A 72089-nucleotide genomic window follows, 5' to 3' on the forward strand; every position below is an offset into this window, starting at 1 on the left:
TGGCTACCTGTCTCAGCTACTATTCTGATGCTTCCATCCGCCTGCACATGTGAGTCTAATTGCTCCTTCTTTCACCCACCATCTTCAGCTGATACCAGTACTGCCACCCACTTCCCCTCTCTGTCAACGGGTCACTCTGTAGTTTCCTGACGTTGCCACCATCTCACTGTCATTGTGCCACTCTGTGGCCTCCTCCTGATGCTGCCACCTCCAGACTCTGTCATTGCACCACTCTCTGGCCTCCTGATGCTGCTGCTGCCACCTCCACACTGTCATTGTTCCACTCTGTGGCCTCCTCCTGATGCTTCTGCCACCTCCACACTGTTAGGCCCCTTTCACACGGGCGAGTATTCCGCGCGGGTGCAATACGTGAAGTGAACGTATTGCACCCGCACTGACTCCTGACCCATTCATTTCTATGGGGCTGTTCACATGAGCGGTGATTTTCACTCATCACTTGTGCGTTGCGTGAAAATCGCAGCATGCTCCTCTTTGTGCGTTTTTCACGCAACGCAGGCCCCATAGAAGCGGATGCGGTGCGATTTTCACGCACGGTTGCTAGGAGACGATCGGGATGGAGACCTGATCATTATTATTTTCCCTTATAACATGGTTATAATGGAAAATAATAGCATTCTGAATACAGAATGCATAGTAAAATAGCGCTGGAGGGGTTAAAAAATAAAAATAAAATATTTAACTCACCTTAATCCACTTTCTCGCAAAGCCCGCCATCTCCTTCTGTCTTCATCTTAGCTCTGTGTAGCAACAAGGACCTTTGGTGACGTCACAGTCATCACATGATCCATCACATGATCTTTTACCATGGTGATGGATCATGTGATGACCGGAGTGACGTCACCACAGGTTCTGTTGCTACACAAAGCTAAGATGAAGACAGAAGGATATGCCGGCTACGCGAGCAAGTGGACTAAGGTGAGTTAAATTATTTTTTAACCCCTCCAGCGCTATTTTACTATGCATTCTGTATTCAGAATGCAATTATTTTCCCTTAGAACCATGTTATAAGGGAAAATAATACAATCTACAGAACACCTATCCCAAGCTCCAACTTCTGTGAAGAAGTTCGGGTTTGGGTACCAAACACACGCGATTTTTCTCACACAAGTGCAAAACGCAGTACAATTGCACTTGTGCGGAAAAATCGCGGGTGTTCCCACAACGCATCGGCACATTTTCCCACAACGCCCGTCTGAAAGAGGCCTTATTGGGCCACTCTGTGGTCTACTCATGCTGCTTCCACCTCACAACTACGTCATAGGGTCACTCTGTGGACGTCTCATGCTGTTCCCACCCACCCCACTTCATGACTGGTCCACTATTTTGCCTTTCAGCCTGGCTGACATCATCATTTATTTGACCCTTCTTCTGATCTGTCAGAAGGAAGGAAAAATGAGACGCACAACGGATCCTGTCTATGTAACATGCTGTAAGGCCTGTATGGTCCCTATTTTGCTTCAGAATTGGCTTATGATTTGGTAGCCAAAAGCAGGAGTGGGTAGAAAACTCAGAAGACATGCAAATATTCCATTCACTCCTGTTTTTTTGGGCATTAGCAATACTGATGGATTACTGACCAAATGATGACCGAGTGAAGGCGGATGCTCCACTGACAGGATCTGTTTTTTGGGGGTTATTGTTCTGACGGATCAGAGGAAGGGCAAAAAAATCTGTGACGTCATCACAAACTTACAGCTGACATGCTCTCCGCTCTACTTGTCTAAGCTTTTAATAAAACAGGTTCTCTTTCACGCTATAGTAGGATCTTGGGCAGGGGTGTAGCTAAAGGCTCATGGGCCCTGGTGCAAGAGTTCAGCTTAGGGCTCCCCCTTCTCTCAGTGCTTTGTGGCCAGGGGCAAGGAAGCACATAGCCTTTGTGCTGCCTGAGGCAAAAATTGAAACGGTATTCCCCCCCCCATGGCAAATTTTTGACCTAACCCTTTACCTCTAGCCAGAGGTGTAACTTAAATAGCATGCACTTTCTTTAATACCAGTGTCTTCACATGTGGCACAAGGGTCTTTGGGGCCCCCTCAGGCTCCTGGGCCCGGTAGCGACTGCTATCTCTGCACCCCCTATAGCTACGCCCCTGATCTTGGGCCTCTGCACGGTTCTTTATACTTGGCCCTAACATCGACCTGTAAGGCTGAGATTCACACTTGAGTTATTTGGTCAGTTTTGGCCCGGTGACTGCCCAAATAAGTAAAGTGTGCATTGATTCTAAGAGCGACACCTGTCATCTGCATGTCATACTGACTCACAGTATTGTTTCACTACTACAGCAGACTCCTTATGTGTGTTACTGCAAGGCACAGTGTTCTACACCCCTATACAGGCTCTCTGCAGCCAGGAAATAGTAGGTTTTTTTTTACGTAATTCGCCGTGAATAAATTCGGATCTAACCGAATTTTTTCAGAAAATTTGCTCATCTCCTGATCAGTAAACATGGTGGACGTGGTTATAATGCATTTCCCCACTAGAGGGCAGCACATACAAGATGTACAAGATAGAGAAGAACGGCCATTTTTATGCACTAAACTACTTTAGTAGTTTTAGGAATCACTGCTTGTGACACAGCTTTTCTTATGTAGCCACTGATGTCCGGTACTATGAGATTAAAGGGAGTCTGTCATCACAGTTTCACCTTTTTAACCCTTCCCATAGCTTTCTAGCAGCATTACAGTTGATAAAAACGTTACCTTTATAAGCAATTGTGGATTTATAAAACTGGCAAAAATCATCTTAGTAGACTATGCAAATGAGGACTTGCAAGTGCCCAGAGGTGGCGCCAACCTCGTAGGTGCCCAGGCAGCTCTGCCTTATCGTCGCTTCCCCCCGCCTAGTCTTTCCTTCTGCCCGCCCATCATTTCCCTCTGCCCGCCCATCTTCTTACTTCTTCTCTCGCCGAGATCCCGCGCCTGCGCGTTGAGTCCGTCGGCCGGCGCATGGCCACTGCGATGTCCATTCCTGGTACGGCATCACAGTAATTAATGCGCATGCGCCGGCTAACGGACTCGGCGCGCAGGTGCAGGATCTCGGCAAGAGAAGAAATAAGAAAATGGGCAGGCAGAGGGAAAGACTGGGCGGGGGGAAGCGACGATAAGGCAGAGCTGCCTGGGCACCTACGAGGTTGGCGCCGCCCCTTGCGAGCCCTCATTTGCATATCCTACTAAGATGATTTTTTGCCAGTTTTATAAGTCCACGATTGCTTATAAAGGTAACGTTTTTATCAACTGTAATGCTGCTAGAAAGCTATGGGAAGGGTTAAAAAGGTGAAACTGTGATGACAGACTCCCTTTAAGGGTCTATTCAGAGGTCCGCAAGTGTGCCGCAAAACACGGAGACCGCCATGTGTGTTCCGCATTTTGCGGCCCTATGATAGAAATGCCTATTTTTTTCCCATGGCTGCAGAGAAGAATAGGACATGCTCTATCTTTTTTTCGGGGCCGTGGAAAGGAAGTGCGGATGCAGACAGCACACGGTGTGCTGTCCTCATCTTTTGTGGTTCCATTGAAATAATATGGGTCCGCACCCATTCCGCAAAATTGCGGAATTGATGTGGACCCATTCATGCGGATGTGTAAATGGACCCTTACTATAGGAGAAACATAGATATGAGCGAGGCAGAGAAGACATGATAGTACTATGACTCCAAATACTGGGCCAACCATACCTCTCAACATCTGAACTAACAGAATCGCAAGGGGGGACGTTTATAAAGACCAGCATTTTCCGCGGACAGCACACGTACCATTGATTTTTACTGATCATGGAGACATTCACTACTTTGATCTGTGATGCGGACCAAGCATGCCCATTGAAGTCTATAGGTCGGTGAAAATCACTGACACAACACGGATGGCTTCCTTGTTGTGTCCGTTTTTCACTGAAGACTAATAGGAGATTATTTGGAAATCTATTTTCAGCTGAGCAACGTCAGTGAATTACGGATGACAAACGTATGGTAAAAACAGACACACGGACCAGCCACGGTTCCTTTACGGACAGGGGTGGACTGGCCATAGACAGGTAAATTTCACGGTAGGCCGATGCTCAGAGGTCCGCCTAAAGCCCTCCTCTTGGCCAAATGCCAGGTACATAAAGATCTGATGCTCTCAGCGTTAATGAATTTAGGCAGCAGTATTTTGTGTATTTTAGTATTTGCACAGTGGTATTTGGGGCCACTTCTATTTTTTGTTTTTCAGGCCACTTTAAATTCCCAGTCCGCCCTTGTTCACGGATTATACACTGTACGCTTTTTTTTTCACGTACGTGATACTGACACGGAAATGTGAACGAGGCCTTAGAGGTCGGACCCCCACTGATTAGATCCACAGGAGAAGGGACAAGTTTATGTCTGGGACAACCCCTTTAAGGCTGGGTTCACATCTGACTGATCAGAAAACACGCACCAATGGTGCGTTTTTTTTAAACTTATTTTGTTGCTGCTGATTAGACGCCGATTTCATCATTTGCATTGAATGGTGACATACTACAAATCGGCACCACAGGTCAATTTCTGCCAAGTGTGAATGAGAATTGCTGAAAAGTCACTTTTGTGGTATCGTACAACGCCGCACGCACACTCTGTTGCCAATAGCAACCAATCAGCGCTCAGCTTTCATTTTTCCCGAGCTGTTGAAGCCGTGAAAGCTCTGCGCTGATTGGTTGCTATGGGCAACCCGTTCCCTAAATGAGGTCATCCTGCCGATGGCGCCGCTGGAATTTGACGGCTGTCGCTCGGTGACTGCTCCGCATCACGGGGGAGACAGGAGACTATTAGGGGATGGAGGGCTAGGCGTTTTGGGGTGAGCGCATCTCCGGTCATCTCTTCCTCCCCCGTCCCTCCTCTCAGTCATCCCCGTGACTCTCGCCCCTCTCTGGCCGGCTGCCCAGGAGGAGGAGGAGTCTGCGCCCATCTCACTTCAGTCGAGGCGTAGACACGAGCCACAGCCCGGGACATCCACGATCTGCTCTGGTCCTACATGCGGCTTTGAGAATGCGGACGGCCCCGGTTTCTGGCCTCCTGGCCCCCGTGGCCCTTCTGCTTCTCCTGTGGCCCTCACAGCGACTGGCTGACGCGTGCAGCTGCTCCCCCATCCATCCGCAGCAGGCCTTCTGTAACGCGGACATAGGTGAGGCCGGTGGTGCGGGGTCTCGGGAGGGTGCGAGGGGCTGCTGAGTGGGTGCCCTGTGCCAGACCACCCTGGCACTGCTGGTGATTGATGCAAAGTTTGGGCCAAGTCTTGAGGGGGAGAACCTGGGGGCCCCTTCTGATGTATAGCAGTTCCTGTAGTCGGTGCTGATCCCAGGGGCCACAGCAGAGGACTGGGATTTGGTCATGTCCATGTACCCCGCAGAGGTGGACGTAGGACTGTAGTGTGACAGCGGACAACTCCAAGGACAGAAAACAATCTGAAAAGTTAGTTGTCAGCAGATATGTGTCGGTCCATTAGCTGGGATTGTCCAGATGTGGTCCCCAAGGTTGGTACTCTGCCCCTAGAAGCCACTTCTTCTTCTGCTGGTCATGACTGGGGTGGAAAGCCTTGTAAGATCCTCCATATTCTGCGAGACTCTTCTCCATTGTCCGTGTGCCCAGAGAGGTCCACTGCCGGACATGACGAGGGGTCCTAGACCCCACACAAGGACTCACTATCTAAATTCTAGATTAAACGGGACTGGAATATTGATAACCTATTCATAGAAGGGTCATCATCAGATCGGTGGAGGTCCGTCAACTGTTGGAATAGGTTGAGGTGTTTTGGAACAGGCACAGCTCCCTACTCTGGGCGGTGGCTGTGAAGGGTACTGCAGCGCCGGTCACACTTTAGTCCTGCTGTTTCGGTTTCCGTTCCAGAGCGCAGCAGCCTGATCGGTGAGGGGAGCTGGGAGTCGGACCCCCACCGATCTGATATTGATGACCTAGTCCTGTGACTCCAGCTGTGGTAAGAGGATGCTGGCAGTTGTAGTTTCGCAACAGCTAGAGTGCTGGAGGTTACCCATCACAGACCTAGTGTATGGATAGGCCATCAAGATTACATATAGTTCCGGAGTAACCCTTTATCCTATCGGTATGTTTTTGGAGGGTGGGAGGAAAGCGGAGAACCTGAGGAAGCCTGCTCCAACGTGAGGAGGACATAGGAGCTCCATGCTGATGTTGTCTTACGATGGCATCAAAACCATGGCGATAGTGCGAAGCAGCCTCTGCCTAGGGCTGGTCAAATTCCAGGAGCCTTCAAATTTGCTGCTGGTGCGTACGTTTTTTGCATTGTTTCCTATGGAAGTTTCTAAAGTCTGTGGTCTTCTCTCCACGCCGGCCATAGTCTTATCTTGTAGTCCTGATTTTATTTCAAGGGCAGTTCCACTCTGAAGTTGACGGGTGGAGGCAGGAGATGGGGGGGGGGGATCGGTCCAGTTGTCTAGTCAACTGCAGTACCCAATGCCTCCAGGCTTTAGGCGTCGGACCGTTGTCCAGGCAATGGGCTACATCTCCTAACGCTGGTTTTAATGTTCTGGGAAGAGACACGGCCATGGTTGTAGCTGGAGCTGTCCTTTAAGCCAGCTACTACAATTTTAGTGTTTGTTACTTTAAAGGATTACTCCCATCATCTCGTAAGGGATGGACAGTTACGGAAACAGGCGTCACAAGGGCTAGTCCGATCTCAGCCATGAAAGGCTAATACTGGAATAACCCTTTAAGCCTCGGCTCTTTCCATGTCATGTGGAGAGCTCTGCGGAGAGGCTGGCTCTGATGTCCTGGACGGCAGCTCCAATGATCATCACTTAAAGGGTATTCTGGTTGTGATAAGTTATCCCCCCCCCCCCCATCCACAGGATAGGCGATAACTATTAGATTGGTGGGGGTCATGAGAATGTAGACATCAGAGCCCCCTGAACTGAACGGAGTGGCAGGTCGAGCATCTGTATGGGAGTTGTGGGAACAGCCAGGAGCTGTACTTGGCAGTCTCTGGAACTCCCATAAAGCTGAATAGAGAGGTAGTTTGCATGCTCAACCTACCCCTCCATTTATTTCCAGGGGGGTATGGGGTGCCCTTTTTCTTGATCGATGGGGGTCCCTGCAGTAGGACTGTGGATAACTTGTCACAACTGGAATCTCCAGTTATAAGAACAACCAGTAACCATTGTAGGGTGGCCGTACACCTTGGCCCCTTTAACACATCTGTGTGCATGATGACCAGTGATGGCCAGTTCACCCGCGAACACATGCGGACTGCCATCTTAACTCACAAGTCCAGCAATGCACAGGTAAATCCTTACCTGTGTCGGGAGCCGGTCCGAAATGAAATGCGGTCTCCGAGTGCAGGCGGTTCCGAGAACAGCCCGATGAAGGCCCCCGGTGGCTGTTCTCGGAACTGCCTGCTCCCGGTGACCGCATTTCATTTCAGACCTGCTCGCGCACAGGCACAGGTAAGGACTTACCTGCGCATCGCAGGACTTGTGAGTTAAGATGGCAGCTCGCATGTGTTCGTGGGCAAACACGGCAAACTGGTCATCACTGATGATGACATCCGTGACAAGCTGGTCAGTGGTTCATCCATGAAGAATTCATGTTTGGGCCTGTGTGTCCCTCCGCGTATCATCAAAATCCACAAAATGTATTTCCAGAGCATCTTACCAATCGTCCGTGAAAACCACAGAGCCAACACATATGACATCCATATTGTGGCTTTCACAGATCCATAGACTGTATTCTGCGTGGGGGATCCATAATCGCAGAGAAAATAAGGCATGCTTCCGGGGTGTCGCCACAGACCCACGGCCCATGGAAACCCAGTGGCGTGTGAATACTCACATTAAAGTCAATGGATATGCGAGCAGTCTGGGTGAAAGAGTCCTTAGATAGGGTTTGGCTGATTCAGCCATCAGCTATTCCCCCCAATATACACTGGGCTCCGAGTGCTCATGTGCTCTCATTCGGTAGAGGAGAGTAAGGCCTCTTTCACAAGAGCCAGTTTTTCGCGCGGGTGCAAAGCGTGATGCAAACACATTGCGCCCGCACAGAATCCGGACCCATTTATTTCAATGGGTCTGTGTACATGTGCGTTGGTTTTCACACATCACTTGTGCGTAAATCGCAGCATGCTCTATATTCTGCGATTGTTTTTTTTTTTGTTGTTTTTTTCACGCAACGCTGGCTGCATAGAAGTGAATGGAGCTGTGTGAAAATGTGATGCTTTTTTCACGGATGGTTGCTAAGAGATGTTGTTTGTATACATTCAGTTTTTTAGCACGCGCGTGCAAAACGCATTAAAACTAATTTCACCCGCGTGATAAACTGAACGCGATCGAAGGCAAAACCGAATGACTTTGGTTGCGAAATTGCAAATTTTTCACTGAACGCATTCGCAACACATACGGACCTAATCCTCACACGCTCGTCTGCAAGAGGCCGAAGATGCCTCCTTGGGTTCAGGCATGTTGAAATCCGTCACTTGGAGATTATTAAGCACCCACCTGTATTTGTATTGTGGAGTATTAATACTCCAGGGCATAGCGCTGCTCCATTGTCAACGGGTTTCGATTGCTAAACAATCTTGCTCATGACTGTTGAAATTGGTTCCTTTGACGGTTGGGTGATTGCACCAAAATCGGCACGTTCACCCAACATTAAGGTATATGGCCACCTTAGAGCAGTTGTCCACCTATGTAAAACTTCTAAAAAAGAAGTCATACTCGCCCTACCTCTCCCCTTCCGATTCCCTCCTATCCTCGTCGATCTCTGTACTTCCTGTTCCAATGATGACTTCTAAACACAGACATGTGACCACTGCAGCCAATCCCAGGCTGCATTGGTGACGACAGATCATCGCTGCAGCCAGTGACTGGCTGCAGTGGTCACATACCTATGTTGGGATGCCACCGCTGAAGCAGCAATTGCTGTAGCATTCTAGGTGGTTTTCAGAAAATGTCACCTTTTGTAGACACGTTTTAGGTTGTGTCCCTTTTGATAACCTCTATAGGACTGGTCAGGCCATACCCATGTGCTCCTCGGATGATACGTGACTGTTCAGTAGATCGCTCTGGCTTTGTCCCACCTTAGCACAGTAACGATATCCAGATGAAGGAAATGGGGAGGAGAGATGCTGACTAAAAGGAAACAGTCGGTGTTTATAAGTGGTAGTCACGCTTCCGTCCATGGCCAGTCAGACATATGGGCACGGTTTATTGTGCACCGACAAGATGCCTGCTCAGCATATCTGTATTTTTACAAATGTGGACGTTTCTAGAGCTGGAGTCAATCCAGACAGAAAGACAATCTGCAAAAACATTTCGACAAACAATAATGATAACTTTGCAGATTTTTTTATATATTTTTTTCTGCTGATGAAGTAAAGAGGAAATGGTACCAAGACGTCTTGCTTAGATGTTTAGTTTCATTGTAGAAATAAATGATAGGTTTCCTTGAGTTCTTTAGGTTGCGTCATGTAATACTCCCAATGTGGGGAGTTGTAGTATATGGGTCTACACTCGGTGACAAACAAAATACGGCACAAAGAAGGCATTGCTGGAATTAAATGTAATGATGATATATCGAAGTGATTACATTACTAGACTGAAAGAAGTCTGTCTTGGCCATCTGGAGCCTGTTTACCGCATGTGTGCCTTCACGAAATTCATCAAAATGGCCATGCTGCTTCTCTCAGTCCAATGATTCTCCCTGTTTGAAAGTCTGTCTGTCTTCAAGCACATCGTAGAGGCATGTCTAGCAGGCAATGATCCCTCACAAAGAGGTACACTACCCAAAAGAAGTCTCTGAGAGACTTTTTTTTAGGGCAATGGGGCATGCACTTGTACGCCCTCTTGTGGCATGGTCTAATCAGACCACACCTGTAATTATTTACATAGCTGCCTGAGAGAACTGAGAGGGCAGAGCTGGCCCGTGGCTGCAGCACCTCATCTCTCTTGCTTGCTGCAGGGCGTTGTTCATTGTGTGTGGAGTATAGACACTACTGTTCTTTCATGTACTGCCTCAGAGAGTCATGGAACCATAGAGGGAAGTGGGTGTGTGTGTCGTGGACTTTCACTATGGTGTGTGTGTCGTGGACTTTCACTATGGTGTGTGTGTCGTGGACTTTCACTATGGTGTGTGTGTCGTGGACCTTCACTATGGTGTGTGTGTCGTGGACCTTCACTATGGTGTGTGTGTCGTGGACCTTCACTATGGTGTGTGTGTCGTGGACCTTCACTATGGTGTGTGTGTGTGTGTCGTGGACCTTCACTATGGTGTGTGTGTGTGTGTCGTGGACCTTCACTATGGTGTGTGTGTGTGTGTCGTGGACCTTCACTATGGTGTGTGTGTGTTGTAGCGCAGGAGCTGAGAAAGCTGCCGGGGTGAGAGCCGGTGGAGAGAGCAGGGATCAAGGTGGCTGCCGGGGTGAGAGCCGGTGGAGAGAGCAGGGATCAAGGTGGCTGCCGGGATGAGAGCCGGTGGAGAGAGCAGGGATCAAGGTGGCTGCCGGGGTGAGAGCCGGTGGAGAGAGCAGGGATCAAGGTGGCTGCCGGGGTGAGAGCCGGTGGAGAGAGCAGGCATCAAGGTGGCTGCAGGGGTGAGATGGACTTTATTTTTTTGTGGGTTTATTTTGCATGGTATCAGTTTGGTATCCAGTATCATTAAAATTCTGGTATCGTGACATCCCTATCTGGGTCTTTTTGTCAATGAGTGTATATAACCTGAGATTCAGGAACTCTCTCATCATTAACCTCCTCATGTGAAGATCAGCAGTTACTTTATAGGGAATCTGTCACCAGGTTTACTTGCCTTATCTGGGGACAGCATAAACTGATGACAGATCCTGATTCATATTCAAATATCAGAAACAAAGGGACTGGACTTTATTGGATAAAAACATAGGAACAGGTTAACGCGTTTCAAAGGAGGTTCTTCCTCAGGCCCTGATCCATACACAGGGACACTTACTTATTTTTTTTTCCCAGAGTTTATTTTTTTTTTTATTGCTGATGAGCAGCTCCAGTGGGACCCAAGCCCAGGAATCCATGGAGTTGCATGGCCTGTGGAGTCCTCATGGTCATCTGCTCCCCCGCCCACCCTCCGCTTATTTACAGCATTCTCCCTATACATAGTAAAGGAAGCAAGCTGTCAATCTTCTGTGGAAGCCCAGGAGAGCCGCAGCTTTTGAATACAAGGACTCTTGTCCCGCTGGAGATGCTCAACAAGGGTTATGAGAAAACAACTGGATTAGAGAAGGTGACCCAGCGTTTGAATCCTGGTCTCTGTCACTAGTGTATACTGCCCTCAGCTGACAAATTCACATTAATGAGGCTTTTAGTTGCACAATTTCATATAATTGATGGAGTCTGCCTTGGCTAACGAGACAAGTGAATGAATTTGATGTATTGACTTTAGGGTGGTTTTAACACAAAGGTGGAGATTTATCATCTCCCTTGCATCTGAAAAGTGGTGTGTAAAAAGTCCTAAACTATGCATTTGCAACTTTTTAATATTTTTTTCGCATCTCTCTGATTTTATGCCACCCCCGCCACGTTCCCTAGAGGGGGCAGCCTCTATGGCAGCTCTGAGCTGCTTGCTATAGATTATGCACACGGACTGCCAGAGGATGCATCTGATTTATGATGAGGTGCATCCTCCAGTGGCGCAGGAGATATCAAGACCGGCAGAAAACACCAGTCTTGATAAATTAAATATCCCCCATTGGATGGATAGATAGATAGATTTTTCCAGAGGTTAGCTGAAAGCCAATATAGAAATGTATAAAACGCACTACAAACAGTTTTTTTGTTGTAAATGTAATATGACCTCTTGGGAGACATATTATGTGGCAGAAATATATTAAAAAATAAGTTGTATTAAATAAATATATATATACTCAACAAAAAGTTAAGGATATTTGGCTTTCGGGTGAAATTTATGGAAAATGTAAAAAGTTCTTGTTACAGTGATATTATATCATTAAAGTAGGGCATTTAAGTCAAAGCAGTAATGGTGATTTCCTCATCTCAAACAGTTTATTGAAACAAAAGCCAACACCAGTGGTGGATATACCCCCACAAAAATGTCAGTGCCTCCATAACTTGTCATGTGGCCTTGAGCATCAAGTACAGCTTGACAACGACATCTGCTGTTCACAAGTCAACCTATTGTCTGCTGAGGCATGGCATCCCTCTCTACTTAAAGGGCGGCCCTCAGGTTCTGGGGTACAGAGTTACGAGGTTCTACACGGCGACTCATCTGATCCCAAAGGTTTTCAGTGGGATTCAGGTCTGGAGAAAGTGTAGACCACTCCATTTGAGGTACCCCAGTCTTCAGGAGCCGTTCCCTAATGATGCGACCTCAATGAGCTGGCACATTGTCGTCCATGAAGATGAAATTAGGCCTGTGTTGTTCATGGAGAAGCACAACGACTGGATTAATGATGTTGTTCAAGTAGTATGGGCTTTTCATTGTACCATTCACAAAGTGTAGGGCAGTTCTGTATGGACTGGACACACTGTAACACCACCACTACCAAAGGCCTGTCTGGTGACATCACAAGCCAAATATCCCCAACTTTTTGTGAGGTGTGTGTGTGTGTATCTATCTATCTATCTATATCCATTTATTCATCACATGCATTAAATCACAAAAAGTGTCTGGTCATTAAGGCCTTTTCTGGCCTGCTCATTAAAGGGTTACCCAATAAGCGCTTTCCCCGCTAGTAATGGAAATGCTTACTGGTTATTGCAGGGCACCTATAACCGGGGGGCAGGAGGCGGTAAGAACCGGTGAGCTCCGTCCTCTGCAGTGAAGGAAAGAGTTCATTTATGAATAGAAGGCAGGATGGAAGGAAATGTCACCACTTCAAGGGCTTTCCAGGAAAAATGTTTTTTTTTAACAAGTTCTTGCAGCATGGCCGCTGAAACAGAAGATTCATACTTGCCTGCTCCACACTGCTCCGGTCCTCAGTGGTGATGTGCTGCTTGTGGCCACATTACCACTGAAGCCAGTCATTGGCTGACCATGTCCATGCACTGCCAGGTGTAAACAGTGCGGGGGTCGTAAGATGGGGGCAGCATGGAACGGGTAAGTATGAATCTTCTGTTTCAATGGCCATGCTGCAGGAACTTGTTAAAACATTTTTTTTTACCGGAAAAACCCTTTAAGCCCCCCGATTACTGGGAACAAGTGCTCATTCCTGATAATTGGCCTGTATAACTGTGCCGCTAATCAGCTGATAAATGATCAATCACTGTTGGCTGATTTGCATATTTTATCAGGATGAAAGTAATATCAGTGCACTGTCATACATATCCCTGTGTAATCAGGAGGGAGGAATAACTGTGGTAGAGAACATTCCTCCCCATTCACTTTACATCAGCCTGTGTAATAGTGCAAATGAGCGCCAATCAACTTTATTTTTTTTGTGGCCCCCTGAAATTAAGCAGTGTGACAGTGCGGACCTCAGACCAAAAAACTTCAAAGAAAGAGGTTCAATTCTTGTTAAGAAGGCTTCAGGGCGTCCAAGAAAGTCCAGCGCCAGGATCGTCTCCTAAAGATGATTCAGCTGCGGGATCGGAATGCCACCAGTGCAGAGCTTGCTCAGGAATGGCAGCAGGCAGGTGTGAGCGCATCTGCACGCACAGTGAGGTGAAGACTTTTGGAAGATGGCCTGGTGTCAAGAAGGGCAGCAAAAAAGCCACTTCTCTCCCAAAAAAACAGCAGGGACAGATTGATCTTCTGCAGAAAATATGGTGAATGGACTGCTGAGAACTGGGGCAAAGTCATATTCTCCGATGAAGCCTCTTTCCGATTGTTTGGGGCATCAGGAAAAAGGCTTGTCCGGAGAAGAAAAGGTGAGCGCTACCATCAGTCCTGTGTCATGCCAACAGTAAAGCATCCTGAGACCATTCATGTGTGGGGTTGCTTCTCATCCAAGGGAGTGGGCTCACTCACAATTTTGCCCCAAAACACAGCCATGAATAAAGAATGGTACCAAAACACCCTCCAACAGCAACTTCTTCCAACAACAGTTTGGTGAAGAACAATGCTATAAGGCAAAAGTGATTACTAAGTGGCTTGGGGACCAAAACTTTGACATTTTGGGTCCATAGCCTGGAAACTCCCCAGATCTTAATCCCATTGAGAACTTGTGGTCAATCCTCAAGAGGCGGGTGGACAAACAAAAACCCACTAATTCTGACAAACTCCAAGAAGTGATTATGAAAGAATGGGTTGCTATCAGTCAGGAATTGGCCCAGAAGTTGATTTAGAGCAGAGGTCCTGAAAAAGAAGGGCCAACACTGCAAATACTGACTCTTTGCATAAATGTCATGTAATTGTCGATAAAAGCCTTTGAAACGTATGAAGTGCGTGTAATTATATTTCACTACATCACAGAAACAACTGAAACAAAGATCTAAAAGCAGATTAGCAGCAAACTTTGTGAAACTAATATTTGTGTCATTCTCAAAACTTTTGGCCACGACTGTACACTTGCTTGGCTGTTCTCAGAACTCTGTAGAAATGAATGGAGCATGCTGGGAGTTGTTTCACCACAGCTGGAGTGTCGGAGGTTAGCTATCACTGACATATGTGATATTGGTCACAGGTGTGGTGTGAACAAACACCAGCATGAGTGGTATTGACAATTGATGTATAACTTCATAATTGTATCCAAGGCTCAAACTGCTAATCACATAGAAATGAAGAATGACCCCAGAAAAAGACCCATCTAGCCTGCCCATATTACTTCCTTCTTATCTATATCTTACAATGGATATATAATTATCCCATGTGTTAATGTTGATTCTCCAACCACATCTTTTACGTCATTGGCGCTGGCCCATCTGAGGGCAATTGGGGTGACGATACACATTAGTGTATTGTCAGCCAAGAGCTCCTGAGACAGAGAGGGATTGGGCAAAGAGAATTTTTTTTTGCCCAATCCTTTTGTTCCTTTCAAGAGATGACCTGCCTCCAGAAGTGTTTGGCCTTCTCCTCATTGACGGCACATACATATTCAGCAGAGCCAAATGTGTATGGGAGAGATGGTAGAGACCGCTGAGGGCCAAACCATCATTCGGCCGTCAGCTCTTGATGTCTTTGGCCAGCTTTAGACTTTCCTAGCATGGGGGAGTCAGAGAAGAGGGCTCCAGGTATGTTGACTAAACATGTCATGTACAGTACAGACCAGATTTTATTTTTGGAAATTTCTGGTCAGCAACCTGGTAATGTTGGTAGGAGATTATCCACAGTGATCCAGAGAAACCACAGCACTCAAATTTCAGCAAATAATATGAAGTTCATTTTATTGAATGCAACAGATGACATCACACACAAATCTCCGGCCAACATTTCCAGTTCTTCTGGACCTTGTTCAAAGCTAAAACAAAAAGCATATAATATGTACATTATACTAGCAGTATACTCCTATTCATAGTTCTATATATCTAGGAGGACGAGAAAGCATGTTGTAAATGTATAAAGCCCCATCAGCATCCAGGGCCTCAAACACTAAAATAGATCACAGTGAACAATACTAGTGACTCCTGTACAGATGGAGATATATCATGTATGTGATTGATAGACAGTGCACCATGGGTAGTGTAGGTTTTTAGGCAGTAGATTAATGCGGAAACCAACAATACAACGTGTAAACCAATGGTATAGTAGTCGAGACTAGATCAAGTCTAGTACTCAACGGAGAAACATTAAGGAAGTCATATAGATGACCTATACCTTTTTAAGGAGTTGTCTGAGATCTAAAAAAATTTAGGGGTGGTTGGGCATGGGCTAGCTTTGTATCTCCCTTCCCCTGCCGCGAGTGTGAGATGCGTCAACATGCACGTCTTTGCTGCTGGTCAATCAATGGGCTCAGCAGTGATGTGTCCGTAATAGAGTGTAAACACTGAGCCACTTCCCATAGTGCATCCTGGTCTGGGCTCTTCCTAAGGTAAGTGACACATTCATACCCAGCCGTCCACCTGATGTAAAAGGAATATTGATTCATCAGACTAGGTCACCTTTCTTCCATGGTCCAGTTCAGATGCTTATGTTCCTAGTGTAGGCGCCCACAGTGGTGGACTGGGTGCACTCTGACTAGTCTGCGGCACTGCAGCCCCTTATGGAGCATGCTGTGATGCAGGGTGGGTTCTGATAAAATTCTGTCACCAGCTGTAACTGCAATTTTTCTGCAGTAGATTTTCTATGTTATTGGGCTAGGTTTCTCTCCACACATGCATTGGTGTGCTTTGGGTACCTGTGACCATGTCAGCGGCTGTCCTTCCTTGAACCTCTTTTGGTAGGTGCTGCTTTGGAAATGCTCGGACCCAATCATCTAGCCTTCACAATTTGGCCTTTGACAGTCGCTCATATCCTTACATATGCCTATTTTTCTTTCTCCCTAAGTTTTTCTACATTTTTGTGTCCGGACGTCTTATGGGGCGAACGCTAATGAGCATTTCCATTATGAAAGTGCTCATTAGTACAGTAAGACCGGGGGGTGGTAAATGCAGCGCTCCCTTTGCGGGCTCAGTACTCGCCGCTTCCTGGGCGAGAATTCTCCTGCAGGCTCCGCACTCTGTTTGCGACTTGCGTATGTCGAGGCACAGCACGCCAGGAAAAACAGGAGCTGAATCTTGGAAGCGGCCGCGTCCGGAATGGGAGAGATGACTTTATTTATTTTCTGTTCTGATTAGCATGAGGTTCTTATTAACGTGGGCCTAATTGGAGTCCAAATGGGGATCTTAATCAAATTGGGGGCCTGATCTGAAGTTTGAGTGGGGGTCTTATAAACATTGAGGTCTGATCAGAGGTCTGATTGGGGTCTTATAAACATTGGGGGTCTGAGCAGGGGTCTTTTTCACATTGGGGATCTGATCTGAGATATGATTGGGGGTCTGCTAAAAAAATATTTATTTTCTTATTTTCTTTCTCTAAAACCTAGGTGCATCTTATACAGTACATAAAAGGGCACAGCGGCACTATACACAGCTTACTCTAGTTTGGGGGATTTGGAGATGACAGCTTCCCTTTAAGGCCATGAACAGAGAACATTGATTGTGCAGGGCCTTAGATGCATTTAGAAAGTGATCATACACATTGCAAATCAGTTGTGTCCCAGTGAGACATTGATGGGGATCTTTCTCAGGAGTTTACTGTCTGTGGGGTGTAAAACATCCAGGCTGTTTTTGATAATCATAGGATGCTTGTCATCCCTGACGTCACGTAACTGCGGGTCACGGTGTCTTTTGGGATGAACACGTTGTACTACCTTCTACATTCCAGTTTCGTCTGTTCTTGCCCACTTCTTGTTTGTAGTATTCACTACAGAAATTCCTAAAAACTGAAACTAAAGGAACTGCTCCAGGTTAGTCCTTGAAATGTAATATTGACCATAGAAACCGTGGCATAAATTAGAGGTGACCACGGGTCCATCTCTATGAGCCAGAACAGAGCGCCAGCAACCACAACTGATCGCCAGGGGTTTTGGAAGTCAGATGCTTGGGGGGGGGCTGCCATGATGAGACAACCCATGGACGTACTTAGTATTTTATTGTACTACGCTATGAAAAAAAAACATTTTTCATGGTCTGATGAAAGAAACGTGTGAATACAACCATAGACTGTTCTGAAAATGGCTATGTGAGAGATGGTAATAAAATGGCCATTTTTCATCGTGTGGGTGTAGCCTATAACCACCTCTTTAAGAAGACCACCCCTTTACCTAGACCAGATTTTCTGTAATCTATTTTCAGTTCCATCACATACTAATTCATACTGACTATTTTCTTCTACCTTTCCACCCTTCTAAAAGACCATTTTCAATGCAGTTTTGGTTGGCCTTCTCAAAAAGGTTTCACCGTATGTAGCTGCGAGTCTGTCATCTTCCATTATAATATACAAGGCTCCTGATCATGTTTTTTTATAGTTGCGAGTACTATATGAGTTTAGATGCCCACTTAAAGGAAACCTGCCATGTGGATATTTGATTATAATCTAACTAATTATATACAATCATTAACTACTAAAAAGTACATTAGATGTACCTACTGGTGTGACAGATGGTTACCTCATAATATGCACACAAAGATGCCGCATGCTAATTTGAGTCCAGTGTGATGTCAGTGAGTCCAGCGTATATTTAATTCAGAGCTATAGCCACTCCCCTGCCCACCTGCTGCTGATTCATATGGAAAATAACTGTCAATCAGCAGCAGGTAGGCGGGGAGAGTCAGGAGCTCATGAATATTCAGGACTCATTATCAGCTGGAGCTTTTTAATACAAGATGTTGGCAGATTGACTGGGTCAATTAAAGAAAGTGACCCAGCATTTTGCTAAGAGAATCAGTCACTTATTTATGTTGCCCTTAGTTAGGACACCATAAAACTGGTGACAGGTTCCCTTTAATGAGACATTTTCACCCAGATCCCTTTCTCCTAGAGTCCTATATCAGAATGTCTTCTAAAGGAATAATAATTAGGAGTGGATAAGAGAAGCAGAAGCTTGTGTCATAGCTTTGGGTTCCTTTTTAACCCTAACCCTGTACATAGCCTTACAACTTACCAAAATCATGTTTTTAAGTGGCACATTTAATAATGGTAATATCTAGTAACATACAGCCAATCTCCTTGAAAGGTGAGCGTGCCCTCACACCATATATATGTATGTTATATGGCTGATGCCCTGCTGTATCTGCTCGGATTGATAGTAGCTCCAATCTCCCCCCTGTGTCACAGGGTGCTGATGGGTTGGAACTGCCAAAAACTCCCAGGTCTACCATTGACACGAGTCTATAAGGTAAAATCTAAAAGTGACTGCAGCATCTAAGTGGTTTAGAGGGAAGGAGCTCCCTCTCTCAAGCAACAGCAATGCTGTAAATGATATCGCGGGATGCTAATGTGCTAGTGTGCCAGTCGGGGGCCTAATGAAGGCCCCTAGGTCTGCCCGCAGTGTATGCCTATCAGGCTTTGCCATAGATGCCGCCTGATAGTATTGTACTGACAGTATAAGGCCTGTTTCACACTAGGCGTTAATGGTTTCGGCAAAGGAACAACTTGCCGGTTCTGTAACTACTGTGTGCAGACAAATACCGCTGCATGTAGCAGTTTTTGTCTGACCGCTTGTCGACCTATTTACCATGCTGGGGCTGGACGGACTTCAAGCAGGGCACGGCTGCACATGGTAGTTACAGATCCCCCAGGCTGTTTCCCTGCCGGAACCATTAACCCCAGTGTGAAACAGGCCTAATACTGTTGATCCGGTGCGATCAGATCTTGGGATGCACAAATGATTTTAATTTTTTTCCATTTACGGCAGATTAGCTCATGTTTTTTGGGCTTTTTTGCCTTCCTCTGGATCAACAGAGGGAAATAAAAATTCTAATATTTACCCCTTCCATTCATCCGCATCCTCTCCCTTCCCGTGGCTGAACTTGATGGACGTAGGTCTCTTTTCAGACGTCATTTTCTTATAAAGGAAAGGCTTCCCTACTGTTCAGCAGTACATGGAGGATTTTCAATGATCCCTTGTTTTCTAACCTGAAACTTAAAAATATTTCTCAGGAAGTATACAGACCACATTGTGGTCAGGAGGGATACCAGTTCACTGTCAGCACTGCCAAAGAATATACCTCCTCCTACACAAGTAACTTTCTTACTGCTCATCTCCGCTACCAGTCTGTGCGGATTAAAACGCATCAGGCCGTTTCTTGTTCATATCCGAGTCAGTGATGGTATCTTGGATACTTTCTCCAGCCCAAAATGAAGGAAAACTTGTAGGTTTTGTGTATAGGTGAGTGCTACTGACCTTGTTTGAATGGAGCTGGCGGTCGAGCATGAGTGCCTCCACCCCATTCTGTGGAGATGGCCGCAGGAATTGGAGTCATGCTCCCCATTTATGCAGGGAAGCTTTACCATAGGCAGCATTGCTTTGATGCATCAATGGGGATTAAGGGTCATTATAAACCGGTTTTAAATCGTACACTACACATAATTGTGCCCCTCGCCCTTCTTGAAGCACAGAATCTGTCCCTGTGCATTATCATTATTTATATCAACAGGTTATATTACCATTTTATTTTTATTTTTTGTATGTGACTAGCCATGTTGGGCAGTGTTTGATGGCCTTTTATCTTATTTTTTCAAATTTATATCAATCACTTCTAGTATTACAGTAGGTAAATGTCAGATGAACCCACAGATCATATTATGTGCATGGCGTTGTCCCATCTCAACTCTTTTCAGACAGCAGATGTCGGGGCATGTTGGATTTTACCATGGTACCTCTTTGTCCTGTCTCTCATCATCTCCTGTGTGTCACGCACCTCGCCGCTTTCTCCTCCACCCTCCTGGATCACCGTACTCCAGGTCTTCTTCTCCCACTCTGCATCAGCGTGCTCCAGGGGCAGACAGCTGCTATCCCTAGTCCTGATTAGGACTGCTGCCTGCCGGTTGAATGCTCCTACTCAGTCCTCGTTTCTTGATTTCATTGGTAGTGAAGTTCACTTCTTCGGCCGGCCATAAAGCTTTCGAAAATACATTGGCCTCCGATTTAGGGTATGTTCACATGGCTAGAATCTGACACTGATTCGTCAGCGGAAAACAAGCGTTTTTCGGCAGCTGAATCCACATTCAAAACTCCACCAAGGTTTTCCACGTTGATTTTAATGTAAAAAATAAAATAAAACTCCCATCTTGTTGACACTGTGCAAAATGGTGGAAGCTTTTTTTTTTTTTTTCAGTCGCGGATTTGAAAAATGCTTGGGAAGTGACAGGTTACCCTTTGGAAGCAGATTTGATTGAGAATTTCATAGAAGTTAATGGGGAAGCAGGAAGACCTCAACCAAAAACTCTAACTAAAATATCATAAAAGCTCCTCTAAAACCACATTACAGATCTGCCACCAAAAACGACCTGTGTTCAGCTACTGATTTTTCTGCCCTGCCGCGTGAGACTGTTCTTATGCTAAGCATTTTGTTAGCCAGGGCAGGTTCCCTTGCATCAAAGTGATTATATTGCTCCTGATAAGGGCTCATTCAGACGGCCGTATGCTGTTTGCAAAAATGCGGATCCGTTTTTTTTTTAGAATGGTTCAGCATGTCTGCATTTTTGGCGGACCCATAGACTTCAATGGTTCTGATTTTCACTGACAAGTATAGGACATGTTTTATTTGTTTTGCGGAGCCGTAAAAATGGAAGAAAAGGGCCCCATAGAAGTGAATAGGTCTGCAAAGGGGGGCATGCGTACCTGCTTTTCAGGGCTGGCTCACCACTTCTTGTCTTCCAGGCCTGGACTTCCTCTGGTTTGGTGCCGGGTGGGGACCGGATCCCTTGGGCTTGACAAAAACGTCCATAGATATTAATTTATTTATTTTATACACTTTTTTATATAGCGCCACTATATTCCGCAAGTCTAAGTTCCCGATCAGTATTTCTTTGGTGTGTGGGAGGAAACCCACGCGAACCCAGGGAGAACATACAAACTCCATGCAGATGTTGTCCTTTGTCGGATTTGAACCTAGGACCCCAGGCACTGCAAGGCACCACTGCTAACCACTGAGCCACTGTGCTGCCCATAATCTAATCTTTGTTTGACAATCGTGACAGCAGTGCCCATTAACAGACCCATGATTAGGCCATGATCAGTACGGTTATTGATGGGTCTGGAATGGCACTAAACACTGGCAGTAGTACGGTAAACCCCCTATCAGACCGCAAGATAATCGGCATATTATTACAGTTCCACTAACTGGCTCGTATAATCGATCAGCTGATGAATGAGCAAACGCTTGTGCATCGGCTGATGGACATCTTTCATCAGGATTGAAGATGCCTGATTATCGTCAGCACCTCTCCTGGTGTGATCAGGGACATGCTACCGATATTCAGTAGAACAGATTTCCTCCCACATTCAGTTTTTATTAGCCTGTGTAATCAGACAACCATCAATAGAGGGGGCGTTCACACTGTCCAAAGATCAGGCAGTATAATACCAGGGGTTACACCATGATTGATGAAAATCAGACATTATGTAGTACTTCACAATTTCTAACAAAGCTAGAACCAGCCCTGCACCTCACATGGATCCAGAAATCCCCCGATTCATTGCTCCAGTTGCTCTGCTATATTGTCTTTAGGCTGACAGCGGAGGGGGCGTTTCCTTTCTGCTGTAGCTTTTTACCTGTCACTGTTACAGCTTCTAACAATAGATGGGGCTGGTGGCAGTTGAAGACTTAAACTGAGCGTGTGTGACCACCTCAGCGAGGTGGACCAGAAATAAGGAAATGAACAAACAGCAGGTGGCGCTATGCAGATACATTTATTGAATAACTCACTGGCTATACTAAAGTTTGAATTACCTGCAATTACAAAAGTATTCAGATCCAGGTGCTGGTTTGAAAAACGTAGAATATTTTTCATGGCACAATCCCTGTAAAATAGAATTTACCAAACAGGAAGTTACCGCATAGTAGAGAAGTTGGTCGTATTGGTAAACTGAGAACATTTCCACAGAGAAGTCCTTGAAATATTTCCTGTTCACACAGGTCCTTGCATAAGGTTTTGTTAGCCATTGCCTTTTAATCTTAAAGGGATTTTTCCTGGACTTTTTGATGACCTATCGTTAAAGGGATTGTGGCACAGGATAGGGGGTAAGTGGTATTTAAGTGACACATTCCCTTCAAGATAGGTTTTCAATATGAGATGGATAGGGCTCTGGCTGCCACGTGTAGAGGCCATGTCTGGTTACTTCAGCGCTGCTTCGTGGTCACTCAAAATTGCCATAATTTTTATCAAACTTGTCAAATATTGCTCAATAATTCATGAGATTGGTGGGGGTCCCCGGGGTCAGACCCCACCGAGTGGATACTTATCACCTATGCTGTAGACAGGTTATAAGTCGTCACAGTGTCAACCAATGTGCATGATAAAATCGGCTTTCCTGCAGCCACCACTGGGCAGAGCTTCCGGCATACCGGTGACCTGTGTAACTCTGTATCCAGAGCATATGGAGCTCTGACCCCCATAGAGAAATGAACACTGGGTTTTGGACCTTTTTAGATTAAAGTGGAGCTTGGATCTTCACTTCAATGTTATTTTTGAGCGTCCGGCAACCTCCAGCTGTTCCAGCATGTTCCAAGAACAACCGAGCAAATGCTGGGAGTTGTAGTTTCACTGGGTTGCTGACCCCCTGCATTAGCACCATATGAAACATTCTGGGGGACTTTTTAGTTATATCAATTGCAACATGTCCAGCACAACACAAAAATGCACAATCACCATTGTAATGGCGGCAGCTTAAGCAGACAATACCATTATACTGTTATATACATTATAAATAATTATACTGTTATATACTATTAGAAAAAGAGGAGTGTAGCAGCTCTCACCTGCCCTTCCTTTAGTTGTGAGCACGGACAGCCCGTGTCAGGTGCGGGCGGCAATGGAGAAAAAAAGGTTGAGAAAATCCAGCTTCAATTAAAAAGGAATAGGCGTTTATTCAGCTTGCGGTTAAAAACTCATCCGAGGATACAAAATAGCAGTCTTGTCTAAGCTTTTCGGGCTACTAGAAACAATTCCAGCCCTTCTTCATGACACCATTATACCGTTATCACTTTTATATACCATTATACTGTTATCACTTTTATATACCATTATACCGTTATCACTTTTATATACCATTATACTGTTTGTTATATACCATTATACCGTTGTGTTTGTTATATACCATTATATATGTTATATAGCATTATACCGTTATATAGCATTATACCGTTATATATGTGAGACTAGGTCAGATCCGTGCTGTCTGAGGCCTTGATGAATGGCAGTAGTGAAGCACTTGAAGTAGCATTGTACAGTTACTCGGTGTATTACCCGAATTGTAGCTGCGTCTTATGACTCCTGCCCCCTCCTCCTCGCCTCCATCACGCCGTTTGCACTAGCTCCTGGCTCTGATGCTTTGGTTTTGGCTTGGAAAGTGCAGAGTAGCAGTTCCCTCCACAAAGCTTCTCTGTTTCCAACAAATCCGCTCAGAGTTTGGATGCATTTTTGTCTAATGATTCAGCAGCACATGAGGAGAGGAGCGGAGCTGACTGTTACCCGCAGCCGGCATTCGTCTCTGCCACCCACTGCTGCCAATGATTATACCCTGTTTCTTTATATTAATGTCTTCCTACACACCTCGACTAACCCCAGATTAATGCATGTCAGCTCCTGAGATTTCTGCAATCTGTTCTGAAGCTACGGAAGAATCAGCATGAATGTTAAAAGCGGAGCTCTGGTATGGCGGCACGTTTCCATTCACTTGAATGGGCCAGAGCCACATGACTGATGGATTTCACATAACAGGCCACAGCAGTCCCTTCCAAAAGATGATCGGCCAGGGCGCTGGGAGTTGGCCCACCTCTGATCTAGTATTAATGACCTGTCCGGGGTCCTGTCAGCAGATTTGTGCCTATGACACTGGCAGAACCGTTGGCAGCTGAAGGCATCTGTGTTGGTCCCATGTACATATGTGCCCGTATTGCTGAGAAAAATGTTTTATTATATGCAAATGATCCTCTAGGAGCAACGGGGGTGTTGCCTTTACTCCTAAAGGCTCCGCCTTCTTTGCAACTGCCAGGGGGCGACAAGTCCTCTTTAAGGTAGGGACTAAATGTCACTTTCTGGAGCTAGAAGTACCGTATATGTGATGGCAAATGTCCTGTGAAAACATGTTGGTTTTTTTAACCCCTTTTCTGCTGATATTCATGAAAAGCTTGGGTCCAGGCATGTTTGTTAAAATTGTTCTTCTCTTTCCATGCAGTGATCAGAGCGAAGGCCATTGTGGGCAAAGAGGTTGACAGCGGGAATGACAACTATGGAAATCCCATAAAAAGAATCCAGTATGAAATCAAACAGATTAAGGTAAGAAGGCAAAGCGGGGGCTGCTGACATATTCCGGGGTCTTGGCAGATGGGCATTTCTAACGGTTTAGCTGGTTGCACCTTTACAGTGCAAATATTCAAACTCTTTGATTGCTGTCAGCGGTTTTCTGTCTTTTGGTGCATTTTTTTGCTATTATTTTTACATGGAAAATTAAAGGGGTTCTCCGATGAGTACCGTATTTTTCGCCCCATAAGACGCACTTTTTCTTCCCCCAAAATGGGGGAGAAATGCCCCTGCGTCTTATGGGGCGAATGCGTGCAGTTTTACATCGCTGGCAGCGATGTATCAGTGAGCGGGGACTCGGGGAGGGACTGGGGGGAGGGTCTGGGGGCTGGCAATAGCGGCGGGGCGGTGCAGTCAGTGTAGTATAGCACCGCCCTGCCGCTCCAGTATACTAATAAAAGATGTAATTTTCAAATAATAGTTATTAAACTTGCCCCCTTAGTCCTATTACTAACTTACATCCTAATCGCCGCAGTAGAATTCAGGCCGGGCGGGCGGCAGCGTAACTCTTGTCACGTGCCTGCGCCGCCTACTTTATGAATGAAGCAGGCGGCGCAGGCAAGTGACGTCAGTAAGAGACGCGCCGGCCGCCCGTCCTGCCTGCCTGCACTACAGCAGCGATTCGGATGTAAGGTAGAATAGGACTGAGGGGGCATGTTTAATAAATATAAATTGAATATAACATCTTATTTTAGTATACTGGCGGCGGGGGCGATCTGTGGATGGCACAGTTATGGGCTGGGGGGGGGGGGGGGTGTGTGGATGGCACAGTTATGGGCTGGGGGGGAAGGTCTGTGGATGGCACTGTTATGGGCTGGGGGGGGGGGTCTGTGGATGGCACATATATAACAGTGCCATCCACAGATTCCCCCCCCCCCCCTGTAACAATGCCAAGCCACATATGCCCCTGTAATAGTGCAAGCCACATATGCCCCCATAACAGTGTCCGTCATCCACAGATCCCCCCATAACAGTGTCCGTCATCCACAGATCCCCCCCATAACAGTGTCCGTCATCCACAGATCCCCCATAACAGTGTCCGTCATCCACAGATCCCCCACATAACAGTGTCCGTCATCCACAGATCCCCCATAACAGTGTCCGTCATCCACAGACCCTCCACATAACAGTGTCAGTCATCCACAGATCCCCCACATAAGTGTCAGTCATCCACAGATCCCCCAGTAATAGTGCCATCCAGAGACCACTATTCGTTCCAAACCCACAGCACACCTTTTGGTTCAAAACATTTTTTTTCTTATTTTCCTCCCCAAAAACCTAGGTGCGTCTTATGGGCCGGTGCGTCTTATAGGGCGAAAAATACGGTAATTAAAAAAATTAAAATCAGACATCATACAGTACATGACGGTCTCTTTCTACCAAAGCTAGAACCAGACCAAACTAAAACGGAGACTGTCACTTTCTGGAGTGTGAACAGGGGAGAAGGAGACTCCCATTCTCCTGGTTAGGTGGAAGTCTTGAAGGTAGAACCAGCATTTCCGACCCCAATCAAGCAATCAGAATAACTCCCTGGATCAACGACCCCTCTCTAGTAGCTATAGCCTGTAATATTATTACACTCCAGAAATACATCCGGGCCCCTCTTGAACTCTTTTAGTGAACTCACCATCACCAACTCCTCAGGCAGAGAGTTGCATAGTCTCACTGCTCTTACCGTAAAGAATCCACATCATGTGCTGTTTGTACCCATATGTCAACGCAAAAAAAAAAACCAAAACATAGAACATGTCCTATTCTTCTCTATTTTGCCGACAAGAATAGACATTTCAAACATAGTGCGGGACCTGCGGAAGGGAAAATGCGGGATGCACACGACCGGTATGCGGAAAGCAAAAAAGGATACAGCCGTGTGCATGAGGCCTAAGGTCTGTGATTTTAGAAAAAAAATGCTGTGTTTTCTAGCACAGTGTGTATTTGTTGAAGGGGGTTTCCTGGGCTTGGCTATTAATGACCTACCTTCAGGAACAGGAGACATACTCGTGTTGGTGTGGCTCGGGGTTGTGCCAAAAGCGCAAATGGTGCAAACATTATAAACAAGTGCTACTAGAACTTTATCAGTGGAAAACCTCCATCTGGTATCACCATGGAAGAAACACAATCAGAGTTGCTACTTGTGGTTTTCTACATTGAGATTTTACTATTTGAGGTCAGTCGGCTGATACGCTGAAAAAATCCCACCAAACACAGCATGCAGCACTTGTGAAAACTGATCATTGCCCAAAGTAGACGAACGCATTAGAAGAATTATAGCAAGATTTACATTTTTCCCAAATTTATGTTGTTGGTTTGTGCCGAGATTTTAACCTTCTCTTTCACATTGCTCTGCAGATGTTCAAGGGACCTACCGAGGATATCCAGTACATCTTCACAGCCACTTCATCCGCTGTGTGCGGCGTGACACTGGATACTGGAGGCAAAAAAGAGTACTTGATTGCAGGTTGGTTCTTTTATATTTGATTGTGTCTGGTTGGTTGTTCTTTACATTGCTTCTTATAGTAAAATTTAAAAATGGCATCTGCGGCTCAACCCCATTAACAAATCAGACATGTCTGGAGAAGGGTCTCGTTTGGGCTGCCTGGCGGAGGGTCTCGTTTGGGCTGCCTGGCGGAGGGTCTCGTTTGGGCTGCCTGGCGGAGGGTCTCGTTTGGGCTGCCTGGCGGAGGGTCTCGTTTGGGCTGCCTGGCGGAGGGTCTCGTTTGGGCTGCCTGGCGGAGGGTCTCGTTTGGGCTGCCTGGCGGAGGGTCTCGTTTGGGCTGCCTGGCGGAGGGTCTCGTTTGGGCTGCCTGGCGGAGGGTCTCGGCTGGGCTGCCTGGCGGAGGGTCTCGGCTGGGCTGCCTGGCGGAGGGTCTCGGCTGGGCTGCCTGGCGGAGGGTCTCGGCTGGGCTGCCTGGCGGAGGGTCTCGGCTGGGCTGCCTGGAGGAGGGTCTCGGCTGGGCTGCCTGGCGGAGGGTCTCGGCTGGGCTGCCTGGCGGAGGGTCTCGGCTGGGCTGCCTGGCGGAGGGTCTCGGCTGGGCTGCCTGGCGGAGGGTCTCGGCTGGGCTGCCTGGCGGAGGGTCTCGGCTGGGCTGCCTGGCGGAGGGTCTCGGCTGGGCTGCCTGGCGGAGGGGCTGGGCTGGGCTGCCTGGAGGAGGGTCTCGGCTGGGCTGCCTGGAGGAGGGTCTCGGCTGGGCTGCCTGGAGGAGGGTCTCGGCTGGGCTGCCTGGAGGAGGGTCTCGGCTGGGCTGCCTGGAGGAGGGTCTCGGCTGGGCTGCCTGGAGGAGGGTCTCGGCTGGGCTGCCTGGAGGAGGGTCTCGGCTGGGCTGCCTGGAGGAGGGTCTCGGCTGGGCTGCCTGGAGGAGGGTCTCGGCTGGGCTGCCTGGAGGAGGGTCTCGGCTGGGCTGCCTGGAGGAGGGTCTCGGCTGGGCTGCCTGGAGGAGGGTCTCGGCTGGGCTGCCTGGAGGAGGGTCTCGGCTGGGCTGCCTGGAGAAGGGTCTTTGCTGGGCTGCCTGACAGCATCACTCAAGTGAATGGAAGAGGCGGCTGCAGTCCCCTGTACAGCCCGGTGGATGGGGCGTTGCTGTGCGTGGAGGAACTGCAATTCCTTCTTCCTGTGGATCGGTGAGGGTTCCAGAGGTCAGACCTCTACCAATCATACAGTGATGACCTGTCCCAGCACCATCGCCTTATCCAGCTAAGAACTCCATGACCTTGGAGTCATTATCTGCCATTAGGAAATGATGATACTCTGGCTCCTTTCAATGACATTTTCACCCCACGTCAGCGAGGTCTTGTTTTTTTCCACAAGGCAGGCAGCATTGTATTTGCTTGTCACAAACGTGGCACGCCCAAAAAAAGGCAGCTGGACAGGCCGTGGAAGTAGTTGCACAACTGATTTTATACATCATTTTTTTCAATCAGCTGCTGCTAAACAGGTGGCTTCTAGTTTGTTTTGTGCAGCAGATACATTCTGCATGATGAGAAGAAATCCATAGAAAATATTCTTGTTTACAGCCCTCTAAGGCACCTATAGGTGATATAGTGCTGCACCCTGAGCAGATGATGGCAAAAGACCGACCAGCGATGAGGCAAGTGTGCGGCAACGTCTGGTTATGGCTCCATTTCCTTTCAGGCTGAGGAAATATTACATATGCATGTTAGAAATCAATAAAATATCATCTGTTTGAGGCTACGTTCACACGGCAGTAAGTGTTTTGCGGTCCGGGTGCCAGCCGAGTGCATTCTGCATTTTGCGGACCACACATGGCCAGTGCTATATAGAAAATGATTGTGGACAAGAACAGGACATGCGCTATCTTTTTTGCGGGGCAACGGAATGGAACTACAGATGCGGACAGCACACTGTGTGCTGTCCACATCTTTTGTGGCCACATTGAATGAATGGGTCTGCACCCGTTCCGCAAAATTGCCGAACAGATGTGGACCCATTCATACGTTCGTGGGAATAAGCCCCAACACATGGCCAGGAGTATCTCCGTTTGTAGGTATTGACGTACTTTGGCCATGTATTATACAGATGATTTTATTTTTATTTATTTTTTAACCTTAGTACCCTCCGCTGATACTTTTTTTTTTTTTTAAACACCCCTCGGCTGCCCCGCTGTGATCCCCCAAAGTTTTGGCGTCCTATATATTAATGCAGAGCATTAGTACAGGGAGGAGGAGACATAAGCTTTTCTCAGTGGGCATCTTCTCCCTGGTCCAAGGGTTGTTCTCGTAAGATTTGGTAAATGTAAGCAAGGACTATATACTCTCTTACGGGCATTCAGGTAGTGTCCGGCAATGCCGGATCCAGAGAGCTCCGGGGTCAGGGAGCACCCTGCCGGATCTCTTCACCGCTAGTGTGAAACTAGCTTTAGCTTTGACTAACGTAGACCGAAATGCGTCAGCTGTTTTATTTTATGTCTGAAACTAATAAAGCTCCTGCTGTTATGGGTCAGTGTTGTGCTGGAAAATTTCTGTGCAACCTAACGTGTCCCGATTACATGAGACCGAGGTCTCTGGAGGCTAGTCATTGGCGCCTGTTCACTACACGTGGATCATTCAAAATGAGGTTTTATTAAATGTATTGCATTGCGTTCCAGTGTTGGGATAGTCTGTTCCATGGATGGGAAATATCAGTTTGGATGAGCTCTTCTGGAGAAAATCTAGAGAAAACCTGTTGTAATACATGAAGTCTGCATCCTGTGAAAATTCATTTTAAACATGGGCGCCATTTCCTCTTTTCCAGGTAAAGCAGAGGGTAATGGAAAAATGCATATCACATTGTGTGACTTCATTGTGCCATGGGAATCTCTCACCCAAACCCAGAAGAAAAGTCTAAATCAGAGATATGAGATGGGCTGTGAGTGTAAGGTAAGTCCTTGTTGTGTCACCCAAGGTATGAAGGCAGCTGTCATTTTGTAATGAATTATTTTTTTTTCCTTTATTGCTCCTATCTTCCATTCTGGGCTGTGGTCACATGACCAAGTCCATGCAGCTCTCTCCTATTTCCTGTGATGTTATGTCCATGGGCGGGGCAGTGAAAAGGGAGTGTCAATGTAACTAGGGAGAGTGGGAGGAGCTATAAACCAGCTGGGTGTGGTTAAGGGCGGTGCCAGAGATAGGAGAAGAGCGTCATCAGATTGGTTGGATTCAGGAATAGGAAATGCTACATAAAGGATGGAAACAAAACTAGAGGGATTGGATTACATTGGGGAAAAGGGGTCAGAAGAGTCCAAAATGAAAAAGCATTGAGAAGATGTACATGAGGTAAGCAATGGCATGAGTCTATCTGTTAAAAACCACAGTGATCCTGGAAAACTCCTTTAAAGGGAACCTGTCACCGGGATTTTGTGTATAGAGCTGAGGACATGGGTTGCTAGATGGCCGCTAACACATCCGCAATACCCAGTCCCCATAGCTCTGTGTGCTTTTATGGTGTAAAAAAAACGATTTGATACATATGCAAATTAACCTGAGATGAGTCCTGTCCCTGACTCATCTCACGTACAGGACTCATCTCAGGGTAATTTGCATATGTATCAAATCGTTTTTACACAATAAAAGCACACAGAGCTATGGGGACTGGGTATTGCGGCTGTGCCATCGTGCTGCCCCATAGAAATGAATGGGTCCGCAATTCCATAGAAATGAATGGGTCCGCAATTCCGTTCCGCAAAATGCGGAACGAAATTGCGGACGTGTGAATGGGGCCTCAATCTCCTTTTATTATCCTTGTTAATGCTTTATACTTAATAAACTGTTAAAGCTTTGCCTCTGGGACAAGAGAGTTTTGTTACCGAAGTGCCGGTTTCCATATCCGTGTCTACACGTGCAAATCTACACCTATTTCCCAGAACTAAATAGACCTGTCAATTCTGTGATGCAATGGTATGGAGCATTTCGATCACAGATTTCTGATGTCCTGACTAGGTGTATGGCTTGGTCAGATATAAAAAATGCTTGTCTACTGACTCTTTTAAAGTGGTTGTCCCACAAAAATATTCTACAGTTTTCAAACCAGCACCCGCTTCTGAAAACGTTTGTAATTGCATGCAATTAAAAATTTTGCATAGCCACTGAGTTATTCAGTAAAATGTATCTGTATATCACCACCTGCTGTTTGTTCTTTTCCTTATTTCTTTGTCCTGCTCACTGAGAAGGCCGCACATGCTCAGTTTCATCCTTCAACGGCCTCCTGAGCTATGATAGGGAGAGCATAGGCACGCCTCCTGAGCTGTGATAGGGAGAGCATGGGCACGCCTCCTGAGCTGTGATAGGGAGAGCATGGGCACGCCTCCTGAGCTGTGATAGGGAGAGCATGGGCACGCCTCCTGAGCTGTGATAGGGAGAGCATGGGCACACCTCCTGAGCTGTGATAGGGAGCATGGGCACTACCCATAAGCTGCAGCAGAATAGACACACCCCCTGAGCTGTGATAGGGAGAGCATGGGCACGCCTCCTGAGCTGTGATAGGGAGAGCATGGGCACGCCTCCTGAGCTGTGATAGGGAGAGCATGGGCACACCTCCTGAGCTGTGATAGGGAGAGCATGGGCACGCCTCCTGAGCTGTGATAGGGAGAGCATGGGCACGCCTCCTGAGCTGTGATAGGGAGAGCATGGGCACACCTCCTGAGCTGTGATAGGGAGCATGGGCACTACCCATAAGCTGCAGCAGAATAGACACACCCCCTGAGCTGTCAGGCCAAAGATAATCTAGCAGAGCATGGAATGTGATTATCTCTGGATCCATGTGAGGTACAGGGCTCGTTCTAGCTTTGTTAGAAAGAGACTGCCGTGTACTGTATGATGTCTGATTTTCATGGGATAACCCCTTTAATATAAAAAATAAAGAACCCCCCTTTAAATGTGACAGTCATAGAGAAAACATATACTGTCTGATAGGTAGAGTAGCTGATGACGTGAAGGCAGGTTCCTGGAGGCTTACAGGTTGTGGTTGGAGGTCATTTGTAGCTTCCCCGCTCCTGGGTCTCACAGAGCAAGAACTTTTTATCCCCAATATTGCATCTAGAATACTGAACCCCATATCATTAGGGGTTTCATATATCTAATATCTAAGCTCTAGCGATTAAACACCTGCCACAACCAAAATATACACCCCTGGCCGTTAAAGGGATTGTCTGGGTATAAACATTGATGCCATTGGCATGTGTATGAAAGACTGCGACCCTCAATCAGCCCCTGGTTTTGGATTTCTGCATGCCCGATCCTTTTGTTTTCAGGGACATAAGCCACCAGCAAGAAGCATCTCTCCTGTCCTGTTCACACACGCATGCTCTGCCGAGCCAGTCATACATGTGTATAGGGGATCAGGGAAGAGCTTATCTAATGTGTATGGCCAGTTTTCCTCCCATCACTCTGTTGAGAGGATATGCACATCCGGCATATATGGAGAGGGGAGGGATGCCGGATGTGCATATCCTCTCAACAGAGTGATGGGAGGAAAACTGGCCATACTGTGTTCAGACTGTCTTTGACTATAACACTCCTTGATGATATTTTAAGACTGTGGTTGTGGCCACGGCTTAGAAAAACATTTTACACAGCCTATAAAATCAGTTATGTTAGAGTACACAGGGTGGGAGTCCCATTAAAACCTCTCCGCATGCATGTCTTGAGTAGAGCTGAATGCCGATGAGTCAACGCTGCCCAACAATCTTACAATGCTGCAGAGCGAAGCCATTACTGGGAGGGCCGAATCTCACATTACACACAGAGTTTACAGCAAGCCATTTTACTGTTATTAAAAGCATGTGACAACAGGTCTCGTGGTCAGGCCAGACAAAATTGGAACATTTTGTTCTGAGTTCAAAGAACTAGATCTGGCCAAATCTCTACCTCAGTGGATGAGAACATACATCTAAGCCTTCTTTCACTCTTTTTTATGCCATAAACGATGCCTGGAAAAAAGATTTCCTCTTTGTCTGAAGTTTTCACCTAGGCTTAAGTTGACTTTCGACCAAACACAAATGCTGATCTTCCCTTCCCAACCGAAAAAAATCTGTAAATTGTGCTGAGAAAAACCGTGAAAACGTTTGTAATGAAGGTGACCTGGTGCTCAGCTGATCACCATGAATCCGGCTTCTTTGTTACATTGCAGGGATGGTGTCCGCTCAGGAGCTGTGCCGACATCAGCTCCCAACATCCCAGTAACTGGGATCGGAGGCAACACCGCTCCTGACCGTTCAACCTAGTAGATGTCGTGGTCAGTAGTGACTGCTACTGTTTTAACCTATGGGTGCTTCTCCGGTGCAATCTCAGGGTGCCGGTGGGTTACAGTGGCAGCTAGGGTCCTAACAAAGGCCCCCTTGCCTGCCATTTGTATTTGCCTAATAGATTGCCTGTCTGTATAGCACTGACGGGTAATAATACCTTGCAATACAGTAGTGTTTCAGGGTATTTTATGGGCAGTCCTATAGAGGGACAGAAATTATTTATAGGGGTTGTGTCGAGGTTTTATAATGATGGATGGGAGACAGCAGTTCAGATAAAGGAGCGATGTAGGTAATGAAATGTATGAAAAAATTACATCTTGCAGGACCTTGTACAGAGCGGATCCAGATGACATTGGTAGACCTCTGTATCCCATAGCCACCATCTCGTCACTGGGAGGGTGGAGTCTTGGCTTCGATGGGCAGACAGAGACCTAACAAATTCCTCCAAATCCAGCCAATTCAAGAGTTTATCCCATGATTAATGAAAAAAATGAAAATCATATAGCACATGACAATCTCTTTCTAGCAAAACTAGAACCAGCCCTGTACCTCACATGGATCCAGAGATCTTCACATTCATTGCTCCAATTGCTCTGCTAGATTTATCTGCTGCAGCTGGTGGCAGTTAAAGGATGGAACTGAGCATGTGCGTCCACCTCAGTGAGCAGGGTAGGGAACTTTGAAAAAGAGCAAACAGCAGGTGGCGCTATTCAGATACATTTTATTGGATAGCTCAGCTGCTATACAAAATGTTTAATTTGATGCTGTTATGAAAGTATTCAGATGGTGGTTTGAAAAATGTAGAATACTTTAATCCTTTAGATGACCCTATTGGCCGTAGCATCTAAGAAGTCAAATGACCAGGATCAAAGTTGGCTCTGATCTCGGCCATACCAGACTGTATTTAACAGTCCGCTCTCAATATGCTGAGCGTGCACCGCTACTGCGCCATAAGGGTACAGCATTTTGTTCGAATCTTCCTGCTCATGACCTGACTCTACATCATTGGATGGAAAGGGGTTAAAGAGGCCCTATTGCTGGGCCTGTCCTGATTTGAGTGTTTGAACAGCAGAGAAGGCCTTATGTTGGTATATGTAAGTTCTGATGTCATCTGTCTACTTTGTCTCCTCAGATCTCACGCTGTCCTTCCATTCCCTGTTATGTCTCTTCCCAAGATGAGTGTCTCTGGACAGACTGGATGACCGAGAAGAGCATCAACGGACGGCAGGCGAAACATTACGCCTGCATTAAGCGTAGTGATGGATCCTGCTCCTGGTATCGGGGAACCGCTCCTCCAAAACAGGAGTTCCTCGACATAGAGGACCCCTAAATCTCATTTTGTGCAAGTCCCGCCATTTAGATTTTTTTTGTAATTTTTGTAATTTTTTTTTAGTCCAGGTAAATGTCAGTTCTTGCAAGTCACATGGCTGAACAGAAGAAGCTGGACTGCAAGCTGTCATGGGATGGGGAATTAACCCCTTCATTGCTCAACCCCACAGCACTGAAAGGATTAAATGGATGGGGATGGGATGGACTCTGCTTCCACCCCAGCTCTTAGACTTCCACTCCCCCGTCATACAGTTTGTTGGAGCGCACAAGGCCACATATAGAATCCCTTTATTCTGTGTAGCTGGTCTACAGTCTTTTCCTTGACTTTCCCCAAGTGCCCAATTCCCTTTCCAAAAGAGGATAATCTGCAAAGCGAGGTCCAAGTTCTGTTTGCCCACCCTTCCCCCTCTAGTATTCAGTGTAATGTAAGCAGGGACTGGCTTTCTGTGTCATTCTGAGAATGCTTCCATTATAAATCTCTTCCGTGTTCAGTACCCACTGTTCCTATTTTACCGACTGTCTGGGGGTGTTCTTAAAGGAACACTAATGCTGTTATACGAATGGAGCTGTGTAACTGGATGCGCCATAAATGTCCAGTAGGGTGGGGTCCTATCTGTGACCCGTTCCTGCCTCAAGAATGGGGCCCCGATACCCCCTGCCAGGAATAGAGAGGAGGCCACACATGCATTGAAATAGCCAAATATGCGCGTTCTGCTATTTTCGAAGGACCCGTACACGTGAATCGAGAGAGCCATTCGTGCGTGGCACGTGACAGGGCTCCATTCTTGAGATAGGAGTGGGTCCATATCCGCCGGACATTTTATGGCATAGCCTGTGGAAATGAAATGATCAGTGATGCCCAACCTGCGGCCATCCAGCTGTTGTAAAACTACAACTCCCACCTGCCCTGTTGTAGGCTGATAGCTGAAGGCTGTCTGAGCATGCTGGGAGTTGTAGTTTTGCAACAGCTGGAGGGCCGCAGGTTGGGCATCCCTGGTCTAGATAGAACAACCTCTTTAAAGGGGTTTTCCAGCATCTGGCAAAATTTTCCCATGGGATAAAATAATGAAAGGCTCACCTGGTAGAGCCCCTGTCATTCTAGTGTACCACTAGGGCCAGTAGCACCGAAGCCGTGGCACTGGGACTACAGGGGGATTCACCATCCGATGTATTACATATTTTATTATTTTATGCACTGTCCTACTTTCTGGGCAAATTTTGCCCGATCCTGGAAAACCTGTTTAACAGTTCAAGTCAGGGTTTGCGTAGTTTTCCTGTACATTTAAGGAGGATCTGTCGCCTCTCCTGACACGTCTTTTTTAATGAATACTTGTTTTTTCCACGAACAAACAATACTGGATTTTTATTAGCGATCTGGGTCCACTGTTACTCCTCCTGGAAACGGATGACTTAAGCTACTTTTCACCCTTGCGTTGTTTATTTCGATATCGCTATCCAGCAGGGGATCTAATTACCGGAAATAAACAGATCCGTTTTTGTATCTCAGGATGCATCCTTTCCGTTAGGATGCGGTGGTGTGAAGTAAAAACTGATCCGTCACTAAATACATTAAAAGTGAATGGGTGACGGATCTGGTTTTTTAGGGTCCTAAAAAAAAAAAAAAAAAAAAGGATCCGTCACCATTGACTTACATTTTTCAGTGCCGGATCCGTTTTTATGCTCGGACACAAAACAGCTTGCATCGATTTTGTGTATGGTCACAAAACGTAATGTTGCCAGAACGGAAGACGTCCTGATGCATCCGGAACGGATCTCTTTCCATTCAGAATGCATGAGGGCTAAAAGGAAACAGGGTTTTTTTCCCCCCAGTATTTAGGTCCTCTGCCGGATCTCAATACCGGAAAACAAAAGTGTGAAAGTAGCCTAAATCGACAAGTGGGCATTATTATTTACCTTGTCAATAGGATGTGTTTCTCACACTGTCTGATATGCTGTCATCACGGATTGGACGCTGTGTGCAGGGACACCCCCCCCAATCTGGTAACACCCAATCGTCACTTTATTCCTACATCTCCAGTTGGAATACCAAGGGGACAGCACAAATGCTGCAGGAGTTTTATTTCTCAAGGAATGCAATTACATACAGAAATAGACCTGTCGGGAGAGCAGGCGCAACCTCCGATTTAGGTTTGGAGAGAACAAGGTTTCGCACAAGCTTATTGTATGTTTCGTTGAGAATTTCTTATAATCTGCTTGCCAGAAGAACTGAACGTAATCCTACAATGCAGTGTACTTTTTTTTTTCTAGAATCTGCCATATTACGCTCTACATGGGTTGTAGAAATGACTTTGTAACTAATTGTCTGCCCTCCGTGGACACTGAATCGATTTTAGATTTTTTTCCTTTCTTAAAGGGGTTGTCTCATTGTGGAGATTACTGGCGCTTGGATAGGCCACCAATGTCTGATCCAAGCCAGTGACGGAGTAAGCGTCGATGAGATTGACCTAATGTCTGCTCCGCTTGGCTTTTTTTCAGGCGGTTGCATGGACTGCCATTGTTGTCAAGCAGTGCGGAGCTGACTGGAGGTAAAGCGGTGCCGCAATTTCCTTGCGCCGCTGATACTTCATTCCAGCTATTGGCAGTGGTCACAGCAGATGGATCGCACACTAGTGGGACGACCCCTTTTAACAATTGTTCTGTTTAATGGTTTTTATGGTGACCTACAGTAAAGACCTTCCTATATGTTCACACTTCCTTTTATAACGGCGCATGCTCCAGCATGCTATACGTAAGCATTGGTATTAATGGTGTAAATGTGTTGCATTGTGAGAGCAGCAGCAATCTAAGCCACGTGCACTCTGCATCATAGTATTCATCAATGTAATAACCTAGGACTAAACTGTGCCGAAAACACACCAGAGCAGTAAGCTAGACCAACCTCCATGATATCGTAGCCTCAGAGGACACAGGACACACAGTGCAGCCCACTCTCTATACACTGTACCCACAGCCAACAGTTACCTTGGTCCCACGTGCACAGGATACTCATACCCCTCTTTACCCCCCCCCCCCCCCCCCCCCCGCCCGCCGCAGGGCACACCTTGCGTGTACACAGACCATAGGAGAGAATGTTAAATGTGCCTGATGTACTGTATAGCTTTTGGGAATATTTAATCCCTCATTACTAGAAAACTTTTTATCATATTTATATCATACTATTTGGTATTTCCCTTTTTATTCCCGACATGGCTTTTATGGTCCTTGTGTCAAGCCCAATCCCCTTTGTACAAACAAGTATACTGTAAATCACAGGAATGCTATTTGTAGAGTTCTCGCTTGGTCAGTATAAGACGGAATGTGTATTTTTTTATTTTTTTCTGCTGCAAGTATTAATTTAAAGCTTTTGTTCTCTTTTTGTGTTTTTATTATTATTATTATTTTTTGCTGAAAATAAAGTCTGAGACTTGTGGAGAGAGAGAAGGGGGAAAGTTGCATGTTCTGTGCTTTGCACTTATTCCGATGCTCGATGACAAATTCTGTATGTGAAAGTTTCATCGGTGCCATTAAAAAGAGTATTATCTGCCGCTGGGAGAGGCCTTTGACCTGTTATTGTGTGTTCCTCCCCCTATCACACAGCGCTTCTTCACAGATTTTGTACGTTATGTGGGCTCGGAGAGCTGCACTACTGTTTTTTATATATGTTTTATACTGTTGAAGCTAGTGTTGAGCGAAGCAAGCTTTGGATGTTTCATCCGAAGTTGCTTTGTTCAAAACTTCCGAATAATACTGTACGGAAATCCGACTCCGTACAGTATTGGGCCTCTTGCACACGACTGTATGCCCTCCGAGATATACGGTCATGTAGTGGGCCATATGTCCCGGAGTGCCATTGATAGTGCACACGGGGGGACACGGGAGCACACAGCATCATAGATTACAATGATGCTGTGGACGTCAGGCCACCTGTGGGACTATTGTCCTGCACTCATAAGATCATATGATTGCGGGACAGTAGCCCCACAGGTGGCCCGCAGTCCACAGCATCATTGTAATCTATGTTGCTGTATGATCCCGTGCGCACGATCAATGCCACTCCAGGACATATGGCCTGCTCACAGACAGTATATCTCGGAGGGCATATGGTCGTGTGCAAGAGGCATTAGAATGTGTGGGGTCCGATGAGCCGAAGTTAGTTATTTGCAAAGTCGCGCGTGACTTAGTTGAATAACTTCGGTAGTTGATTTTTAAAGTGGAGAATCACTTATAAAACTTGGAACCGAACTCGACTTCGCGAATAGCTTACTTTGGCTCATCACAACTCATACATTCTAACACTGTAAGCGACTTAAGCTGAAGCATCGGAAATGTGCTTCGCTCAACACTAGTTGTAGCATTTGTTTTTGTTCTCCTGTGCTAAAGAAGGTAAGCTTATTCTAAAATCTAACTCCCCCAAAAGCATATAGCGCCTCCAGGGTCCTATATCAGTAATCCCGTTCTTACTTCTGTCACAAAAATCTGATTCCTTCCAAGTAGTAAACCTTAAAATCAAAGTTCTTGTCCTATTTAAAGAGTATAAATCTCTTCTATTTGGGTGTAGAAGCGTACTGTAAGCATGATGGGCTGATGGCTATACACGCTGGAAAAGTGGAGCTGCAGTGTGCCAAGCACAGTTGCTTTGCAGCTATTAGATGAGTATTACTATTATTAATGCATGGAGATAAGCTGGCCATAGATGGAAGATACTTGTGGGATGACTAATTCTCGTAAAATAAATCACAGCTCTTACAAACTGCAGCAGGTTTTTCTTCTGTGTAAGGCTGGAGTCGCACAGTTTATAGTCACATAAGTGAGTACAAAAATATAGGGGAACTATATAGTCTTCTTTTCTACATATTCCACAGCGCTTTACAATCAGATTAGTACAGAAACGATCAGACATTAGAGTAACAAACAAGTCATTGATTAAATCAAGAGGCGTGAGGGCCCCACTCGCGAGCGCTTACAAACTATGAGGAGATAGGGGTGACACAAGTGGTGAATACTGGATACATGTAACGCTGCATGAACCAGTCAGTATACTGTGCCTTCGAAAAGTCTTCAAACACTTTCACTTTTTTCATATTTCATTGAGGCCTTGTGCTAAAATAAAATAAAAATTGTATTTAAAATATATGTAAATATGTTTTCCTCATCAATCTGCACTCAATACCCCATAATGAGAAGTGAAAAAATATTAGCAGTTTTTGCAAATTTATTAAAAAGGAAAAACTTAAAATTTGCATGGACGGAACGGGTGCGGACCCATTCATTTTCTATGGGGACGGAATGGATGCGGACAGCACACAGTGTGCTGTCTGCATCCGCAATTGCGGAGCGCGGTCCTGATCTTCGGGTCCGCAGCTCCGCAAAAGATAGAACATGTCCTATTCTTGTCCGCAGCTTGCGGAAAAGAATAGGCATTGCTATGGGGGTGCCGGGCTGGTGTGTTGCGGACCCGCAACACATCACGGACGTGTGAATGGAGCCTTATGTTGGGAATTTAGCTTCGGGGGAATCCATTTCTCTTGATCTTTGAGATGTTTCTACACCTTGACTAGTAAGAGAGGTGACCAAGAACCCAATGGTCTGAGCTCCAAAGGTCCTGTGTGCAGATGGAGAAACTTCCAGATGTTCAATCATCACTGCAATACTCCAACAGCCTGTGTCCTTTATGGCAAAATGGCCAGAAAGAAGTCTCTCCTCAGTAAAAGACACATGAAAGTTTGCAAAAAAAGCACCTAAAAGACTATCAGACTGAGAAATAAGATTCTCTGGTCTGATGAAACCAAGATTGAACCTTTTGTACTCCAATTTGAGGCATCATGCCTGGAAGAAACCAGGCTCATCACCTGCCCAATACCATCTGCAGAAGTAAAGCATGGTGAAGGCAGCATCGTGTTGTGAGGGTATTTTTCAGCAGCTGAGACCGGGACACTAGTCACGGTTGAGGGAAAACTGAGTGGAGCAAAGTACAGATATTCTTAATGAAAATGTTATCCAGCTTCCAACAAGACAATGGCTTTAAGCACTTGGCCAAGACAACAAATGGTCTGATCCATCCGGAGCCCTGAGTTGAACCCAATCGTACATCTGGAGAGACCTGAAAATGTCTATCAGTGGTCTCCATCCAACCTGACAGAACTAGAAAGAATCTGCAGAGAAGAATGGTAGAAAATCCCCAAATCTAGTTGTGTAAACCTTTTGGCATCATACCCAAGAAGCCTAGTTGCTGTAATCACTGCTAAAGGTGCTTCAACTAAGTCCTGAGTAAAGGGTCTGAATACTTATGAGGGGTGTTCAATAAGCCGCAGCCTGTTCTGTCAGTGTTAGGGAGCTGAGCTTGTAAGTGCAGGTTGAGACGTGTGGACATGCAACACACAGTAGCAGTTCAGTGCAAGTGCAGTACAGTGCAAGTCTACAAAGAAAGTGAGGAATTTTGAGCTTTGTTCAGTGATTAAATTACTTACAAAGGAAGAAAAGAAAACGAATGAAATCCATGAAAGGATGATTGTTGTATATGGTGATGATGCACCTTCCTACTACCAAGTTAAGTTTTGGGCCAAGCAGATGAAAGGGTTTCTGTCACCAGAATTAACCCTATTAAACTGGCTAACATTAGCGATGTGCTAATGTCAGCAGACCCTAACTGTACTATTTTTATGCTTATGGATTCCCCGGTTACTGCACAATTTGAACTTTGATATGCAAATTAGCCTCTAGGGGAGTGGGGGGGGGGGCGTTGCTCCTAGAGGCTCCGTTCTCCCGCCTCATGTCACGCCCTGCTGTCCTTGATTGACGGGGACAGGCAGTGTTCGTCTCCTGCCGGCCCTGTGTGCTGGGACTGCACAGGCGCGATAATTTTCCAGCACACAGGGCCGGCAGGAGAAGACTAACGCTGGCCCTGTCAATCAAGGACGGCAGGGAGTGACTTGAGGTAGGAGAATGAAGCCTCTAGGAGCAGGAGCAACGCCCCCTCTGCTCCTAGAGGCTAATTTGCATATCAAGAAATAGTAGCTTGCATATCATCAGAGTTAAAATTGTGCAGTAAATGGGGCATCCATAAGCATAAAAATAGTACAGTTAGGGTCTGCTGACATTACAACATCACTAATGTCAGCCAGTTTAATAGGGTTAATTCTGGGGACAGAAACCCTTTAACCTTCTCAGGACCGCCGCACGCAGGGATGCGTCTTTGCGGCGGCCCTGTAATTCCTCATGGACGCGCCGGCGCGTCATCTCGTGAGACGCGAGATTTCGGTCAAAGCCGGCCCGCGCATGCGCATCACGGGCCGGCAAAAGTTAAATCACTATTTCGTCATCAGCCTGCCAGCCAATGATCGTGGCTGACAGGCTGATGATTTTCAAAAAATCTAATCAGAAGCCATATAACACCTTATATTTATAAATATAAGGTGTTAAATGGCTTCTCTGCTCCTCTGCTGGTCCTTTTCGTCGGTTGGTTCCAGCAGAGGAGCAGATATCACAGTGAGTACACACAAAACACTACACTTAGCCCCAGATCACCCCAATTAACCCCTTGATCGCCCCTGTCAATCACCTAGTCAGTCACTGGTATTGACTGATAGTTTTAGGATAGTTTAGGCCCCTTGGTTAGGTAGTTAGTGATCGTTTAGCGCCCACCGCACCGCAGTCACTGATTCGCTGATTTGCGTATCGCTAATCGGCATTTGTACTGTTATAGTATCTGTAAGTGATGAGAACTGATCAGTCAGATCTATAATAGTATTAGTGTCACCTTAGCTCGCCCTCCACCCAAAAAGCAGTGTTTGCCCGATCAGGCCTGATCGGTCGCGCATATCTGCGTTCACCCACGCCCGCCCCGCCGCACTGACAAAAATTCTAATTTTTTTTTAATCACTTTACAAGCGCTGCGGCAATAAAAAAAATAAATCAGTTTTGATATTTTTTATTAATCGCAGCGGCCTCCGATACTTTGCTAGCCTCCCATTTGTAAGACAGGCTTGCTTTTTTTCTTGGGAATACCCCCTAAATACCCCCTTGGGAATACCCCCTAAATTTAGTAGTCCAAATGTCAAACAAGGGGTATTCTTCTGAAGAGGCCTACAGGCTTGTGACCCAGTTGGATGAGGAATGGGAACCCTCATCTGACGAATCCAGCGGGTCAGAATATGAACCTGTAGAAAGCAGTGGCAGTCTGACCCAAAGTTCGGACGAGGAGGTTGAGGTCCCTGATACCACCAGGCGTACCCGGCCCCGTGTTGCTAGACCACAGGTTGCGCAGGATCTGCTTCAAGGGCAGCAGAGTGGGGCTGGCGCTGTCGGATTACGTGGTGAGGCATACACTGGCAGCGCAGCCCATCCTGGAGCTAGTACCAGCACTGCCGTACAACATGGTGAAGTGGCGAGCACCAGAAGGGCAGTTGAAGCTGGTACAGTGGCACGTGCAGTAGTTCCCCCATCGCAGCCACTGCACAGACAGGCCAGTAGAGTCCCTGAGGTGTTGGCAAACCCTGATTGGCAGCCACCAACTTCAGCCGCACCAGTAGTTCCCCCTTTCACCGCCCAGTCTGGAGTTCGGGTTCAGACAGCTCAGATCGGTTCGGCACTGGGGTTTTTTGAGCTGTTCTTGACTGCGGAGCTGTTGGACTTAGTTGTGGCAGAAACAAATCGATATGCCACTCAATTTATAGCCTCCAACCCGGGAAGCTTTTATGCCCAGTCTTTCCGGTGGAAACCCGTCCAAGTTTCCGAAATTAAAACTTTTCTGGGCCTTTTCAACATGGGCCTAACAAAAAAGCATGAATTGCGGTCATATTGGTCCACGAACCCAATTCATCACATGCCCATGTTCTCTGCTGCCATGTCCAGGACATGATTTGAGACCATCCTGCGTTTCCTGCACTTTAGTGACAACAGCACCTCCCGTCCCAGAGGCCACCCAGCTTTTGACCGGCTCCACAAAATTCGGCCCCTCATAGACCACTTCAACACCAAATTTGCAGATTTGTATACCCCTGAGCAAAACATCTGCGTAGACGAGTCCCTTATTCATTTTACCGGGCGCCTTGGCTTCGAACAATACATCCCAAGCAACCGCGCCCGGTATGGGGTCAAATTGTATAAGCTCTGTGAAAGGGCCACAGGCTATACCCACAAATTTTGGATCTATGAGGGTAAAGATCAGACCCTGGAGCCGGTCGGTTGCCCTGACTACCTGGGGAGCAGTAGGAAGACAGTCTGGGACTTGGTGTCACCCTTATTTGGCAAGGGGTACCATCTTTATGTGGACAATTTCTACACAAGTGTGCCCCTCTTCAGGCATTTGTTCCTAGAACAGATTGGCTGCTGTGGCACCGCACGACCTAGTCGCCGGGGCTTCCCCAAACGGCTCGTTACCACCCTTCTTGCAAGGGGGGAGAGAGCTGCCTTGTGTAACGAAGAACTGCTCGCGGTGAAATGGAGAGACAAGCGTGACGTTTACTTGCTCTCCTCCATTCAAGCAGACACGACAATACAAATTGAACGAGCAACCAGTGTCATTGAAAAGCCCCCCTTTGTCCACGACTATAATTCGCTAATGGGAGGGGTGGACTTCAATGACCAGATGTTGGCTCCGTATTTACTTTCCCGCAGAACCAGACGCTGGTATAAGAAGGTGTCTGTATATTTGATTCAATTGGCTGTATATAATAGTTTTGTTCTCTACAGTAAGGCTGGGAGAACAAGATCCTTCCTCAAATTTCAGGAAGAGATCATTGAGAACCTCCTGTATCCAGGAGGTTCCATGGCCCCAACCACCAGTGTAGTGAGCCGTCTACACGAGCGACATTTCCCCAGTGTCGTTGCCGGTATCTCAAACCAACCGCCACCCCGAAAAAAATGTGTCTGTAGCAGGAGTGGAATAAGGCGTGACACCCGCTATTTCTGTCCTGACTGCCCTGACCACCCTGCCCTATGCTGGGGAGTGTTTCCGAAAGTACCACACACAGGTACACTTAGCATAGGGATTGCATCTCACAGGACAGGCACACAGGGCTATTAGGGCCCATTCACACAGAGCTGCTGCAAACCTCTCCTTTCACCTGGGACAAAGTGCATAATGTACTTCGCCACATCTCTGGGCGCTTTGCACATTGTCCCATGGGAAAGGAGAGGTTTGTCCTATAAAGGTAAAAAAATAAAATAAAATCACCAGTAAGCAAAAAAGCTAATGTTCTGTTTAAAAAGTTTAATAAAGTTTATATGTTCCGTTCAAATGTTATTATAAAGTTAATAAATTTATTGCGTTGCGGCCTGGTTTTTTCTTTTTTTTTTTTACCTTCCAGGTGGACCAACCAATCGACTAGCTGCAGCACTGATGTGCATTCTGACAGAAGCATTGCGCTGCTGTCAGATTACACAAAAGTCGGTGTATTCGGCGCTGCAAGACGAGATTTCTCCTCTGCAGTAAAAGATACGTTTGCCGAGGGGGCGGCGGTGTTCGTATGCTTTGGCAAACACTTTGTATATAAAAATAAAATAAAATCCCGGCAATGATTTATTCATCCACATCGATTGATGTGAATGGAGAAATCGGCTTTGCCAGGGCATACGAGCTAAGTGGGTATGGATGTTGGGCGGAGCTCCTATGTCCTGGCAGACACCTTTCCCCTCCCTTTTTTTTTTTTGGGCAGAGATTTTTTCATCCACATTGATCGATGCGAATGAAGAAATCTGTGCCGTTCATTTTTTCTTTCAGCCCAGAGGCTGAACGGAAAAAAAAAATCTCATTACCCGTATGCTCAATATAAGGAGAATAGCAGAAACTCCTAATGCTGGCCATACGAGTAAGGCTACTTTCACACTAGCGCTTGATCGGATTCGTTCTGAACGGATCCGATCATATTAATGCAGACGGAGGCTCCGTTCAGTAGGGATCCGTCTGCATTAATAACTTAGAAAAATTTCTAAGTGCGCAAGTAGCCTGAGCGGATCCGTTCAGACTTTCAATGTAAAGTCAATGGGGGACGGATCCGCTTGAAGATTGAGCCATATGGTGTCATCTTCAAGCGGATCCGTTCCCATTGACTTACATTGCAAGCAGCGTTCAGCTGTCCGCCTGGCCGTGCGGAGGCGAGCGGAGGCTGAACGCCGCCAGACTGATGCAGTCTGAGCGGATCCGCTCCATTCAGACTGCATCAGGGCTGGACGGAGGCGTTCGGGTCCGCTCGTGAGCTCCTTCAAATGGAGCTCACGAGCGGACCGACGAACGCAAGTGTGAAAGTAGCCTTATGATTGCGGAGACCGTCAAATGCCAGGGCAGTACAAACACCCCACAAATGACTCCACTTTGGAAAGAAGACACCCCAAGGTATTCGCTGAGGGGCATATTGAGTCCATGAAAGATTTAAATTTTTGTCTCAAGTTAGCGGAAAGGGAGACTTTGTGAGAGAAAAGAAAAACTATTTCCGCTAACTTGTGCCCCAAAATATTTATGAACTCGGCATGCCCCTCATTGAATACCTTGGGGTGTCTTCTTTCCAAAATGGGGTCACGTGGGGTTATTATACTGCCCTGGCATTTTAGGGGCCCTAAAGCGTGAGAATGGGGTCACGTGGGGTTATTATACTGCCCTGGCATTTTAGGGGCCCTAAAGCATGAGAAGAAGTCTGGGATCCAAATGTCTAAAAATGCCCTCCTAAAAGGAATTTGGGCCCCTTAGCGCATCTAGCCTGCAAAAAAAGTGTCACACATGTGGTATCGCCGTACTCAGGAGAAGTTGGGGAATGTGTTTTGGGGTGTCATTTTACATATACCCATACTGGGTGAGATAAATATCTTGGTCAAATGCCAACTTTGTATAAAAAAATAGGAAAAGTTGTCTTTTACCGAGATATTTCTCACCCAGCATGGGTATATGTAAAAAGACACCCCAAAACACATTGCCCTACTTCTTCTGAGTACGGCGATCCCACATGTGTGACACCTTTTTGCAGCCTAGGTGGGCAAAGGGGCCCACATTCCAAAGAGCACCTTTAGGATTTCACAGGGCATTTTTTACACATTTTGATTTCAAACTACTTCTCACGCATTAGGGCCCCTAAAATGCCAGGGCAGTATAACTACCCCACAAGTGACCCCATTTTAGAAAAAAGACACCCCAAGGTATTCCGTGAGGGGCATGGCGAGTTCCTAGAAAAAAAAAAATTTGTCACAAGTTAGCGGAAAATGATATTTTTTTTTTCTTACAAAGTCTCATATTCCACTAACTTGTGACAAAAAATTAAAACTTCCATGAACTCACTATGCTCATCACGAAATACCTTGGGGTGTCTTCTTTCCAAAATGGGGTCACTTGTGGGGTAGTTATACTGCCCTGGCATTTTAGGGGCCCTAATGTGTGAGAAGTAGTTTGAAATCAAAATGTGTAAAAAATGACATGTGAAATCCTAAAGGTGCTCTTTGGAATGTGGGCTCCTTTGCCCACCTAGGCTGCAAAAAAGTGTCACACATGTGGTATCGCCGTACTCAGGAGAAGTTGGGCAATGTGTTTTGGGGTGTCATTTTACATATACCCATGCTGGGTGAGAGAAATATCTCTGTCAAATGCCAACTTTGTATTAAAAAAAAATGGGAAAAGTTGTCTTTTGCCGAGATATTTCTCTCACCCAGCATGGGTATATGTAAAATGACACCCCAAAACACATTGCCCAACTTCTCCTGAGTACGGCGATACCACATGTGTGACACTTTTTTGCAGCCTAGGTGGGCAAAGGGGCCCACATTCCAAAGAGCACCTTTAGGATTTCACAGGGCATTTTTTACACATTTTGATTTCAAACTACTTCTCACACATTAGGGCCCTTAAAATGCCAGGGCAGTAAAACTACCCCTCAAGTAACCCCATTTTGAAAAGAAGACACCCCAAAGTATTTCGTGATGGGCATAGTGAGTTCATGGAAGTTTTTATTTTTTGTCACAAGTGTCACGACTGTGATTGATCCAGACAGGTCTGGGAGGAGAAGGTCGCAGCGACTTGCTACTCGCGATAGCTTGTGAGTTTGCTCCGTGGTTCAGGGTATGTCATCCGGGTTTTGCCTTGTGAACCTTTTTGTCCTGACTGGGAGTTTGTAGGCATCCTTCTCAGGTGAGTCCTGTCTGCCACTCCCAGCTACTATATTAGTTTCAGTTTCACTTGCAGTCATTGCCAGATATAGTCTTTACTTCCAGTGCTATTCTGACCTTTGGAGGAGATTGTTTGACGGTATTGCTGTGGAGCTCTGGTCGGGCGTGGACTGTCGTTGTTGGGATCACCTTCTCTGCTCGTGACTGGATAAGTCTATGTTATAGATTGTTTGTTTGTTTGTTGCTGTCTTCCCCTGTTGTTCTCCTAGACGTGAGTGATGGTGACTAGTGCTCCCATCTGCCTTTCCCCAGTCTAGTCTTGTTAGGGTGACTGAGGGTTTACGCATCCTGCTCGCCGCACGGGTTCACACCCCGTCTAGGGTATCAGGACAGACAGGTGCCAGCTTAGGGTTAGTCAGGGGTGACCATTCTATTTCCCATCCGTAGATAAGGGTCCCCCTTCCCCTCCGTCTGGTGCGACACGACTACTGCTGGGATAGCGGTCGTGACACAAGTTAGTGGAATATGAGACTTTGTAAGGAAAAAAAAAAACATTTTCCGCTAACTTGTGAAAAAAATTAAAAGTTCTATGAACTCGCTATGCCCATCAGTGAATACCGTAGGGTGTTTACTTTCCGAAATGGGGTTATTTGTGGGGTTTTTCTACTCTCTGGGCATTGTAGAACCTCAGGAAACATGACAGGTGCTCAGAAAGTCAGACCTGCTTCAAAAAGCAGAAATTCAAATTTTTGTACCATAGTTTGTAAACGCTATAACTTTTACCCAAACCATTTTTTTTACCCAAACATTTTTTTTTTTATCAAAGACATGTAGAACAATAAATTTAGAGAAAAATTTATATAAAGATGTCGTTTAAAAAAAATAAAATTACAACTGAAAGTGAAAAATGTCATTTTTTGGCAAAAATTTCGGTAACTTTCGATTAATAACAAAAAAAGTAAAAATGTCAGCAGCAATGAAATACCACCAAATGAAAGCTCTATTAGTGAGAAGAAAAGGAGGTAAAATTCATTTGGGTGGTAAGTTGCATGACCGAGCGATAAACGGTGAAAGTAGTGTAGTGCAGAATTGTAAAAAGTGGTCTGGTCATTAAGGGTGTTTAAGCTAGGGGAGCTGAGGTGGTTAAATGGGGTAGGGAATCAATTGAAGTTGACCCCTGTTCGGGCGACCATGCAAGGCAGCTACAGAGGAAATCTGCTGTAAATTAGAGTCTGATTTTGGAAGGTCCTGGGGTCAAAGTCAGTGTTATAGCTCATGAATTAGGCACTTCAGTTGGCACAGTTACCAGTATCTTTCATGATATTTTAATGATGTCAAAGGTCAGTTCCTGGTGGGTGCCATGAATGTTGACACCTGCAATTTAGCCAAGAGAATTTAGACATGCTTAGAGAAAATCCAGCAGACTTACCAGTTGTGTTCAAAATAATAGCAGTGTGTTTAAAAAAGTGAATAAAGCTTAAAATCCTTCTAATAGCTTTTATTTCCATACATACAAATGCATTGGGAACACTACACATTCTATTCCAAATCAAAACATGAAGAAAAATATATCAAATTTGTGTGGTTCTTTTAAAAACAAATTGAAGAAAAGTGAATATTAGACTGTTCAAAAAAAAAAAACTGTGTTTGTATTCTTCAAATCTTTGAAGATTTAGCTTTCCTTTGAATCACTTAACTAATATTTAGTTGTATAACCGCTGTTTCTGAGAACTGCTATACATCTGTGTTGCATGGAGTGAACCAACTTCTGGCCCCTGTGAACAGGTATTCCAGCCCAGGAGGATTGGACTACATTCCACAGTTCTTCTCTATTTCTTGGTTTTGACTCAAACTGCATTTTTGATGTCACCCACAAGTTTTCTATTCGATTAAGATCCGGGGATTGGGCTGGCCACTCCATAACGTCAATCTTGTTGGTCTGGAAGCAAGATGTTACACGTTTACTGGTGTGTTTGGGGTCGTTGTCTTGTTGGAACACCCATTTCAACGGCATTTCCTCTTCAGCATAAGGCAGCATGACCTCTTCAAGTATTCTGATGTATTCAAACTGATCCATGAGGGTATGTGATAAATAGGCCCAACATCGTAGTATGAGAAACATCCCCATATCATGATGCTTGCTCCACCATGCTTCACTGTCTTCACAGTGTACTGTGGCTTGAATTCAGTGTTTGGGGGTCATCTGACAAACTGTCTCCGGCCACTAGACCCAAAAAGAACAATCTTACTTTCATCAGTCCACAAAATGTCTCTTTAGGCCGTCAATGTGCTCTTTGGCAAATTGTAACTTCATCAGCACGTCTTTTTTTCAACAGTGGGACTTTGCGTGGGCTTCTTTAGATAGCTTGTCTTCACATAGGCCTCTTCTAATTGTAACAGTACTCACAGGTAACTTTATACCTTCTTTGATCTTCCTGGAGCTGATTGTTGGCCGAGTCCTTGCCATTTTGGCTATTCTATCCATTCAAATGGTAGTTTTTCGCTTTCTTCCACGTCTTTCAGGTTTTGGTTGCCATTTTAAAAGCATTTGCGATTATTTTAGCTGAACAGCCTATCATTTTCTGCATTTCTTTATATGTTTTTCCCTCTCCAATCAACTTTGTAATCAAGGTACCCTGTTCTTCTGAACAATGTCTGGAACAACCCATTTTCCTCAGAATTTCTGAGAGAAATGCATTGTAACCAGCATGTACAACATTTGCTGCCTTCCTTCCTTAAATAAGAGCAATAATTGCCACCTGTTTATCAAAGAATGAATGACCTCACTCATTGAACTCCACACTGCTATTATTTTGAACATGCCCCTTTCAATTAGTGATTCAATTACACAGAATCAGCAGCATGCATGTCATGACTGTTGGATTTCTATTATTCTACTTCACCTGCTAGTAAATAATTTGCCATGTAGAAATATAATTTCTACCAAAAACTGTGATTGATCAGGTTAGTTATGTCTGACTGCTATTATTTTGAACACAACTAATTCTCTAATTATTACGGGTGATGAAACATGGGTCTACCACCATGATCCTGAGACCAAACAAGTCTGTGCAATGGGATACTGAAGGCGTTTTATTACTAAAATTCATGCCACAAAAGATAATTACTAGAGACACTTATGCTTCAAAAAGAAAGGCTTTACGTGAGGCAATCAAGGGGAAATGCCTTGATAAGTTGTCGGCAGATGTGTTGCTTCACAAGTCTCGCCAATCACAAGCTGATATCAGGAAATGCGGCTAATGGAGCTTAACCATCCACCCTACAGTCTAGACCTGGCTCCCAGTGATTACTTTCTCTTTCGAAACATGAAGAGATTTCTGCATGGGCAACAATTTCCTGATGATAATGCAGTCTAAGACACAGTAACAGGGTTCCTGCAGCAGCAAGAAGTCTTCTATTCTGAGGGCATCTGATTACTGTGGAATAAGTGTGTTGAAGTCAAGCGGGATTACATTGAAAAGTAGTAAATTCTGTTTATTCAGAACATTTTTGTTTTCATATTCAAGTAAATAACATTGAAAATTCCTTGTATCTCAATGCAAGATTTTAGTTTTTCCTTTTTAAGGCCTCTTTCACCCATTGCGTTGTCCGGATCCGGCGTGTACTCCACTTGCCGGAATTACACGCCGGATCCGGAAAAACGCAAGTGTACTGAAAGCATTTGAAGACAGATCCGTCTTCAAAATGCTTTCAGTGTTACTATGGCAGCCAGGACGCTATTAAAGTCCTGGTTGCCATAGTAGGAGCGGGGAGCGGGGGAGCAGTATACTTACAGTCCGCGCGGCTCCCGGGGCGCTCCAGAATGACGTCAGAGCGCCCCATGCGCATGGATCACGTGCCATGCGATCATGTCATCCATGCGCCTGGGGCGCCCTGACGTCACTCTGGAGCGCCCCGGGAGCCGCACGGACGGTAAGTATGCTGCTCCCCCGCTCCCCACTACACTTTACCATGGCTGCCAGGACTTTAGCGTCCCGGCAGCCATGGTAACCACTCTAAAAAAGCTAAACGTCGGATCTGGCAATGTGCCGAAACGACGTTTAGCTTAAGGCCAGATCCGGATCAATGCCTTTCAATGGGCATTAATTCCGGATCCGGCCTTGCGGCAAGTGTTCAGGATTTTTGGCCGGAGCAAAAAGCGCAGCATGCTGCGGTATTTTCTCCAGCCAAAAAACGTTCTGTTCCGGAACTGAAGACATCCTGATGCATCCTGAACGGATTTCTCTCCATTCAGAATGCATTAGGATAATCCTGATCAGGATTCTTCCGGCATAGAGCCCCGACGACGGAACTCTATGCCGGAAGACAAGAACGCAAGTGTGAAAGAGCCCTAATAAATTAGCGAAGATTTCTCATTGTAAGGTATTGAGAGCAGAATGATAGGGAAAATTTGTAGGCTGCAACATAAACTGAAAAAATGAAAGGGTCTGATGACTTTCCGAATGCATTGTATGAAGTGCATTTTGAGTTCATGGGGTGTGGTGGATTCTGTTGGATGAAAGCATCAGGTTCTGAGTAATATTGTTGAAGTGGGTGAGTGGGGAAGAGTTAAATTAGAGAATGTGATAAGCCACCCTAAGATGTGTTTTTAGGGCACACCTAAAACTGTGGGAGGAATTAATCTGATTGTCTGGGTTAGAGCTTTCCAGAGAACTGGTGCAGTTTTTGCTGTTTCCACAGTAAGGAAAGGACAGATTATAGAAATGGTTCTGAGGTTCAGGGGGCATAAGTGGGCAAGGGAATGGCCAGATGTGGGGAAATTTCCACTGTGGATTTGCCGATGATTTCACCTTATGCGTTGCAGTCTGAAATCCAAAGAGGAAATCTGCAGGATAAACTGACATGCTGTCAGGTCAATTTACACTGCAGATATTTTTCACAGGGTGTCTTAAGAGATTTCTTAAAAATCCATCAAATAACAATGCTGGAGCTTCTACATTCTGTTGTTCCTCTGTAAGTCCTCCTAGACATTTATGAGTACATTGACAACTGGGTGTTACCAATCCACGTTGTCAAAGGGGTGTGGTCCTACAGTCTGGACATCTCCCAACTAGTAACACACTTGTCAGTTTATCTAGAAGGAATAACAGATGGACAGCACAACACAGCGTTCTAAGAAATATGCAGGTGTATGCACGTCACTGCTGCGGACAATCGCTGTCCTCAGCTGTAGATCATTGGGGACAGTGCTTCGTTGCAGTGGTCACGTGCTGTACAGCAGCATTTAACTGCTGCTGATTGTAAACAGGCAGCAGCAGGAGGATCGGACCTAAAGAGAACAGCACTGGAAAAGTTTTTTTTTTTTTTTTTCAAGAAATCTGCAGGGATATCTGGTATATTCCTCTGTCTTACAAGTTTGGGGTATTTCCACCACCTATTTGATTTGAAGAGTCTCTCATTGCTTTCATGGCACACATGCATCTGTTACTTTCAGAGCTCATTTTACTAGTCCATCAATCAGTCTACACCTAGTAGTTGCTAATCAGTAGCAATAAAGAATGCCACTCAACCCAATATTGCAGCCCAAAATCTGTCTACCTCTGTTACAAGTCTAAAGCTTTCTATAGAACCAGAACACAAGGGTGCTTCCGGGGCGAATCAGTAAAAACCAAGTAATGCAACCTGTGCTAATGCGGGGCTTACCGGATCGAGCTGTGCATCCTCACGCACAACTCAGGTAAAGGTATGTCTAAGCCCCAATGTGATGATAGCTGCTGCTCTCCTCTCTGGATCACCAGGATGGTTCTATTAATAATGGCCACCAACAGTGGGAATAAGAGGATAAAAGCGAACGCTGCTAAAATATACAGGTTACTGTATTTTTCACTCCATAAGACGCACTTAGGGTTTAGAGGAGGAAAATAAGAAAAATATATGCAGCATACGGGTAGGCTACCCGACACTGCTAAGATTTGAGTGCGTAGTTCCCTTTAAGCCAGTCAGGCCGGTTACCGGCAATCCTTATCACAGCCAGCAGAGGGAGCCCCCAGTTCAGTATAAATAGGCTAGGGCCTAGCTCAGGAAGTTTAGAAGTTTCCAGACTCAGTGCAGAGAGGGTTCCCTCCTGAGTCAGTGTGCATAGAAGTCAGAAGGGGCATAGCTAAACAGCCTGAAGACACAGAATACCACAGAGGCTGATCAGATAAAGCAAGAGGTACTCAAGATAACAGAGGAGGTACTAGATAAGGACAGCTTCAAGGGTACGCCAGATAAAGGGCATTAGACCTTGGAGAGAAAGTCACATGTAGCAGGACCAGTCAGGAATAGTGTGCAAGCCGCCTGTACTGCATCTCCTGTAATCAACACTCTGTATAATGCCTTGCTAAGACCGGCCATTCTGTACTCCCAAGAACCAGCTGTATTCACTGATATTCAGTAAATGTTCCAGTTTTTGTTGGCTATCCTATGCTTGCTTTATTCTTCTACAATACCATACACGGCGTGTCACCGTTTAATTGACACTGGCGTCACGAACTGTTAAATACCTGCCTGTTCCAGTATTTGCCCCAATTGAAGACGACAGTGGATCCCAGGTTAGTGAGTCAATCTGCACTACAAAGTCCAGCATACACCACTGACCCCCTGGGACACTGCATCGCTCTTTTTGGCGTCACGAACAGGATCCGCATACTTCTACAGTGCAGAGAAGTGTGAACTGTGTGCTTTAACTATTCCACCACCGTATTGCGAGGACTGTACCCTTTATTTCCAAGCCGGTGGATTGAAATTGTGCCTGGGAGGAATCAGAGACGCTGTACTGTGTTGCGCTACCCCCAGAGAGAAAATCGTATTTGTGGACTGTGATTTATTGGACTTTGCAACACCCTGCTTGCTGTCAGGGAATCGTGATCAAGATGGCCACCGGCCGCCTGGAGTAAAGTTTCCCGCGCTGCTGAGGACCTCCGTGGGCGGATCCCTTCAAAGACACAGAGAATCCCGCCCCTCTTCATCATCACACCGCCGCGGCCCTGCTTTTCCTGCGTCAGCAACGTCACCGCGTACACAGGACGTCCGGAGTCTCACGAGATTTGGCCTGCGCACACCCGGCGAAACCGGTAAGAACTTGTATCCGGAGGGAAGGGGATTGTTCCGGCCCCTTTAGTCACCAGCGGCCACCTCGTAATAAGGTAACATGTCAGATCCGGGAGTTGCCGAGCGGCCGGACCCGGGAGAGCTTGCGGCTCCTAATCATCCTATAGCCCCCAGCATGATGCCCTTTACCATGCCTTACTATTTTGGGGCCCCATGGTTTCCCCGCTATAACCGAGAGGCCCATACCCTAAGAGACTTTAAAGAAAAGTTGCTGGCCTTATTCAAACTGTACCCCATAAATGCCGATCAGCAAATGGAAATCTTGCTAGCGCAACTGGAGGGGGCTGCCCGCAGAGAGGTATTATCCTGGCCTGCTGCTGAAAGGAGTACTCTGGAGCAGATATTCACCCGCCTCAGGGCCACTTTTGAAACGAGGACTGCCTCAGAGATAAAGATGCACTTCTTTGGCAAGAAACAGAAGTCCGGTGAGTCCCTCCGTGACTATGCCCTATCACTTCAGGAGGCTTTGGGGGCTGTAATCCAGATAGATCCCAAGGAAGCTGATAACCAGGATCAGACCCTGAGGGAACAATTTATTACCGGAGTGTCTAGTGAGCAAATAAGGACCCAATTAAAGATGCTGTCCGCCCAACACCCTAACAGTACCTTTCTGGACTTTAAAGAACTGGCTATAAAAATTCTGGGGTCAGCAGTATCTACAGAGTTGAGCACCCCACCTGAGTTATCAGCCTGCAGGTCAAAACCGTTTATCATTAACCGAGCTGAGGCCGGTCAAGCTGTTCAAGCTACAGCTACCGATACTATCGCCATGCTGACAGAGCAAGTAAATCACCTCACTAAAAGCCTAGAGAGAGTGTGCAGAAAAATGGAGGAATGGGAAAAACCTATGATGTCAGAAGAGGAGTTCCTGTCACCCTCTAAGCCGTTCCCACCTCCATACCAAGAGACTCACCCCAGGGATCCTGGGAGGCGCAATAGGGGTCGCCAGCGGCCCGTGTGTACATACTGCAAAAAGATGGGACACACAGAATCCACTTGCTGGCAGTTAAACGGGCAACCCCTGAGGCTGAGGACCACCCCTCGGGAGGTAGAACACTAGGTCCAAAAGATCCAAATTGGATGCCACGGTATGTAGGATCCCATCCTAAAATCAATGTGGAGATTAACGGGGTCCCCTTTGAAGCCCTATTAGATACTGGGTCTCAGGTCACTACTATTCAGCTGCCCGCCTTTGAAAGATTCTGGGACACCAACCAATTGACCCAGCTGCCTGAATCCTGGGTAGAGATTATCGCCAGCAATGGCAAACCGGTAAAGATCCATGGATACTGGGAACCCACCCTGCAGGTGGGAGAAGTAACCTTGCCTCAACAGGGGGTGATAGTAGTACAGGCCGGCGACAGAGGAGGACATCCTGTCATTCTAGGCACCAATGTCTTCAAAAACTGTTATGCAGAAATCCTTGCCGTATTACACCAGACTCTGCCCACCGCTTCCTCTGCATCCAAGAGGGTGATTCAAAAGACTATCACTGTGTTAAGTGCCCAGCAGAGGTTTGCTAACGGGAAAGGAGAAATTTGTACTGCCAAGATTCGTGATAATAAGCCTGTGACTTTGCCTCCTAATTCCCAAACTCTCTTATGGTGTCGTGCTGTCCTGGGAGTCCAAGGCCAAGATTATCCAGCCCTGGTGGAACCAATCCAGATGGAGAACTACCCTTATGTGAGAGCTGCCAAGTGCCTGGTGAACGTCTCCCAAGGTAAAGTACCTGTCCGTCTGATTAACCTGAGTGATCATCCTGTTGCGCTTACTAAGCATTACCCTGTTGCCCAGCTTTCTCAGGTGTTCTTCCAAGACATCATCCGTCTTCCAGTGACAGAAAAGCCGCCAGCTGCAGTCAGCGGATGTCCGCCGGTCCCCCAGTCACAAGTACCCTGGTGGGAAGAGCTACATGTCGGGGACGAGACTACCCCCCAACATCAACAAGAAGGGATACTACGGCTTGTCAAAGAGCACCACCAGGCCTTCAGTAAACATGCTGCTGATTATGGAGAGGTTAGTGCCATACAACACACCATACCTACTGGCTCTCATCCTCCTATCAAGGAGAGATACCGACCCTTACCGCCTACTTCATATCAGACTGTAAAAGAAATGATCCAAGAGATGAAAGACTCTAATGTAATCCGGGACAGTCGTAGCCCGTGGGCGGCACCCCTGGTCCTTGTAAAGAAGAAGGATGGTGGTATCCGTTTCTGCGTGGACTATAGAAAAATTAACCAAATAACCCACAAAGACGCGTACCCACTGCCCCGCATTGAAGAGTCACTAACTGCTCTGGGCTCCGCTGCCTATTTCTCCACATTGGACTTGACCAGTGGCTACTGGCAAGTACCCATGGCCCCGGCAGATAGGGAAAAGACTGCTTTCACCACTCCCATGGGCCTGTTTGAATTTAATTGTATGCCGTTCGGGTTATGTAATGCCCCAGGAACTTTCCAGAGACTAATGGAGCGGTGTTTGGGTCACAAAAACTTCGAAACAGTGCTGCTGTATCTAGATGACGTCATTGTGTACTCAAAAACATATGAAGACCACCTGAAACACTTAGCAGAGGTCTTTGAAATCCTTGTCAAATATGGCCTGAAGGTAAAGCCATCTAAATGCCACTTGCTCAAACCTGCGGTAAAATACCTGGGGCATGTGGTAAGCGGAGAGGGCGTACAGCCTGACCCTGATAAGTTAGCGGCTGTCCGTAACTGGCCGGTACCCACTACCGTCAAAGAGGTGAGGGGTTTCCTGGGTTTTGCCGGCTACTATAGACGTTTCATCCCCCATTTTGCTCAAATAGCCGACCCTATCCAGGAACTCTTGAGGGGGCAGCCCAAGAAAAGTCCTAGAACTCCAGTGCTCATTGAGTGGAATGAAGAGAGAGAGATCGCGTTCCAGTTGTTAAAAAAGAAACTGACCGAGCCTCCCGTGTTAGGTTATCCCGACTACAGCAAGCCCTTCCATCTGTATACTGATGCTAGCAAGCGAGGCCTGGGGGCTGTGTTAGCCCAGATTCAAGAGGGAAAAGAAAGAGTGATAGCTTATGCAAGCCGCTCCCTGAAAGGAGCTGAGAAAAATGACCAGAATTATAGTTCCTTCAAACTAGAGTTCCTGGCATTAGTGTGGGCAGTGACGGAAAAATTCAAAGATTATCTAGCCGCTACCCCATTCATTGCATTCACTGATAATAACCCTCTGGCACATCTAAATACAGCTAAATTGGGGGCTTTGGAGCAAAGATGGGCCTCTCGTCTCGCCAACTATGATTTCTCTGTAAAATATCGCACTGGACGTACTAACGACAATGCTGATGCTTTATCCAGACTTCCCACAGAGACAGCTCCTGATGATGTGCGAGATGCTTGGGAAGATGTAGAAATGCCGGCCTTCTACCATAAATTTGCTCAACAGGATCAGGCTCGGGCTACCAGTAACAGAGCTGCAGTTCCTTCACCCCCCAGTAGGCCGGAACTCAAAGAAGAAAGGTGGGTGAAACTACAGTCTGAAAGTAGAGTGCTGGGTGAATTGTTGGACTTCATTACCAGTGGCAGAACCCCTGAGAGGATTCGGCGTAAGAGTACAGATCCTGAGCTCATCAAACTGTGGAGACAGCGCCATCAACTCTTCATACAAAAGGGCCTGTTGCTACGGAGAAGCCTAGACCCAGTGTCCAACGAAAGAGTGCATCAAATTCTCATACCCCGACGAGATGCAGGTATGGTGTTGGAGATGTACCACAATCAATCCGGTCACTTTGGGGTCCAAAAGACTGAGGCAAATATCCGCCAGCGGTTTTACTGGGTGGGCATGAGAGAAGACATGGAGAAGTGGTGTCGGGAGTGTGTAGCCTGTGCCTTGAAACGAGGTGAACACCATGATCAGAGGGCACCACTGAGACCCATTGTAAGTACTCGTCCTCTTGAACTTGTCGCCATCGACCATGTGAAACTGGAGCCTAGTCGCTCAGGGTATGTGTACGCTATGACTATTATTGACCATTTCACTAAGTTTGTTGTAGCGGTGCCTGTGAGAGACCAGACGGCCAAGACTACAGCCGAACTGTTCTGGAAACACTTCCTCCTGCCCTACGGTTGTCCAGAAAAGATCCTCACCGATCAAGGTCCTGCTTTTGAGTCCCACCTGTTCCATGAACTGTGCCGCCTGCACAAGCTGTAAGAAGATCCGGACGACGGCCTACCATCCGCAAGGTAATGGATTATGTGAAAAAATGAATCAGACCTTGATAGAGATGCTGAGGACCGTGCCTCCTGAAACCAGGGGAGATTGGCCTAATCTGTTGCCACAGCTCATGTTCACATACAATCATACCATACACTGTTCCACCGGGTATACCCCCTTTTATTTGATGTTTGGGCGCCAAGGGTTATTGCCTGCTGACCACTCCTTGGATGTACTCGTACCTGATTGCATCAACCCATTCCCTAATACCGACTGGGTTGCTGAACACCAAAGGCGATTGAATACGGCCCAAGCTATTGTTCAGGAACGTATGGACTATGCTAGAGACCGGCAGCAGAGAGACTATGACCAAGCAGCCCATGCAGAACCCTTGACAATAGGGGCTGTGGTATGGTTAAAAAATAACCGCCGTACCAGTAAACTGGACAGTAAATGGGAGCAAAGTCCTTATGTTGTCACTGCAATCCCAAATGTTGGAACTCACACTTATGAGATCACCCGGGAGGGCAGGGGATCCCAAATTGTACACCGAAACCGGTTAAAGCTCTGCCTGACACCAGGACCCAGTGCCGAGAGTTCTATATCTGAAACCCCTGTGTCAGAGTCATCGATACAGCCCGAGGATCCTATGCAGGCTGTCCGAAATCTAAGGTATGACGCTGATCCCATGCATTGGCTTCTGACACCATGGTTGAACTTGTTGGTGCCCGCTCCGGCACCTACTGTACCTTTACTTCCAGAAGAGCCGGTTCAAGATGCCCCGGATCCAGTTCCCCCTCTAGTGGATCCTGTTGTTCCTGTTGTTCCCGTTGTTCCTGACCAAGGTCTCACGGATGGAGATCCTCCTGTTGCTCCTCTCTCTTCTACCTCGGTGCTAAGGGAAGAGGAAACCCCTGTGTTGAGAAGGTCCACCCGGATGACCAGGGGACGTCCGCCAGTCCATTTAAGAGACTTTGACTATGCTGGTGGTGTCTCCTCCCGAACAGTTACTATCGGAAATAGCCTGCTTGATGTTTGTGCGCAAGAATGGACTCCTCCACGTGAGCCCTTGCCTGTTCTACACCCACGGGGAAACCCTGTGTAGTTCCTTATTATACTTCAGTCAAGAAAATAGACTAACCTGGTTCACCTTAAGTCCGCTGTGCCAGGTCAGCGGCCGTGCCTAAGAAGAAAGAAGACGCCCCTTTTTCTTGCGTCATTTGTTGCAAATGTTATATTTTTTGTGTGAAATAGTTGTTTATCATATTTATAATGCCATGTTTAACTTATGCATCAGCTTATGTTGGTTCAGGGATGTGTGTGAGTACGAGGCCTTACTCACGTTAAAGTCTGGGGGTGTGCAGCATACGGGTAGGCTACCCGACACTGCTAAGATTTGAGTGCGTAGTTCCCTTTAAGCCAGTCAGGCCGGTTACCGGCAATCCTTATCACAGCCAGCAGAGGGAGCCCCCAGTTCAGTATAAATAGGCTAGGGCCTAGCTCAGGAAGTTTAGAAGTTTCCAGACTCAGTGCAGAGAGGGTTCCCTCCTGAGTCAGTGTGCATAGAAGTCAGAAGGGGCATAGCTAAACAGCCTGAAGACACAGAATACCACAGAGGCCGATCAGATAAAGCAAGAGGTACTCAAGATAACAGAGGAGGTACTAGATAAGGACAGCTTCAAGGGTACGCCAGATAAAGGGCATTAGACCTTGGAGAGAAAGTCACATGTAGCAGGACCAGTCAGGAATAGTGTGCAAGCCGCCTGTACTGCATCTCCTGTAATCAACACTCTGTATAATGCCTTGCTAAGACCGGCCATTCTGTACTCCCAAGAACCAGCTGTATTCACTGATATTCAGTAAATGTTCCAGTTTTTGTTGGCTATCCTATGCTTGCTTCATTCTTCTACAATACCATACACGGCGTGTCACCGTTTAATTGACACTGGCGTCACGAACTGTTAAATACCTGCCTGTTCCAGTATTTGCCCCAATTGAAGACGACAGTGGATCCCAGGTTAGTGAGTCAATCTGCACTACAAAGTCCAGCATACACCACTGACCCCCTGGGACACTGCATATATATATTTTTATTCAGACCCCCAGTACTCAGACCTCAAATCAAAACCCATCAAACTCACTGTAAAATAAATAAAATTACCTCTCCTGCTCCGGACGGTGCTTTTTCTGCACTCACTTGCTCCCTGGTCTGCCAGCGCCTCGCTGCACTGTGACATGATGTCGTACAGCGTCAGAACACAGCTCGGCACCTGGAGAAGACCAGGGAGTGGTAAAGTATGGCCAGCTACCGCTATATATTCAGCACTCCCCGATCCTACTTTGTACTAGTGGTACCATAATGGAAGTGTTCACTAGTAAAATAAAAAAGTGTGTCTTATGAGCGAAAAATATATGGTTATTTATTAATTATAAAAATAAAGTGTGATGTGTTTCGAGAGCTGGACCACTCTTTCTCAAGCACATCATGCTTGAGAAAGAGAGTGGTCCAGCTCTCGAAATATGTATCACTTTGTACTTTATTTCATGCACTTTTGTTTTATTTTTGTTTTTATGGTGAAAAAATTAACCTGTATATTTTAGCAATCTGAAACTTGGGCATGGTTGGACAAGTTAATGACCTCATATACACAACAAAAGGGTAAGACTGCCATGCGGCCATTAAAAATACATTCCGACAGTGCAGTCCTAATAAATTGGAGTCCAAACAAATTTACTAGAATTTTGGATAATGTTGATAAATGTTGACACATTTTAAATTTTTTTTATATTGATGACGACATGATTATTGATCACGTGGCCTAGGAGCAGCTTAGCCCCATATAAGTGAATGGGGCTGAGTGTGATACCAAGCACAACCACTATACAATGTATAGAGCTGTGAGTAGGCCGTGGATGTCGGACCCCCACCGATCAGTATAAAAATCTCATAAAACCCCTTTAAATATGTCAATGTGATGTTCCACTTTTTACACCACCCACCTACTGAAGTGAGTATGCCCCCAAAATTGCAACATTCCAAAAGTCACATTTCATGAGTAGAAGGCCATCCATATTTTTTCAGAGAAACATGAAGAAATAAACTCATTAATGTGGGCCGCAGGGTCCATGCTAGTGGTGTGCAATCCACAAGTGACAACCCATGAATATTAAGGAACTAAAAAAATTACACATAGAGTGGTGAAAAATTCCTTGTGTTCTCTAAGGCTACTTTCACACTAGCGTTGTTTAAATCCGGCGTTCAATTCTGACACCGGAACTGCCTGCCGGATCCGGAAAAACGTGTGAAAACAGATTACATTTGAATCCTGATCAGAATTTTGATCACAATGATAAAAATGCATTGGAAAAAAAAAAAAAACAGATCCGCCATTTATGGACTTTAACTTTTTTTCCCATATCATCACCATGACGGCCACAAGGAGATTGACCCATGACCTCTGTGGGGGCAGGAAACAGAGAAGAGGTTAAATTGCCCCCTCCCACCACCACACCTCAGTGTCCCCACTGTGTCCAGGGTCAGAGAAGAGTCTCCCTGCGGACGGGCAGGGAGATGAAGATGGTAAATCGGCTTTTTTTATTTTTTCCCTTCTCCAGGGAGGGTCCGAGGACTGTCTCCTGGTTACCTGAAGCTCATCGGAGCTCCCCCAGTCCGCTGGCGGCCGCGTGCTTATGCTGGGCTAGGGGGTATCAGGAGGGCTCGCTCCAGGCTGGTCTGGAGCCTGCTCCCGGGCCGCAAACTTCCTCCTCCTCCTCCTCCTCCTCCCCAGTGGGTCGGGCTGGTAGCGGCCGGCGTGTGCGCACACCGACGTATGTGACGTCACTTCCGGGTTCGGTCAGGTGACGCAACCCGAAGTAAAGCGCAGGAAGGCAGAGCAGTTTGAATAAAAGGCGGGATGGCCATGGAACGCTGATCTGAGGTCTGAGTACTGTTATTGCGGTTCTTCTTCCAGAATATGTCAGGTCCCGAATTGCAAACTGTTATGGAGCCTGATGCTCCCTCTCTTCCTCCTGTAAGTATCCCACTGGGGGTCCGCTTTTGATAGTACTGAATTTTCTGCTAGGCATATTTTCTGATGCCTCTATTCCATATTTATTTATTTTCACGCTAAAGAGGTTTAGAAAAAGTTAAAAAACCTCCTCGCTGCATCCCTTGCGCTAAAAGATTGCCTGATGAATATGGAAAGAAGCTTTGTAAGGAGTGTATTTCTGATGTGATCCAGCAGGAACAATCCTCTTTTATGGATAATATCAGATCTGTGGTTCAGGAAGAACTTAGGGCCGCTAGAGCTGCTCCATCTGATTTCCAGGGCGAGCCCTCTCGCAAGCGTCCGCGTTCTAAGATCATTACCTCAGGATCTGATGATGCTGACGATAAAGCTTCAACTTCCATGCAATGGGAGGATGATCTCTCTCTCTAAAGGAGAAATCTATGAAAGTAATAGAAAATTTTATTTTTCCGCAGAAGAAATGGGTGACTTATTAAAAGCAGTCAGAGCGACAATGGAGATTGAAGAAGCCCCTAGGTCCTTATCCATTCAGGATGAAATGTTCGGGGGACTCAGGGTAAAGAAATCCAAAGTCTTCCCCATAAACAAACATATTAAAGAGATGATTTTGGAAGAGTGGTCGGAACCAGAAAAAACGACTTTGGAGTATCCAAGGAATTTAAAAATCGACTATTGTTCGACCCTTCTCAGTCTAAATTGTTCGACGAGACCCCTAAAATAGTCGTGCGGGTGGCGAAAGTTAACAAAAAAACTGCCCTGCCGTTTGAGGATGCCGCTCAATTGAAAGATGCTATGGAGCGGAAGGCAGATGCCCTTTTAAGAAAATCTTGGGAGGCCTCAATGTTTAACATTAAGACCAACATTGCAGCAACGTCTGTTGCTAGGGCTATGTACTTATGGTTAGGAGAGCTTGAAAATCACCTAAGCAGTAAGACCTCTAGGGAAGAAATCCTGCAGTCCATCCCGCTGCTTAAGTCAGCTACAGGATTCCTGGCAGTTGCTTCAGCTGAATCTATTAGATTCTGTGCTAAGGAGGCTGGACTTTCCAATGCGGCTCGTCGGGCTTTATGGATAATGTCATGGTCGGGTGATAGAATTTCTAAACAGAAGTTAGTATCTATCCCCTTTTCAGGAAAATATTAGGGCACATTCTACCAGAGCTGTCTCCACTACTTTTGCTGAAAGAGCAGGGGCCTCCCTGGATGATATATGCAGGGCAGAGAAAGCGGCTGATAAGGATTCCCTGAGGAAAAGTCCTTTAGAAGGAACGAGTCCTTTCGGTCATACAGTGGACAAAATAAGGCTGTTAGGGGGAAAGGCAAGTCAGGCCGCTGGGCTTATCCCAAGGGGGGTAAAGGAAGAGGTTTCCTTCTTAAGCCCCAATCTAAATTTGAAGATAAACAGTGACGCCATTGTAGGGGGGAGACTGAAGGATTTCCTAGGTCCATGGGCACTAACATAAAAAAAATCCTTGGGCCTTGGATATCATTCGGCAAGGTTACAGGATCGAGTTCACCTCTCTCCCCCCTCCAAGATTTGTTGTCACAAAGATGCCTGCCAGCTCATCCAACCTGAATATTTTCCAGGGAGTCCAGGACCTGGTGAAGAAGGGAGCAGTAATCCCAGTTCCCGCATCTCAAAGAGGTCGACGGTACTATTCAACCCTATTTTTAGTAAGAAAGAAGGAAGGAGACTTCCGGACCATTATAAACCTGAAACAACTGAACAAGCTTATTCTTTACAGGAAGTTCAAGATGGAGTCTCTCAAATCCATAGTACCTCTGATAAAGCTAGGAGCATTTATGTGCTCGGTCGACCTGAAAGACGCTTATCTGCATGTCCCCATTCACCCAGATCACCAGAGATACCTAAGGTTTGCGATCCTAGACCCTTCCAATCGGAATCTCTATTTCCAATTCATAGCGCTACCCTTTGGGATTTCAGCCGCACCAACGCTTTTCACCAAACTGGTGATAGAAATGATAGCCCCACTCAGACAATAAGGGTTAAATATAGTGCCGTACCTGGACGACTTTTTAATTATAGCAGACTCAAAAGAGCTCCTACTGATCGGACTTGGAAATATTTTTATCCCGTCTGTCACAGCTAGGATGGATAGTGAACGAACCCAAGTCAATGTTAGTACCATCCACGAAGGTGAGGTTCCTAGGAGTTACTCTAGACTCCCTAACACAGTCAACCTTTCTACCACAGATCAAGATCCAGTCCCTGGTAAACAGGGTGAGGCACTTCCAGCACCGGGCGCAGGCTCACTGTCGAGTAATACAGAACTGGCTATTGTCCCACTGGAGCAAGAAGAAGGGCTCTCTGGACTCCAAGCTTTTGATTCCAGAGTCAGTAAAGATATCTCTCTCATGGTGGACGAAGGAGAAGAATCTTTCCCAGGGCGTTCCATGGATCAGATCGCCTTCAATTACGATCTTCACGGATGCCAGCAAATCTGGATGGGGAGCGAAAATCGACAGAGCTTATTTCCAGGGAACGTGGAAGCATCTCATATCTGTCCAATCTTCAAATTTCAGGGAGCTGTATGCGGTAAGAGAAGCTCTACTTTCAGCCAGACAGCTGATAAGAAAACAGCATGTGAAGGTCCTATCGGACAACATGACCGTGGTCTCCTACTTGAAACACCAGGGAGGTACTCTATTAAGGAGACTCCAGAATATCTCAGAGGAAATTTTCTCCTTTGCAGAGAAAGAGCTAAGGCTACTTTCACACTAGCGTTCGGGCGGATCCGTTCTGAACGGATCCGCTCATAATAATGCAGACGGAGGCTCCGTTCAGAACGGATCCGTCTGCATTATTTTTAGCATAGAACAGCTAAGTGTGAAAATAGCCTAGTACGGATCCGTCCAGACTTTCAATGTAAAGTCATGGGGGACGGATCCGCTTGAAGATTGAGCCACATTGTGGCATCTTCAAACGGATCCGTCCCCATTGACTTACATTGAAAGTCTGGACGGATCCGCACGGATCCGCACGCCTCCGAACGGCCAGGCGGACCCCGAACGCTGCAAGCAGCGTTCAGCTGTCCGCCTGTCCGTGCGGAGGCGAGCGGAGCGGAGGCTGAACGCCGCCAGACTGATGCAGTCTGAGCGGATCCGCCTCCATTCAGACTGCATCAGGGCTGGACGGCTGCGTTCGGGTCCGCTCGTGAGCTCCTTCAAACGGAGCTCACGAGCGGACCAGCGAACGCTAGTGTGAAAGCAGCCTCAGATCCATCTCAGCAATGCACCTGAAGGGATCTCAGAATCTAGAAGCGGACTTTTTGAGCAGACAAGTAGTAGATCACACAGAGTGTGCTAACCCAGAAATGGGGGCTTCCTACAATAGACCTGTTTGCATAAAAAAGAATACGAAAGTACAAACATTCTGCTCCCTAAATGCGGGGGATCATCCCTGGAGAATAGATGCCTTCTCCCTAAAATGGTGTTGGGATCTAGGGTACGCATTCCCTCCATTGCCTCTCATCCCGAGGGTCATTCAGAAGATTCTGGAAGGAAGAACCACAGTAATATTGATCACCCCGTTCTGGCCAAAACTGAGACTCCCACTCAGAGGGGACATCCTGTACCGGGGTCCTTTGCTACATCCTCATCCGGAGTTCCTGAAACTCACGGCTTGGATCCTGAGGTCTCCCTCTTAAAATTTCAAGGCCTGTCGGACAAGGTTATAGCCACCTTGAGATGTTCTAGGAAAAAAGTAACATCTGCGATATACCTGAAGATCTGGAAAAGGTTCTGTTCATGGTCAGGTGAAAAGAATCCAAATCTTGAAGGACCTAACATTCCAAAAATTCTGGAATTTCTACAAAAAGGTCTGGATATAGGCCTCTCTCCATCTACCTTAAAGGTTCAAATTTCTGCATTGAGCGCCTTCTTTGATGCCGACCTGGCAGACCATAGATGGATTAAACTATTTATAAGAGCTGCCCGTAGACTTAGACCCACGCTAAGATCCCGCACCCCGTCCTGGGACTTAAATCTAGTACTCAACAACCTTATGTGTTCCCAATTTGAGAACTGTTCAATTAAATTGCTTTCATTCAAAACCGCTTTTCTTATAGAAATTACCTCTGCCAAGAGATTAGGAGAGATTCAAGCTCTCTCTATTAGGGAACCATACCTTGCCATCACTGATGATAAGATTGTGCTTAAATTAGATCCAGGTTTCCTGCCAAAGGTAGCCTCAGACCGCAACAGAGGCCAAGAGATCTTCCTTCCATCTTTTTTCAACAATCCTAAGGATCAGGAGGAAGAGAAATTTCCTTCCCTTGATGTTAGGCGTACAGTTCTTAGATACTTAGAAGCCACTAGGGACTTCAGGAAGTCTGACAGCCTGCTTGTCCAATTTGCTGGAAAAAATAAGGGATCCAAGGTCTCAAAATCCTCCATTGCAAGATAGATAAAGGACACCATTACCCTATGCTATAAGAATCAAAATCTGGATCCTCCTTCCAATATTAGGACACATTCTACCAGAGCTGTCTCCACTACTTTTGCTGAAGGAGCAGGGGCCTCCCTAGATGATATATGCAGGGCCGCCTCCTGGTCTAGTATTCACACATTTGTGAAACATTACCACTTTATTGATTTATCTGGAACCTCTGGCCTCTCCTTTTGGTCGGAAAGTTCTTCAAGCGGTTGCCCCCACCCATAAAAAATAATTTTATAACTCTCCTTGTGGCCGTCATGGTGATGATATGGGAAAACCGGAATTAGACTTACCGGTAATTCAGTTTCCATGAATTCACCATGACGGCCCATATATTCCCTCCCCTTCTTTTGTTTGAAGTTTTTTCAACGGTATTTTTCTGGGATGATGTAATACTGGGAAATACTAATACACTTCTGGCACTTGATATCTTTGAAACACTGAGGTGTGGTGGTGGGAGGGGGCAATTTAACCTCTTCTCTGTTTCCTGCCCCCACAGAGGTCATGGGTCAATCTCCTTGTGGCCGTCATGGTGATTTCATGGAAACTGAATTACCGGTAAGTCTAATTCCGTTTTTTTCAAATTTTTCGGGTTTAACATGCAAAAGCCAGATCCGGTTCGACTGAACACACGGCGCCGGATCTGGCGTTAATGCAAGTCAATGGTAAACAGACCGGATCCGGTGTTCAGTCAAAGTGTTCAGGATTTTTGGCCGGAGGTTAAAATACAACATGCTACTGTTTTCTGAAAAGCCTGATCAGTCAAAAAGACTGAACTGAAGACATCCTGATGCATCCTGAACGGATTACTCTCCATTCAGAAGGCATTAGGATAAAACTGATCAGTTCTTTTCCGGATTTGAGCCCCTAGGACGGAACTCGGTGCCGGAAAAGAAAAACGCTAGTGGGAAAGTACCCTAACCTTGATAAAGTGGTTCTCTGCTTTAGACAATAATTATTTCTTAAAATGTCCCCTTGTTAATAAGTAGGTCTTAAAGGGAACCTGTCCCCTTGCTAGAGCCCCAGTGATCAGCAGTAATCTGTGGGAAAACCTGACAAGTAAGGGTATGTTCACACAGACAAAATACTTATTGAAAAAAATCCGAAAAGGATTTTGCCTGTGGAACCCGCAGCAAAAATCTGAGGCTGAGGATTGGGTTTCTGCCACAGGTCTTCATGCTGATTAGCGCTATTCAATGTGCTGTTTCTGGTGTGGAAACCACGGCAAGATGAGGCCGAACATTTCTCTGGCGTTTTGGTTTCCGTTTGTGAGATCCGTTCAGGGCTCTCACAAGCAGTCCTAAACGGATCAGTTTTGCCCTAATGCATTCTGAATGGAAAAGGATCAGCTCAGAATACATCAGTTTGTCTCCATTCCGTCTCCATTCCGCTTTGGAGGCGGACACAAAAAACGCTGCTTGCAACGTTTTGGTGTCCGTCTGACAAAACTGAGCCAAATGGATCCACAATGTAAGTCAATGGGGACGGATCAGTTTTCTATGACACAATAGAAAACTGATCCGTCCTCCATTGACTTTCAATAGTGTTCAAGACGGATCCGTCTTGGATATGTTAAAGATAATACAAACGGATCTTTTCTGAACGGATGCAGACGGTTGTATTATCTGAACGGATCCGTCTGTGCAGATCCATGACGGATCTGCACCAAACGCGAGTGTGAAAGTAGCCTAAGGGGACATTCACATGGCATTTTTTTGCAGGTGGAATTTTGGCCCAGACACTGCGCCAAAATTCTACCAGGAGCCAGATGGTGTTTGCCTCCCATTGTTTTCAATTTTGCAGGGTGACTGAAGAAGACATAATTTCTTAGTGCGGTGTCAGGACAACCGCCGCTTGAAGTTGCAGTAGCTGTCTGCTCTTGCCTTAGCTCTGTTCAGTGGAGCTAAGCTGCCAGCGGGTCTGCCTTCTCTAAAGTTAACAATTGCTGCAAAAGCTGTGGTGGTTTCTGCCATGGTATACGTGGTGGATTTTTTACCGTGGCCTGGTGCCTGTGCTTATAGACTTGAGGATATTGGTGGACAGTAGACTTTCGGTGAATAGTGCCAAGAAGCTGCTGCTGCCAAGGCAAATAAAATAATACACAGTCAAGTCACATTATTATGCTAATATCCAGAGTAACCGCCGTGTGCAGCACAGACCGCAACTAGACACGCTGAGGGTGACTCCATAAAGGTCCTGACAGGTTGTCACAGGTATCTACTGCAGTGCATCCCACAGCTGCTGGAGGGTGAGTGGGGGAGAATCCATAGAGCAAACACAACCATCAAGGTGGTCCTATAGATGCTCAATTGGGTTCAAGTCTGGGGAATTAGGAGGTTGGGTCATACTTGGATGTCTTGCTGCAATATCCCATCCACGCCATGGAAGACAATCAGCATGTATTGGTGTACATGGTCTACAAGGATGGATTCATACCCAAATCGCTGGAGTGTGCCTTTCACATGGATAAGTAGGTCCAGAGAATGCCACAAACATTCCCCAGACCATAACTCCAGCAATGGTCACAGGGTGTTTCTTCTCTCTTGTTTCTCGCCTGACACGCCAACATCCATCCATTTGAAGAAGCAAAAAACGTCACTCGTTGGAGAAGACAACCCTTTACCAATCAGCTGGAGGACCATTTCTGATGCTGCCAGTGAAAATTGAAGCCTTTTCTGCGGAATCAGCTTCATTAGCAGAGGTGCAGTGACTATCTGTCTGCTCTGGAACCCCATAGACAGTAGGAGTCGCTGAACTGTTTTAGACACACGTCTGGTAGCCCCTGGTTAATTTTGGTGGTGAGCTTTTCCACTGTAGTGTGTCGGTCCCCCTTCTTAGCTGACGTTTATCAATGACACATGGTTGTTCACTGTTTCCACGTTTCCTATTCACAATGGTGCCATTTGTCCTCTCCTTATACACTTTCAGCACAAGCTACCATTGGTCCGAAAGTTAATAATGATCCCCTTTAGCAATTGCCCCTTTCACCCATGGCTGCAACGAGGGACATGTGTGCAGACAGCCTATCACACAATGTATATACCCACCAAGCCAGCTCAAGTCACCTGACTTCCTTCATGAACTACATGCTGCTAATGTCGAAAGTAGGAAGTGATCAGAATAATGTGACTAGATTGTGTAGGGGGCATCAAAAGAGGCATAGATGTTCATGACATAACATAGTTTGGCCTTTATACAAATCAATTTTGGGCACGTGTATATACGAAGCACAAATGCAGAACTAGGGCGGCGTAGAGAAGGATGACCAAGGAATTTGGGGTTTCCAGTACCAAGACAGGCTATCAGGCATGGTTTGTTTACTCTGGACCAAATACATCTTAGGGAAATACAAATACATGGATAGACTGTATGGAGATCTTTCTAATGATCTTTTTATACCTAGGCCTGTAACCACGACAAGAGGACATCCTCTAGATCTAGAGAACAGAAAGTTTCACCATTTTCGGGGTACTGCAAGATGCTGTGGTGGTTGATTCATTGCGCAAGTTCCAGCGGATCCTGGATGCCTTTCGTATAGGTTTTGGCCTTCCTCTGGAATAGCACAGCAGTATTATAGGTTGGTTGGAATTAATGGATCATGGAATTTGGCCCCACTGATGTTTCTAGTTTCTACACTTTTTCTGTCATGCTCGTAGGCATGGCCTAGCATGCACCACTTTGCACAAAAAATGCACAATTATGGCATAAGAATCTGTATCAACCAATAGTTGGTACCAAGTCAGAGGAAAGTGTCTGTCCCTGCACCACATTTATAATCCAGCCTGAGCCCCTGTAATAAATCTAGTGCAGGTCTAGACAGCTTATGCCAGGGATGGCCAACCTAAGGCTCTCCAGCTGTTGCAAAACGACAACTCCCAGCATGCCCAGACTGCCTACAGCTATCAGCCTACAGCAGGGCATGGTGGGAGTTGTAGTTTTATAACAGCTGGAGAGCCGCAGGTTGTCCATCCCTGGCTTATGCCATCTTTAGGATAATGATCGCTCACACACAGTAATGGTTTCCCAGGATCACCTCTATTCCTTGGCTGCCTGGTCACCAAATTAATCACCAACCAAGCATTTATGGGACCAGCTGGGATGCCAACTTCAGCAACCTATGAGTGTGCAGTCTCTACAGGCCCAGCTTCAAGATCTGTGGAAAACTGTGCCGCAGGACACCATACAGAACCTGATGCCTCCTATGCCCAACCGTATCTTATCTTGTA

General features: G+C 46.2%; 1 protein-coding gene across 1 annotated transcript; it reads left to right on the forward strand.

Moving 5' to 3' along the window:
- Nucleotides 1-4833: 4833 nt before the first annotated feature.
- On the forward strand, nucleotides 4834-38535 carry TIMP2 (TIMP metallopeptidase inhibitor 2). Its single transcript, XM_044296655.1, has 5 exons — nucleotides 4834-5154; nucleotides 24802-24902; nucleotides 27276-27384; nucleotides 30175-30299; nucleotides 34794-38535. The coding sequence occupies exons 1-5, from the start codon at nucleotides 5019-5021 to the stop codon at nucleotides 34989-34991; spliced, it is 669 nt and encodes a 222-aa protein (XP_044152590.1). The 5' UTR covers nucleotides 4834-5018; the 3' UTR covers nucleotides 34992-38535.
- Nucleotides 38536-72089: the final 33554 nt, after the last annotated feature.

Source organism: Bufo gargarizans, chromosome 6 (assembly GCF_014858855.1).
Source record: "Bufo gargarizans isolate SCDJY-AF-19 chromosome 6, ASM1485885v1, whole genome shotgun sequence".
Classification (NCBI taxonomy): domain Eukaryota; kingdom Metazoa; phylum Chordata; class Amphibia; order Anura; family Bufonidae; genus Bufo; species Bufo gargarizans.

What these genes read in the sequence shown, in the direction of transcription:
- TIMP2 (XM_044296655.1), top strand. Translation starts at nt 5,019, where the DNA reads ATGCGGACGGCCCCGGTTTCTGGCCTCCTGGCCCCCGTGGCCCTTCTG. An exon ending in AAAAGAGTACTTGATTGCAG is followed by an intron (nt 27,385 to 30,174) that starts GTTGGTTCTTTT and finishes CCTCTTTTCCAG; the next exon opens with GTAAAGCAGAGGGTAATGGA. An exon ending in AGATGGGCTGTGAGTGTAAG is followed by an intron (nt 30,300 to 34,793) that starts GTAAGTCCTTGT and finishes TTGTCTCCTCAG; the next exon opens with ATCTCACGCTGTCCTTCCAT.